This window comes from Triticum urartu, chromosome 2A (genome assembly GCF_056163025.1).
Source record: "Triticum urartu cultivar PI428250 chromosome 2A, HENAU_Tu73, whole genome shotgun sequence".
In the NCBI taxonomy this organism is placed as follows: Eukaryota; Viridiplantae; Streptophyta; class Magnoliopsida; order Poales; family Poaceae; genus Triticum; species Triticum urartu.
Genome location: NC_141874.1, coordinates 456,200,961 through 456,273,049, shown reverse-complemented (window position 1 = coordinate 456,273,049; position 72,089 = coordinate 456,200,961). Strand labels below are relative to the sequence as shown.

General features: G+C 45.2%; 2 protein-coding genes across 2 annotated transcripts; one reads left to right on the top strand and one right to left on the bottom strand.

The window, feature by feature from the left end:
* The first annotated feature begins 22,445 nt into the window (after window positions 1-22,445).
* Window positions 22,446-34,835, top strand: LOC125537756 (dynamin-related protein 3A). The gene is given in 21 exon segments (XM_048701074.2): window positions 22,446-22,887; window positions 24,023-24,305; window positions 24,394-24,422; window positions 24,515-24,616; window positions 24,900-24,968; window positions 25,077-25,136; window positions 25,649-25,762; window positions 26,099-26,147; window positions 26,488-26,594; window positions 27,834-27,926; window positions 28,050-28,142; window positions 28,216-28,353; window positions 29,160-29,273; window positions 30,591-30,725; window positions 30,846-30,870; window positions 33,083-33,204; window positions 33,294-33,440; window positions 33,942-33,994; window positions 34,102-34,201; window positions 34,275-34,371; window positions 34,374-34,835. Coding segments are annotated over 21 exon segments (2,313 nt in total). The 5' UTR covers window positions 22,446-22,530; the 3' UTR covers window positions 34,400-34,835.
* A 19,780-nt stretch (window positions 34,836-54,615) lies between these two features.
* Window positions 54,616-55,341, bottom strand: LOC147985440 (uncharacterized). Its single transcript, XM_087539884.1, has 3 exons — window positions 55,270-55,341; window positions 55,008-55,178; window positions 54,616-54,900 (listed from the first exon to the last, which is right to left on the bottom strand). The coding sequence occupies exons 1-3, from the start codon at window positions 55,339-55,341 to the stop codon at window positions 54,616-54,618; spliced, it is 528 nt and encodes a 175-aa protein (XP_087396010.1).
* Window positions 55,342-72,089: the final 16,748 nt, after the last annotated feature.

Here is a 72,089-nt window from a genome sequence, read left to right as displayed (position 1 = left end):
CTAGCTTCTAGGGTTTAGCCTCTCTGGTCTCGTGGTAGATCTACTCTTGTAATACTCATATCATCAAGAACAATCAAGCAGGACGTAGGGTTTTACCTCTATCAAGAGGGCCTGAACCTGGGTAAAACATTGTGTCCCCTGCCTCATGTTACCATCTGCCTTAGACGCACAGTTCGGGACCCCCTACCCGAGATCCGCCGGTTTTGACACCGACATTGGTGCTGGACGTTATTTACTGTATGTTTGCCTATTTTTGTTGCAGATCTTTCTTTCCATGCGAGATTGTTTTAGACCATCTCCCTTTCCACTCATGCGTGTTTGTTTCTGTAATTTTCAGATTATGACGGTAAAGCCAACCTAAGGCTGTGACCTACTCTATAACTTCTCTGCTTTGATCTAAAGGAATATAAAAAATGAGGTCCAATGCATTTTCCGCTTATGGTGCTCTAACTGGCTAGGGAGTTCATTCACATCATCATGCTTTTCTTGAGCAGGTAACACCCAACTTCTACTCTGGTTATTTTAACAATACATCATTAGCAGGGAGCTATTATCATTTAAGCCTTCTTATAGGATGCTATTGTGGTGGTGTGGTCCCAGGAAGTGTTGAGGCAGTTTTATAGATTGTTAAGGGCTTAAGGCAATTGTAAGGATTATTTACTTATGCATCTCAAGCTACCTTGCTGCATGTTGCTGCAGATACCAAATGCCACCCTTCCCTGTTTGATCCTTCATCTTCTTGAAACTTACCTAAGTTTCTCCTTGCCTGACACGTATGTAGCCATTGCTTTGTTTTTACTTACTAAAATTTCCATGAACATGCATATCTTGATATCCATGATTTCAAAACATAATACATTGCAGCTCCTAACGCCTTTTATCCTAGAAGCTTAGTTTATTTTTTTATCATGGGAAGCTATAAAATTTCCAAACAGTGACAGCCGTACTATTTCTTGACATGAGTTTCCAAAGTACCAGAATCAAGAACATCTTATAGACCAACTGCAAATTAGAAAAAACAAGAATGCATGATTTGACAAAATACCAGAAAGGAGAAGAAATCAGTTAGAACCATCAAATAAACCAAATCAGAATCAAGAGAAGCGTGGGACACTTCATGTATAGCTCATTTGTAATCTACTCTGCAATCTATTTATCAGACATGCCCCACTATCAAGACTTTGTAATTTTTTCTTTCAACCTATCCAATGTTATACTATTCCATTTTTTCTATAATATTTAATTCTTTCTGTTGTAAAGATGACGAGCGCGGAAAGGCGCGCGTTCATGTTCTAGTTTTTCTATATAAGAATAGGAACGCCTGGTCCAACTTATGTTTCCCTTCTAACTATATTATATATATTTAAATTATTTATATGTTATTATATATTATTTTTATTGTCATCATATATTTAACAGATACTTACATATGTAAGAAAACAATATCCCACATCTTATTAACTTATAAAAATAATTTCTTAACAATAATATTCTAGATTTTTTTGGCAATGAAAATCCTGGTGATTGTGTACAAAAGCTTGGTAAGATATAAGGACCAATGTAATAATAAATCACTTATTATTTAAATATATTTATAACAAAATGCTCAGCCCCTGTTTATTTTTTGATAACATTGCTGCACCCAACCCAACATTATAATTAGAATCAGCCCAGGAAAATCGTGTATTTTGAGAAAGTGCAAATGGTCTGTAGTTTTTTAGGAAAAAAATAAATAGGCCGCATGGATGCTACATTGTTTGTTCACCCAACCCAGTAAATGGACTGTAATTCTAAAAAAATAATCAAATTTACTGTAAATTTTGAAAAAATGGGTTGAATATGTGCCACATTTTTGGAGGCTGAAATGTGGGCCAATAGGTCAAAGCCAACGCAAGTCGTTGTCAACTTAGTCAACAAATGATTCTAACATCGTTAGCCGTTGGATTTACATCCAACGACTGGCATCCATCTTCAATCTCTCGTCTTCTTCCTCCAGCGCCGCCGGGACCACCTGCTCCCGCCTCCTGCTACTAACAGCTCTGCTTAGCACGCTTCGCTGTGAAGTGCTACCCCATCGCCAGCCAGGCCATCCCTCCACCCCTCCACACCTCTTGTTCTTCTCCACCAACCGTCGAACCACACTGCACCAGAACCAGTTAAACCTCGTACACCTCTCCGTCTGCGACTCCACTCCTACGTCTTCCCATCTCTGGCTCGTTGTTGTCCGGGGCCTCGCCGTCGTCCACCACCTTAGATGCGCTCGGCGCGGAGTGGTCAACGTGGTCAACGAACGACGTCCATCGGAAGTGGACTGTACGTGGAGAAGCTGACAGCTGGGTCCACGGCCACACACAAGGAAATGCCTCCTTATTACGCGCAAAATAATGATTCCTCCACCTGACAGTTGGGACCCACCGGAAGGGCCTCTGTATTTAGCGAAAAAAGCGTTCCCCCCGCTAACAGGTTGGACCCACCAGCTATATCTTCGCACACAAGTGCCTCCTTATTAAGCACAAAAAAATGAATACCCCTGCTTGCTGGGACCCACCATAGTGGGAGGCTAACTTGTTGGCCTACTAAGTTGACGGGGATGGAGGGATTTGTCAACTTGGTCAATATGAATGATTCTAGCTCCACTGACCGTACGATGTCCATTCAACGGCCTTAGTGCTTCTTCAACCTCTGGTCTTCTTGCTCTAGCCGTCCAAACCAGCGCCGGTCATTGTCGGTGCGGAACGACACCTATGGGTTCACAAGAATCCCTACTACGGTTAGCGGGGCGCGGGGTCGTGAGAAGAGCGGATCTAACAGGTAGCACACGGTTCGTTTATCCAGGTTCGGGCCGCGAGGATGCGTAAAACCCTACTCCTGCTTTGGTGGATTGTATATCTGTGTTCTTGAGCTAGCTACGGGGCGTGAGGAGCTCCAAAAAGGCGAATCCCTCCTCTGGTCGCCTCAGGCCTCCTTTTATAGAAAAAGGGGTTGCCACAGTGGCACACAGGAGGTGGAAAGGGTACAGTGATGCGAGGTTATCCCTTGCATTACATGACAATGCGCATTTAATGCGTCTTGCTTAGGTGTCCTTGCTTTATCGGGGACGGGGGGAGAGATGTGTCTCATCCGTCGCCGCTCCTTCTTGTGTTGACACATGCCCTGGCCAGCGATGCCTGAGATGCCACGTAGGTAGGCAGGCAGCTGAGGTGGCGCAGTGGTGGGTCTTCACGAAGATCTGCATGCCGCCACGCAGGTGCCTGCCCGCCTGGTTGGGTCGGCAGCTGCATGCATGCGGTGGTGGAGGTTTAGTCGGCGTGGGCCTGATGGTGGCCCTGCAGGTGTCCTCGGGAAGGGCCGTGCCAGGGCCTCGACAAGGGTCTTGCCGAGGCGCCTGCTGTCATCCCCGGCAAGGCGCTTGCCGGGGGCCTTGTGGTCTTCCTCGGCTGGGATCCCGCCAAGGGTTGTCGTCTCCTTAGTGCGTATCTGATCTTGAATGTCTTCACAAAGATCTGCATGCCGCCACGGGGATGTCCCCCGAATCCTTGCCCTTTGGGGGTAGTGGACTCAAGGGTGACTTACTCCGTAGGCGCGGGATGAGTCGCCGCGGCAAGGGTCTTGCCGGGGCTGCTAGAACTGTCTCCCAGCAAGGATCTTGCCGGGGGAGTCCGCTTCGTCCCCTTTGCTCTTTGTGGTCTTGGCCTTGGTGTCGTTCTAGTTCTCTTGAGCTTCGGTCTTACCTTGGCTCACCTCCCTTGCCTTGGTTGGTGTGGTGGTGCCCGTGGCTCAGACTGCCCGTGCACAGTTATAGGGGTACAAAAAGTGTACCCCTCTTTTTGTACACCGACAGGAGCCCCCAGGCCTGGGCCACACATAAGCACAACACGTTGTTGGGCTAGGCCCAAAAACGGTGCGCGGGCAGGCGGGGCGGTTTTTACCGCGGTAAGATTCTTCACGCGCTGCGCTCCCTACGACTCTCGCGCGTGGCGCGGCATGGGGAGGTGCATGTGATGTGGGCAGCATGCGTGGGGTTGGTTCCCGCGGGCATGCGTCACACCATAGTTAATGTGAAAGGAGGCGGCCCGTGTTTTCCCCCATAAGAAAGGAATAACCGCGGGCGTGCTGCTCACTTTCTCCTCTTTCCTCGTGCCTTTTCCAATCTCAGAGTCGCCGTTTCCTCTCCTCCTTCCTTCCTAAGCTTCCGCCGTCGCCCGCCGTCGTTGCTTCGCCATCCCCCTTCCTCAGCCCTCTAAACTTCTTGGTTGCCATGGCGCCCAAATCCGTCAAGGGCAAGGGGGTGACTAATGGTGTTGGGACTGTGGACCCGCCGGAGAGCGCGTTGTCGGGGGACCGGACGAAGTCCACCTTTTTCTTCCCCTCGACGGTTGATGTTCCTGAGCTCCGGGCCTCCTTCAGGCCCTTATGGGGAGCGAAGACGGGGGGAGAGAATTCGGGACACCCGGCGACGCGCGTCATTCCTGCTGCTTGCACCGATCCTGCTCCAAATCGGTATCCCTTTTTCGTCGATTATCTTTCTTGCGGGTTATGCCCCCCTTTCTCCGATTTCTTTTGCGACATTATACACACCTTCGGCTTTCGCCTCTTGGATTTCACTCCGAATGCGGTGGCGTGCATGGCTTTCTTCGCACATCTTCGCGAAGGCTTTGCCGAGGTGCAGCCCAACACGGCGCTCTTCCGCCATTACTTCTTCCCTCGGATCCAGCCGGGAGGTGCCGTCTCTGGTTGCGTCACCTGGATCCCAAGATCCAAGGGGGCGTACCTGGACGGTGCCGTGAAGGAGAGGTGGGAGGAATGGCGTGGCCGGTGGTGCTGTATTGAAGATGAAGACCCGCCGGAATTCTGCAAGGTCCGCCGAGTGCCGCCGCTCCGCGGCAGCGATTGGAGTGATGTCGACGTCGCCAACGGGAGGCTCACTGTCACCACCACCAGGATTCTCCGACTCACCCAGGCCGGACTCACCCTTGAGATGATTGGGGCGGACTTCATTCGCCGCTGGATCGCCCTGTTGCACAACAAGAGGAGGCCAGCTTGGCTCTTTACGAATCCGGCTGACATTATGCGACTCCGCCTCGGCCTCGATCACAACTTCACAGTGCTGGCGCATGCCCACTTCTGCCAGCGGCTTTTCCAGCTTGATGTGGGTCGCGATGGCGAGGTCGAACGGACTGGCAAGGCCGCGAGGGCTGCCGCAAAGGTTGGCAAGGCCCTCAAGGGGTCGTTTTTCAAGCTGCCAGCGGGGGTGGTCCCGTTGTGCAACAATTCGCGTTGGTCCGAGATCATCGCCATGATGCCGGACTGTAATGCGCACGGCCCTGTCCCGAGCTGGAAGGAGCCGAAGGATGCAGATGTACAACAATTCTTTGACACCCTGATCGAGGTGTATGTCAATGCTGACGCCGAGCGGTGGCTTGTCATGGACACCACCCAGGCAGAGCTGGACTACATCGCCACTAGGGCGAGGGAGGCACAGCTTGCCATGGAGGCCGGCAGCGCCGGGGGTGTGGAGGACAAGGCCGCAATGGCTGCAGAGGAAGAGGAGCTCACCCCGTGGGCAGCGGCCTCCGGGGAGGTCAGCAGCGCCGACACTGGAGCTCCGCTCGTCGAAGACGCGGCCGACGAGTCGTCGGAGGAGGAGGACGTGGCGGCGGGCTCGACGCCAACCAGGGGAAGAGGGCGAATCCTGCGGCGGGCTGGCTCCAGCGAGCCGGTCCGGCCCGGCAGGGCTACGCGGCCTCAATTGACCCTGGAGGGGTCTGGGCGTCACACGAGGGCCACGGCAGCCAAGAGGCTGACGAAGGCCGCTGAGAAGAAGAAGACAGCAGCCCCTTCCTCATCTGGGCATGCACAAACCCCGCCGTCTTTGCCTCCTCCGACAGATGTCGACTCGGATGTTGATGCGAAGGTCACTTTTGATCTCGGGCCTCTCAGCCCGAAGAGGAAAAGGAAAGTGGTGGAAGAGGAGGAGGTGGATGATGAGTAAGTACTCCGTTCCTTACTGCCATTTCCATTCCTCTGAATTGAGTCACTCATATTGATCCGTTTTTGCTTTTGCAGGGATGTAGGGACGTTGGCCCAGAGGGTGAAGAGGGCGAAGGCCTCGGCGAGCAGCCAGCCCCCAGCTGGGGCTTCAAAGACGCCACTGGTGGTGTTGCGCAGCCCGGACAGCAGCCCCCGACACAGCCCCCAGTGTAAGTTCGTCACCCTCCTCTTATTCGACATGTGGTAGGCGTTCGATGCTATGGTGCTGACCTTGTCGGGTTTGCAGGAGGGGAGCGGTAGTAGGAGGAGCCGCAGAGGGCTACCCCCAACACACCACCCCCATCGACTATGCCGCCGCGAGGGGCGTCCCCAGCAAGGGCATCAAGCACGAAGCCCACACCCATGGAGGAAGATGGGAACTTGGGCGCTGGTGACTCTGCCACGGCACCGGATGCTGGCGGGGAGGGGACTTCTGCTTCACAGCCTGGCATTGGTGAGTCGCCTGTCCTCCGTCTCTGTTTTCCCCTTATTCCTTTTCTTGGCTTCATTGCTCCCATTACTACCCAGGCCCTCCTTCAATAGATATGGAGGACGTGGATACTATTGTTGGGAATGTTGCTGAGGAGGCCGCGGCGGAGGCCGCCAAGGATGCTGACGAGGTCGCCGCCGATGAGGCTGCCAAGGATGCTGCCGAGGACACCGCTGCGGGGGCCGCCAAGGCGACCGGCGAGGCTTCTGCCGAGGGTGCCAGCGGTGGGCCTGCCGGGGAAGCCGGCAAGGCCACCGCCGAGGAAGAGGTGGTTGATGATCAGCCTCCCTCCTCCTCAAACTCGGGCCCCGGCAGATATCTAAAGGTGGGCGACGATCTTTTCGTCCATCTTCCAGGGGCGTCAAGTTCCCGAGCGCCCGCCGAAGGGGAAGTCTTCGACGGCGAGGTGCTTGCCGCCATCGGGCTCGAGGTTGTCGATGAGCCGGGCGTTGGCGGTGATGGTTCCCTAGAAGAGCAGCTTTTCCGCGCTATGGGGGCCAACTTCCGAAAACTCCAGGCGCTCTACCGTGTCCGTCTGGACAAGGTTAAGTCCAGGACGGCAACGGTGGACCAAGCGGAGGTGGATTTCAAGGCGCGCGTTGCTGAGATGCAGACTTGGTTCCACCAGACTCGCGAGGAGCAAAGGGCCTTTCAGGAGGAATTGGCCAAGCGCAATGTCGAGCTCACCATGAAGATGGCTGACATCGAGAAGGCCCAGGAAGAGGCGGCGAACTTGGCTGCTGCGGCCGAGGCCATCCGGAACCAGCATCAAGCCGCACTGGATTCCCAGGAAGAGGACCTCACCGTGCATGAGGCGAAGCTTGCCGCAGCACTCCGTGGCAAGGATGAGGAGCTCGAGGCCCTTGTCGCGCGGCGGACTCGCGAGCTGGAGCAGAGGCACAAGGAGGCACTCGATGCCCAGGATCTGGCCCACGCCGGCAAGGTGAAGGAGTTGGAGGTAGAGCGGGACGAGCTGAAGGAGCAGGCCCTCAAGCTGTCCAACGAGAAGAGCACGCTCAACAGCGCCTTGGTAGAGGCGCAAGGAGTGGTCATCAGCAGGGCTGGGGAGCTCTCCGAAGCGCAAAACTCCATCAGAGATCTCAAGCTGAAGCTGGAGAATCTCAAGAAGCTGTTGTCGGAGAGCTCGGCTCGGGAGGAGACCTTGACCAGGAGTCTGGAGGAGGAGAAGCAGCTGCGGGCGAACAAGGCCGCCTCCCACCAGGAATATGTGGCAGGCGAGAACAGATGGATCAGCCGTCTGGAGGACGTCGCCGGCAGGGTCACCTCGCAGTTGGCCACCATGGGGATGCCAAACGTGAGGTATGCCCCTGAGCGTAGCGGGACCGTCAACACCAAGCTGACTCTGTTCTTCGAGGGCGTCCTTGGAGCCTTGTCTTATCTTCACTCCAGCAGAGCGGCCACGTTGGCCGGGGAAGCCCGGCGACTTTGCCGTGGGGTCATGACCAAGGTCCTCACCAAGATGGTGTACTGGAACCCCGACCTCGACTTCGGTGTCGCGATGGATAGCTTGCCGGACGGTATTGACCTCACGGTGCTCAAGGAGCGCATCAAGCCCGTCATCAGCAGCATCGACAAAATCAAGAGGGTGGAAGGCCAGCGCCGGGATTAGGCATCCCGTTCTTCGCCGCCGCTGCAGGTTCACGACCAAGACAAATTTCATCTTTAGTTAGAACCGCAGCAATGATGTGATGTAATATAACTTTGCAGTACTTTTAATTTCATGCACGTTATTTCCCCGTTCAATTCCTCTTTGTATGCGCGCCCTACGTCGATTGGGTAGGCTCGCCGGCGCGGAAGCCCCTAGCGGCGTTTTGGGGACGGATCCCCATGGGCCTGCTGGGTACGCGTGCTGCCAGACGAGCCACCTTTCCGTTTTGAACGCGGCCGCTTGAACTGTCAGCTTGACTCGAGTCAGAATCGAGGGCGTTGTTGATCGCGGAAGGCTACTCTGCCATTCCCGACGCAGCCGCTTGAGCTGTTGAGCGGACTTGAAACAGGGCAAGGGCGTTGCCGATCATGGGAGAGCCCCTGGCGTGCAGGTTTCTCATACAAAGGCGTGACATCTCCGGGGGGGAATAACCTCATATAAAAAGCATATAACAAATAAGGGTTCAGTGCAACTTAGCTTCTGTTTGTAGTCGCTCGAGCACTGATCTTCCGGCCTCCTTCCCTCTCTAAGAGCCACGAAGACGAAGGAGTGTTGGGCTGATTGCTAGAGCTAATTCTCACAACTGCGTCCCCTACCTGGTGCGCCAGAGATGTCGGTGCGGAACGACACGTATGGGATCACAAGAATCCCTACTACGGTTAGCGGGGCGCGGGGTCGTGAGAAGAGCGGATCTAATAGGTAGCACACGGTTCGTTTATCCAGGTTCGGGCCGCGAGGATGCGTAAAACCCTACTCCTGCTTTGGTGGATTGTATATCTGTTTTCTTGAGCTAGCTATGGGGCGTGAGGAGCTCCAAAAAGCCGAATCCCTCCTTTGGTCGCCTCGGGCCTCCTTTTATAGAAAAAGGGGTTGCCACAGTGACACACAAGAGGTGGAAAGGGTACAGTGATGCGAGGTTATCCCTCGCATTACATGACAAGGCGCATTTAATGCGTCTTGCTTAGGTGTCCTTGCTTTATCGGGGATGGGGGAGAGATCTTTCTCGTCCGTCGTCGCTCCTTCTTGTGTTGACACGCGCCCTGGCCAGCGATGTCTGAGATGCCATGTAGGTAGGCAGGCAGCTCAGGTGGTGCAGTGGTGGGTCTTCACGAAGATCTGCATGCCGCCACGCAGGTGCCTGCCCAGCTGGTTGGGTCGGCAGCTGCATGCATGCGGTGGTGGAGGTTTAGTCGGCGTGGGCCTGATGGTGGCCCTACAGGTGTCCTCGGGAAGGGCCTTGCCAGGGCCCCGACAAGGGTCTTGCCGAGGCGTCTGCTGTCATCCCCGGCAAGGCGCTTGCCGGGGGCCTTGTGGTCTTCCTCGGCTGGGATCCCGCCAAGGGTTGTCGTCTCCTTAGTGCGTATCTGATCTTGAATGTCTTCACAAAGATCTGCATGCCGCCACGGGGATGTCCCCTGAATCCTTGCCCTTTGGGGGCAGTGGACTCAAGGGTGACTTGCTCCGTAGGCGCGGGACGAGTCGCCGCAGCAAGGGTCTTGCCGGGGCTGCTAGAACTGTCTCCCGGCAAGGATCTTGCCGGGGGAGTCCACTTCGTCCCCTTTGCTCTTCGTGGTCTTGGCCTTGGCGTCGTTCTAGTTCTCTTGAGCTTCGGTCTTACCTTGGCTCACCTCCCTTGCCTTGCTTGGTGTGGTGGTGTCCGTGGCTCAGACTGCCCGTGCACAGTTATAGGGGTACAAAAAGTGTACCCCTCTTTTTGTACACCGACAGTCGTGCCACATGGTCCTGCCTCCCGTGGCCGGTTGTGATGTCGCGGAGGCCTCATCGCCCCCTACTACTCCCACCGCTAGCCAAGCCATCCACTCACCCACACCCCTTGTTATTCTGCGGCGACAGCAGGCTCACACCGTAGCCGAATCAGTGAACCCTCGTACTCCTCTCCGCGTGGGCTTCCACTGCCGCATCTTCCCTGGCTCTATGTCGTCCCCTTCCGAGGCCTCGCCGTCGTCCACCGCCCTGGTGCTCTCAGCGTGGCGTGGTCAACGTGGTCAAGAAACAACTTCCATTGGAAGAGTACTGTACATGGAGAAGCTGACAGCTGGGTCCACGTCCGCAGCAAGGAAGTGCCTCCTTATTACGTGGAAAATAATGATTCCTCTACCTGACAACAGGGACCCACCGAACGGGCCATCGTATTTTGGGAAAAAATGTTCCCCCTGACTGCTGGGACCTACCAGCTACATCTTCGCACGCAAGGAAGTGCGTCCATATTATGGGCAAAAAAATGATTCGCCCCTTGACTGTTGGGACCCACCAGCTACATCTTCGCACGCAAAGAAGTGCCTGACAGTCGGGACCCACCTGGTCGAAGTGTATGTAGCGTTGGCATTCTGGTCGCGAACGTGTACGTACATACAATCGGTCTGTCTGCAGGCTGCAGTGATGAACCGTGGCCGTGTAAGGAAGGGCACGTGTCATAGTATAGGCGCGCATGTGTCGTAGTATAGGCGCGCACGTAGCATGTACACGTACATACAACCAGGGTGCAAGAAAGAAGATACGGCCACGTACATACATACGGGCAGGGGTCTCAAATGCCTACTCGCGCATACGTACGGCCAGGGCTCGTGTACATGGCTGGGTCAGAACGGAGAAACTGCGTCGTCATCATGTTCATGGGGAGGCAACGGAATGCGTCATGTTCATCGAGAGGCAACGGAATACGTCGTGTTCATTGGGAGCCAACCGGCTTGGATGGAACAGTCGATCGAAACGAGGCCCGGCGTACCGCAGAATAGAGGAACTAGCCTTGTGTTCGATTGGCCATGGTCGAAACGGGATCCTGTTCATCACGAGGGGTCTAGCGTACCGCAAAACGGAGGAAAAAGATTTCTCTTGGACCTCCTACGGTCGAAACGGGGTCCTGTTGATCGGGAGGGGTGTGGCGTACCGCAGAACGGAGGAAACGGACTTGTGTTGGAGCGCTACGGTCGAAACGGGGGTCCTGTTCATCGGGAGGGGTGTGGCGTACCGCAAAACGGGACTCCACGGGATAGTGTTCATCTCCACCGTCGACCTCCTCCAGCCTCGACGGGCTACTGTTCATCCACCGTCGACCTCCTCCAGCCTCCACCTGCGACTGTTCATCCACGGGCTTCTGTTCATCCAGCCTCCACCGCTCCTCCACCAGCTACTGTTCAACCAGCCCTCTCCACAGGGTCCTGTTCAACCACCCCTCCATGGGCTACTGTTCATCCAGCCCTCCACCGGCTACTGTTAAACCAACCCTCCACGGGGTCCTGTTCATCCACCCCCAACCGGCTCGATCGGGGTCCTGTTCATCCAGCGGCAACGACCTCAACTACCACAGGGTCCTATTCATCCAACAGCCACAGGGAACTGTTCATCCAACCCCCACCCCCCAACAACACTCACTGTTCATCCAGAGGCAACATCGATCGGCTTCTGTTAGCAGCAGTGTGGCGAAGGAATCGCTCGATCGGGTTCAGTTAACAGCCATCGATCGATCACTCGGGTTCAGTAACGCGTAGCCTGCGGTGCAATCGCTCAGGTTCAGTAGATGAACGCCTCGCTCGGGTTCAGTTAGAGCCCAACGCCTTGCACCCACGTGCGTACGTGTACGAGAGAAATGCGCGTCACTCAGCCCCCGACTACCCACCGTAACTGGGAACTCCCCAATATTTTCCTCGCCCTCGCTTCTACCATGGTTTTTTCTGTCATGGACGGCCCAAAGAATGTCATGTAGCTGCGTCTCCGGCCCGCCCAGGACGAAAAGCCCATTTTTGTCATTATTTTTTGTTATAGAAGTAGGAGCCCGCCACATCTATGATGATACCGGGTTTTGTCACAATTATCATCATAGATGTGTCATAAGCATGACAGAAAAAACTTTCGTTCAGCCTAAAATGTCACGGATGTGTCTTTTTTTGTAGTGAACCTTTTGTACCCGTGAGATCCCATCTTGGGGCCTTTTCCGGCATCCTATCGGAGGGGGAATCGATCACGGAGGGCTTCTACATCAACACCATTGCCTCTTTGATGAAGCGGGAGTAGTTTACTTCAGACCTACGGGTCCATAGGTAGTAGCTAGATGGCTTCTTCTCTCTCTTTGATTCTCAATACAAAGTTCTCCTCGATGTTCTTGGAGATCTATTCGATGTAATACTCTTTTGCAGTGTGTTTGCCGAGATCCGATGAATTGTGGATTTATGATCAGCTTATCTATGAATATTATTTGAATCTTCTCTGAACTCTTATATGCATGATTTGATATCTTTGCAAGTCTCTTCGAACTATCGATTTGGTTTGGCCAACTAGATTGGTTTTTCTTGCAATGGGAGAAGTGCTTAGCTTTGGGTTCAATCTTGCGGTGCTCGATCCTAGTGACAGAAGGGGAACCGACACGTATTGTATTGTTGCTATCTAGGATAAAAAGATGGGGTTTTCATCATATTGCTTGAGTTAATTCCTCTACATCATGTCATCTTTCTTAAGGTGTTACTCTATTCTTATGAACTTAATACTCTAGATGTATGCTGGATAGCGGTCAATGTGTGGAGTAATAGTAGTAGATGCAGAATCGTTTCGGTCTACTTGACACGAACGTGATGCCTATATGCATGATCATTGCCTTAGATATCGTCATAACTTTGCGCTTTTCTATCAATTGCTCGGCGGTAATTTGTTCACCCGCCGTAATAATTTCTATCTTGAGAGAAGCCTCTAGTGAAACCTATGGCCCCCGGGTCTATTTTCCATCTAAGTTTCCGATCTACAATCTTAGTTTCCGATTTACTTTCTTTTGCAATCTTTTACTTTCCGTTCCATAAACCAAATTACTTTACCGTTTATCCATCTCTATCAGATCTCACTTTGCGAGTAACCGTGAAGGGATTGACAACCCCTTTGTCGTGTTGGTTGCAAGTTGGTGTTTGTTTGTGCAGGTATTCGGTGGCTTGTTGCGTAGTCTCCTACTGGATTGATACCTTGGTTCTCAAAACTGAGGGAATTACTTATGCTCCTTTGCTGCATCACCCTTTCCTCTCCAAGGGAAAAACCAACGCAAGCTCAAGAGGTAGCAGTACATACCCTCAGCCCGAGGGTGAACTACTCCCTCCTCATCATGGAGAGCGCCGGGATGATGAAGATGGCCATCGGTGATGATTTCCCCCTCCGGCAGGGTGCCGGAATAGGGTCTCGATTGGTTTTTGGTGGCTACAGAGGGTTGTGGCAACGGAACTCCCGATCTAGGTTTATTTCTGGGGGTTTCTATATTTATAGGAATTTTTGGCGTCGAGAACAAGTCAGGGGGGTCCACAAGTCGACCACAAGGACGGAGGGCGCATAGGTTTTTTATGGACCAGAAGAAGCCCCTGAAGCAAAAGAGTTGGGACAAAAGAGCCACGAGGCCTCCACAAGGGTGTTGTTTTTTGTGCAGAAATGGAAGTTCTTCAAATGAGCTGAAACTTTTTGACAAATTTTTTGGAACAAAAGAGACCCCCGAAGCTTCGTGGGAGGGCCAGAAGAGCCACGAGGAGGGCACAACCTACCAGGGTGCACCAGAGGGGCCCGACTTGCCTCGGTGGGTTGTGCTCACCTCGAGGCCCATCTTCTCGTGAAATCGATGCCAAAAAATCCTATAAATAGAGAAACCATCAGAAATAACCCTAGATCAGAAGTTTCGCCACTGCAAGCCTCTGTAGCCACGAAAAACCAATCTAGACCCCGTTTTGGCACCCCGCCGGAGGGGGAAATCATCACCGGTGGCCATCTTCGTCATCCCGGCGGCCACCATGATGAGGAGGGAGTAGTCCACCCTCGGGGCTGAGGGTTTGTACCTGTAGCTATGTGTTTAATCTCTCTCTCTCTCTCGTGTTCTTGAGATGTCATGATCTTGATGTGTCGCGGGCTTTGTTAATATAGCTGGATCATATGGTGTTTTCCCCTCTCTATCTTGTTGTGATGAATTGAGTTTTCCCTTTGAGATTTCGTTTTATCGGATTCAATAGTTGTATGGATTTGAAAGCACTTGATGTATGTCTTGCTATGAATACCCATGGTGACAATGGGGTATCATATTGATTCACTTGATATGTGTTTTGGCACTCAACTCGTGGATTCCTGAGGTGACATTGGGGTAATCTATGCATAGGGGTTGATGCACGTTCTCGTCTTTGTTTCTTTGGTAGAAATCTCGGGGCACTCTTTGAAGTTCTTTGTGTTGGATTGAGTATTATGAATATGAAATTGTTTGATGCATATCATATAATCAACTCACAGATACTCGCGGTGACATTGGAGTATCTAGGTGACATTAAAGTTGGTTGATGTGTACCGTATGATGTTACTTTAGTACGAACTCTTGGTTAGATCGATCAGAAAGAATAGCTTGGTGTTATTTTAGTACGAACTCTAGGATAGATTGATCAGAAGAATAGCTTTGAGGTGGTTTCGTACCCTACAAACAATTTCTTCTTATGTTCTCCACTAGATAGGAACTTTGGAGTGATTCTTCATCGCACGTTGGGGGATGGTTATATGATCCAATTAGATTAGCATTGTTGAGAGATTGCACTAGTGGAAGTACGGACCGTAGGCCTCATTTTCAACCATTGCAATACCGTTTGTGCTCACTTTTGTTACTTGCTACCTTGCTGTTTTTTATTGTTCCTATTACAAAAATCAATATCTACTATCATCACTACGCTTGTATCACCATCTCTTCGTCGAACTAGTCCACCTATACAAATTACCATTGTATTTGGTGTGTTGGGGACATAAGAGACTCTTTGTTATTTGGTTACAAGGTTGTTTGAGAGAGACCATCTTCATCCTACGCCTCCCATTGATTGATAAACCTTAGGTCATCCACTTGAGGGAAAATTGTTACTGTCCTACAAAACTCTGCGCTTGGAGGCCCGACACGAGTCTACAAGAATAAAGTTGCATAGTAGACATCAAAGGTTCATGTTGATTTCCCCAATTGCCAACTATGGGCTAGAACCCTAGACAATACAACTCCTCTTATAGCAATAATACATCTCAGATCCAAGATAGATCTGATTTCCTCCATACAATTTCCCAAATAGATCGATAAAACCACTCAGACCTGACAAATTGGTATTATGAGCCACCGTTCTTCGGCGGAGGCGTGCTCTTGGGGCGAATTTTTCTTCCTAATCATTGATTTCCACCCTTTTCCCACCCTTCTTCTTGAGAGCCAACGACGGTGCTTCCAGGGGGCGTTGGCGGCGGGGGTTGGAGAGTTGTTGGTGGCGGTGTGGTGGCACAGGCGGCGGTGCTTGTTCGAGCACAGATCGGTCGAGCAGAGGCCGTTGCTCGAGCACCTTGCTTGATCGGTAAAATTCTGAGTTCTAGCACCGATCTGTGTGCTAGGGAGGCGTGGATCGTGGCAGTGGCAGGATCTGAAGTTCGTGAAGGGTTGCTACCAGTCCAGTCGTAAAATTCCTCACCTCCACCCCATATCGAGATGGGGCGCTCAAAGACGATCGATGACACAGATCTTCAGGAAGTACTCTCCCTGCATGATGATTTGGGAGTTCTTCAGAAGGACGGTTCTCTGATGTGTGCCGAAGTGACAAAACTCCAGACAGATGATTAGTCCATTGGTTCTAAGCGGGGTGAGATCTCTCTGCAGGTGGAAAATGTGTAGCCGGCTGTAATCTTGGCAAGCAACTATCAACTATTAGCATAGTTTTAAGAAGTATAGTTCAACCTAGTACTTACACTCAAGGAGACACACAACTTCCTAGTTCTAGTCAGGTGGTCAGATCACCTACTCTGCATCAGGAACAACCACTAGACCAAGTGGACAAAATAGAACAGTCGAGGAAGCAATTAGTAGCAGAGAAGGAAAATCCAAGCAATTGGAAGACTTGCAACTCCAGAATTTACCACCTATTAGAACTCACAGAGCTATAGTTCCTCTTGGATATGCTAATCCAGGAAGACAGGAGACTGCCAGTGTTTTAGGAACTCCAGTGACTGCCAGAAATAATGATCATACACCTGCATTTAACAAGTATCATCAGCAAAATAGAGATAGGCAGTTATGCCAAGGGTACTATAGAACTTATGAACAGGATATGTAGGCACAGTTCATGAAATCCATCACAAAAGGGCCCAAACTAGACTTTCCAAGATTTTCTGGAGAAGACCTAGTTGGCTAGATAAGACAATGCAATAAGTTTTTCCAAATGTCTGTTGACCTAAAGAATATAAAGTTTCTTTAGCTCAAATGTATATCATTGATAAATCAGATACATGGCTGAGAAGATCTGGATTGTCGAAGGAGAAATTGTCTTGGAAGGAATTTGGGGCTAAAGTGGTAAAAAGGTTTTTAGAGCAAGGTTCTTATGATTTAACTAAGAAGTTCAACACTATGAAGCAATCCAATGATTTAGTGTCTGCTTACACAAAAAACTTTGAAGATCTAATGGCAGAAGTACAAGAAGAAAATCCAGAGTTGGGAGAATTATGGTTTGTCAGATGCTATGTAAATGGGCTCAGAGAGGGAATCAAATATCAAATTTCAAATTAGACCTCATAGACTACATACACTTACTAATGCTTACTATTTGGCCAAGGATGTAAACCATGCCATCCCCCAATGTTACCAATACCAAAGAAATAAGGTTTCTGTATACAGACTATTATCAGAAACAACAGTACAATGTGTAGACTAAACTAGTTCCTTCTTCTCCACAGCAGCAGCAACTTCCTATTAAACAACCTGAGACAACTTTTGTCAGTAATCATAAATTTAAGAAGCCTAGAGAATGCTGGAGATGCGGAGATAAGTGGGTGCCCGAGCATAATGCAAATTAATTCGAAATATTCATAGGATGCAACAAGAAACAATGGAGCAGAATGACAATACTGAAGAGCAATCTCCTCCAGAACAAGAGAAACTAACTGAAGAAGGCAAACAAGCTATGTTTATTTCTACCACAGTAGGACATCAACTAGATATTCCATCTCCAACAGTAATAGTGCACATAAATGGAAAAAGAGTTGTAACCCTTCTGGATTCAAGAAGTATTGCTTCTTTCATGAGCCAAGATTTTGCTGTGAAATGTAGCTATCAATTGTTACCTATAAAACCAAGAGTTATTGTTGTGACTGGTGGATGCAGACTTATTTCTTCAGCTGTAGCACCTAACAGTGAGTTTCAAATTGCAAAACTCAAGTTATCTCATAACTTCAAAGTCTTACCATTTCCCAACTATGATCTAATTTTTGAATATAATTGGTTCTCTCTAGTCAATCCTGTAGCATTTAATGTACCAGAAAACACCTTCAGTTTCACTATCCAGGGCAAGCAAACTATCAGTACTGCATAAACTGTCAAGGAAGTACCGGCAAAACAACTACAAAGTTACTGGAAAAAGGAGCTGAGGGGTTTCTGTTACAAATGCACAATATTGTTTTAGAGGCTCCTCAAGGTTTTCGAACTCCACCTCAGCTATATAAATTATTGATGGATTATGCTGATTTGTTTGAGGAACCTTCTACTCTGCCCCCTGATAGAGAATGTGATCACACCATTCCTTTAAAACCTCGAATAAACCCACCTCATGCTAGGCCCTATAGAGTTCCTCAACACCAAAAACAAGAAATGGAAGACCAAATTAAGAAACTACTGGCATCTCATTTCATCCAACACAGTCAAAGTCCATATGCAGCTCCTGTCATTCTAGTGAACAAAAATGATGGATCTATGAGACTTTGTACTGATTTCAGGAAAAATGTGACAACCAAACAAATTTCCAATACCAGTAATAGAAGATTTGTTAGATGAGCTACATGGAGCAAAGTATTTCTCCAAAATTGACTTAAGGGTCGGTTATCACCAAATCAGAATGCATCTTGATGATGTTCATAAAACAACTTTCAGAACATTTCTTGGCCATCTTGAATATTTGGTAATACCTTTTGGACTTTCTAATGCTCCAGGAACTTTTCAAGCAGTGATGAACAACTTTTTTGAGCTTATCTAAGGAAGTTTGTGTTAGTCTTTTTTGATGATATCTTGATTTATAGCAAGACACTCAAGGAGCATATGGAACACCTCCAAATAGTTCTACATATATTAAAAGAAATGTGTCTTTGTTGTATAACAAGTAGAATATCTTGGTCATGTTATTTCTACTGCAGGAGTAGCAACAAACCTCAAGAAGATACAAGCTATCGTTGAGTGGCCAGCACCAGACAATGTTACAAAACTAAGGAGTTTTTTGGGTTTGGCAGGGTACTACATAAGATTTATTAAGGGATATGGTGTTATTTGTAGACCCCTACACAATCTTCTGAAGAAAGGACAGTTTGCTTGGATAACTGCTCATGACACAACATTTGCACAGCTACAACAAGCCTTAATTACTACTCTAGTATTGGCACTTACAGATTTTTCCCAACCTTTTGTATTGGAAACTGATGCTTCAGGCAAAGGAATTGGAACAATTTTAATGCAACAAGGATGGCCTATAGTATTTTACAGTTCTTCCATATGATACCTCTCCGTCGTATCTACTTTTCCTAACACTTTTCCTCTTGTTTTGGACTCTATTTTACATGATTTGAATGAAACTAACCCGGACTGACGTTGTTTTCAACAGAACTACCATGGTGTTGTTTTTGTGCAAAAAAAAGTTCTCGGATTGGAACGAAACTTTGCGAGAATTTTTTATACAACAAAAGAGAATTTCTGGAGCGAAGAACCACCGGAGGGGGCACCTGGGTGGGCACAACCCACCAGGGCGCCCCCCTCCAAGTGCGCCAAGGTGGGTTGTCCCCACCTGGTGGCCCCGTAGAATTCAACCCTGATACTATAAAATCTCATATTTGGAGAAAAAATCAGGGAGAAAGAATTATCGCGTTTCACGAGACGGAGCCGCCGCCACCTCCTGTTCTTCATCGAGAGGCCAGATCTGGAGTCCGTTTGGGGCTCCGGAGAGGGGGGTCTTCGATCTTCGTCATCACCAACCCTTCTCTACCAATTCCATGATGCTCCCCATCGGAAGTGAGTAATTTCTTCATAGACTCGCTGGTCGGTGAGGAGTTGGATGAGATTCATCATGTAATTGAGTTAGTTTTGTTACGGCTTGATCCCTAGTATCCATTATGTTCTGAGATTGATGTTGCTATGACTTTGCCATGCTTAATGCTTGTCACATTGGGCCCGGGTGCCATGATTTCAGATCCGAACCATTTATGTTATCACCATTATATCTATGTTCTAGATCCAATCTTGCAAGTTATAGTCACCTACTACGTGTTATGATCCGACAAACCCGGAGTGACAAGAGTCGGGACACTTCCCAGTGATGACCGTAGTTTGAGGAGTTCATGTATTCACTATGTGTTAATGCTTTTTTCTGGCTCTCTATTAAAAGGAGGCCTTAATATCCCTTAGTTTCCAATAGGACCCCGCTGCCACGGGAGGGTAGGACAAAAGATGTCATGCAAGTTCTTTCCATAAGCACGTATGACTATTTACGGAATACATGCCTACATTATATTTATGAACTGGAGCTAGTGCCATATCGTCCTAGGTTATGACTGTTATATGATGAATATCATCCAACGAATTCACCCATCCAATGCCCACGAATTTCTCTCATATTGTTCTTGCTAAGTTACTACTGCTATTGTTACTATTGCACTTGCTACAAAATCATTGCTATCACTGTTACCGTTACTATTGCTGTTGCTACCACTATCAAAACTATCATATTACTTTGCTACTGATCATTTTGCTGCAGATAATTAATCACCAGGTGTGGTTGAATTGACAACTCGTCTGCTAATACTTGCAAATATTCTTTGGCTCCCCTTGTGTCGATCAATAAATTTGGGTTGAATACTCTACCCTCGAAAACTGTTGTGATCCCCTATATTCGTGGGTTATCACCCTATGCCCTAGAAATGTTGCTATGTCAACTTATGAGAAAGAAGCCCTAGCTATATTGGAAGCCCTGAAAAGATGGAGGCACTATCTACTAGGCAGAGAGTTGTTGATCAAAACAAATCAACAATCACTCAAGTTTATTATAGACCAAAAATCACAGAAGGAGTGCAACATTAGTTAATGATGAAATTGCTGGAGTTAACCTCCAAATTCAGTACAAAAAAGGTGTTCTTAATAAAGTGGTAGATGCTCTTTCCAGAGCCCTATCAGCTTGCATGGCAATGTCAGCTATCACACCTATTTGGGCAAAAGAATTAGTACAAAGCTATCAGCAAGATCCAGTGGCCAAACAATTGTTAGCACAATTACTGTTGCATCCTTCTCACACTACTTCAGACCACCAATTAACACCTGGTATCATCAGATCTAAAGGAATAATTTTAGTAGGAAATGTTCCTGCTCTCAGAACTAGATTGCTGGTTGCATTGCATAGTTCATCTATTGGGGGTCATTCTGGAACAAGAGCAACATACAGAGAGTTAAGAACATATTTTACTGGCCAGGATTAAAGAAAGAAGTGGAAATTTTCCTTGTTGCTTGCTATATCTGCTAGAGAGCAAAGCATGAAAATTTTCTTCAACCTCGTTTGTTAGATCCCCTCCCTATAGCTGACATGGCATGGTAACATATCTCTATGGATTTCATAGAAGGCCTCCCAAATTCAAATGGCAAAGAAGTGATACTAGTAGTGGTGGATAGATATACAAAATATGCCCATTTTGTTCCACTATCCCATCCATATACCGTCCTTAGTGTGGCACAAGCATTTCTAGATAGTATACCCAGGTTACATGGACCACCCAAACTGACCATATCATGCAGAGACATAATATTTACCAGCAAATTGTGGAAGGATAATTTTCTTGCTTGGAAAAATGAGTTAATGTACAATACATCATACCACCCTCAATCTGATGGCCAAACATAACGAGTTAATCAATGTGTTGAGACTTATCTGAGATGCATGGCAAGTACAAAACCTAAAGTGGTGCTCTTGGATATCTCTAGCTGAATATTGGTATAATACTACATACCACACTGCTATCAAAATGTTCCCCTTTCAAGCTATTTATGGCTTTTCCCCTCCAATAATTTTTGAACTAGCCATACCTGGACCCTAGGTGAAAGAAGCTCACAACTTTCTGTCTGCTAAGCAACAGATGTTGGAGAAACTAAAAACCAACTTACTGCAAGTCCAGAACAAAATGAAAAATTATACAGATCTTAAAAGAGTATAGAGAGTTTTTGAGGTGGGAGATATGGTATACCTCAAAATGTCTCCCTATAGACTAGCAATTTATGGTTTCAGAGGTGCCTTAAAATTGCAACATAAGTATTATGGACCATTTCTTATTGTACATAAGATTGGCAAGCCTGCTTACAAACTTCAGTTTCCTGAGCATGTGAAAATTCATCCAGTTCCCATGTTAGTCAGTTGAAAAAGCATATTGGTTCAAAATCCATACCTAGTCCATGGTACTGCCCAATAGAGGTTCTTCAGGTCAGACAAGTTTCCAGGCATAACATGCCGGTGACACAGTAGTTGATACAATGACGAAATTTATCTTCTGATGAGGCCACCTGGGAGGATGCCGATTTTATTAAGTATACTTTTCCGGAGTTTTTGAAAGTGACAACCCAAGCTTGGTGTAATGCAGCACAAGCGCCATAAGGACACGTCGAATCTTACAAGGGGGCAATGTCATGACTGACTGTTGGTGGTTCAGTTAACACTTTCAGTCTTCACTAAAAAAGGTGCAGTGTTTCAGACAATATCGCTTCAGCAACAACGGACGACGACGATGGCTCCCGCGTCTACAACGCGTCTCCACCTTCCGATGTCACCGTTGCCACTATAGCGTTTCACTTTCTTTACCACTAGTTGTCATTACTCTGCTTATAACCAGCCGGACTGTGGCCCGAAAGTTCATGTTGATTTCCCCAATTGCCAACTATGGGTTAGAACCCTAGACAATACAGCTCCTCTTATAGCAACAATACATCTCAGATCCGAGCTAGATCATGATTTCCTTCATACAATTTTCCAAATAGATCGATAAAACCACTTGGGCCTGACACGGACGAAACGACGTGATCCGCCGGGTGATTAGAAGAGTTTTCTTATACATATACAGATGAAAACTCCTTTTCTCCATAAATTCCATCGAAAAAAATGTTGTTTTGTTTTTGCTTGTATGGGAAACTTTGTAAACTTTCGTTTTCATTTCCATTTTGTCAATTTTCGTTCTGTTTTGATGCTGCAGGTACCTCACACAATACGCACATCCACACAAAACCCCAGCGAAGAAAAAGAAGGAAAAGAGCCCCAAAGCGTACCCTCTAGTCTCCCAAAACCCAACACTGTCGGCGGCGATGGCTGACTCGGCAGCGGCTGCTGCTGCGGCGGCGGTGCAACCGGCGACAGTGGGGCAAGCCGTGATCCCGCTCGTCAATAGGCTGCAAGACATCATGGCGCGGCTGGATGGTGAAGCCGCCGGCGGCGTGGAGCTGCCACAGGTGGCGGCGATCGGCGGGCAGAGCAGCGGCAAGTCGAGTGTGCTGGAGGCGCTCGTCGGCCGCGACTTCCTCCCGAGGGGCCCCGAAATCTGCACGCGCCGCCCCCTCGTGCTCCAGCTCGTGCGCCACTCGGCCCCCGAGGAGTGGGGCGAGTTCCTCCACGCCCCCGGCCGCCGATTCGACGATTTCGAACACATCAAGCGCGAGATCCAGGTCAGTTTCTCTGTAATTACTGCAGCTTTGCTTTGCTGCGTGCGGGTGACATGTTTGCTGTCGCTGGGGGCTTGAAACGAGTGCCTCGGCCTCACAGATCGATGTAGCTTCGCTTGTTTTCCGAGTGTATGCAATATGTTTGCTGTAATGCTGGCTACCCAAAAATTGTGCGTCAGCCTTGGTGACGGCTGTAGCTTTGCTTGTTCGCTTCTTGTATTCTATAGGCATTTTTGTTTTGCTGATTCCATGACTTAAATAAAGGATTTAGTTCGTAAGAGTACCACTACAACTATTCATAATTTGCATTTTTTGTAGTTTGCGGACGGAGCAACAATTGTGCTGACATGCTGTGTTACTTCTGCACTAGCATCCGCCGATAGTACTGGCTAGAATTTTATCAGTTAATGTCCATCTTCACACTAGTTTTTCTTGTCGAAAATAACTGTTGCTTAAACTTTGCAGCAGATATTGTGAATCATGCACTTTTAACATTACTATGGACCTTCCAGTCAGTCTCGTGCACACAATTATTTCTTTATGGTGGTACAATCATCATCAGGACAAAGTTTGAAGATAGTTCTGTTCTTGTTAGCCTATTGGTGCTTGTTAGCCTTGCTCAAATGCCGAAGCCAGTTGGACACTAACATGCGGGAGGATCATACATGATAAATATACTTACATTCAGAAAGTTTGCCTTAATGGAACACTCCGAGAGTTTGTAATTGCTTTCTCATGTGATAGTAGTAACTAGTAAGCCCAGCCGCCGCCCCCCCCCCCCCCCCCCCCCCCCCGCGCATGGCAATTGATGGTCAAAGGTAGAGAAGTTTGACTGCAGGCTTTCTAGGACGAACATAATGTATTTTGGAATGGAGGCAGTGTTTGTCTATATGTCTATTTTTTTTCTTGTCTAACTTAAGTTTTCATTGTATTAGTAAACATTTAAGTCCTGAATATTTACTTTGTTCCTTCTGTTTTGTTTATCTTAGTCTTGAGAGACACTGATTTTCCCCCTCTATTCATCTTATTCCACCCTTTCTATTTGTAGCACCTCTCAAGTAATATTTGAAACTGTATTATTTATTAATTGCATGCCTTCATAATGTTCTCACGAGAGAAATATATTGCCTGCTTTCAGTCGGAAACGGACAAAGAAGCTGGAGGTAACAAAGGTGTCTCTGACAAACAGATTCGTCTGAAAATCTTCTCACCAAATGTAATTGACATCACCTTGGTTGACCTCCCTGGAATTACAAGGGTTCCGGTCGGAGATCAGCCTAGTGATATTGAGTCAAGAATAAGAACAATGATCATGCAATACATCAAGCATCCAAGCTGCATTATCTTGGCCGTCTCACCCGCAAATGCAGATTTAGCCAATTCTGATGCTCTTCAACTGGCACGGCTTGGTGATCCTGATGGTACTTAAGCAACTCTATGGAATAATTTATTATGAAGTTCCTTGTAGCTAAGAAGTGTAAACTTAACTGTTTGCTGTCTTTCTGGCAGGATCTCGTACAATTGGTGTTATCACCAAGGTATTAATGTGTGTACAAAATTAATACTGCAAAGTTGTTACCTTACTCTGTTTCTGTGATGACAATTTTGATTTGTTTTTCAATGGCCTTAGTTGGACATCATGGACAGGGGTACTGATGCTCGTAACTTTTTACTGGGAAATGTAATCCCCCTCAAGCTTGGTTATGTAGGTATTGTGAATCGCAGCCAAGAGGTATATTCCGAGGCAAAACCACAAACCCTGATAATTTTGTTTGTCGTTTTGAATTTCATGTTCTGATTGCTCTCTCTCTCTCTCTCTCATAAAAACACGACAAGAAACTCATGTGCTGTGCTGTTATATTTCTAACTTCTTAGTTTTTGATATGTGTTGGTAGTGAATTCAATTGGTTATTTAAACTTGGATCTTAGCAGTTAATGATAATGCTACTACTGCCTAAATAGATAAAGTTATTTGTTCTAACTTCTAATCTAACACAAGTGGATGATTCCTACAGGACATCAACTTTAACCGAAGCATCAAAGATGCACTTGCCTTTGAGGAGAAGTTTTTCTCGACTCTACCTGTATGCCTGGAACCTGTGAATTTTCTTGCAGCAGTACTATCCATTGTGACTAGGCATATTTTCTTATAAGCTGTGTCTGATTGTATTTATTTTCTTTTCTTTTAACAGGCTTATCATGGTCTTTCACAATGTTGTGGTGTTCCTCAATTGGCCAAGAAGTTAAATATGGTATTGACACATTGCTGTTAAGTATTAGTTGTACTTTTCTTGCCCCTGTATTGCTTATGTTGCTTATGTGTTTAATCTCTTTGTACTTCACTTACGAATAATATCCTGAACAAACATCAACATACTCAGGCTCCAGGAGAAATGTTTTTTTGACCCTAATCTGATCTAGGATGAATTATTCTCAATTTACTGCAAGATAGTGGGTCAATGAATGATTTTTCATGTTTAAGTTGAAACCTCTAGTTTTAGCATGTAACTGAGAGATTAACTTGATAAAAGTTGGTGTGGTTAACAAAACTTTTAAGTGAATGAAATATAATACTTCTTGAATAGTAACTAATGAACGCCTTGCTGAAAAAGGTCAAGCCTTTGCCGTATGTATTGATGCACTATCTATGGGCACCTTCGTTTATCCATAGACACTGTCTATGATGCTTCCATAAGTGATATTAATACATCTAATGATTCTATCTGTGCACCTCATCATTGCAACTCTTGGCTCTTATTTGCAGATTCTACTAAAGCACATCACAGATATGCTTCCAGGTTTGAAATCTCGAATAAATGCTCAGTTGGTAGCAGTTGCCAAGGAACATGCTGCATATGGTGATACGGCAGAATCGACGGTAATTATACTGATATTACATAAGTATAAATTGTGAATACCTGCTTTATGATGGAAATTGTCTATTGCTGGGATGCCTTAACTGTGCATAGTTTAGAGTTTGCTATATCTTATATGCATTGGCATGAGAATCACTTATTAGTTATTACAATTATCATATGTCATGCTCTGTTGAACTACATACATGACGCATCACACCTGACTCCCTTATGCATGTTGTTTTTCTTAGTAACTATATATTTACCTGGTCTTCTCTTGTTTCACGCACATGTTGGTTTGTTTCTAGTGTCATTTTCTTTTACTTTTCAACCCTGCCTTTCTGGTCTTCGATATGCAGGCTGGTCAGGGAGTCAAACTATTGAACATATTGGGAAAATATTGTGAAGGTAAGGAAGAATGATCTGTTCCATTCATTGTAAAACCTTAACTTACTAATTTTTGTTTTGTTGCTATTTTTAAGAACTATTGCTGTTATGGTGAATCAATCAACAATCCTTCGTAGTCCGGTTCCATTCAATAATCAGTTCAAAACTCAGAAAAAGTACTTATATCTTTAAATTATCTTAACTGTCTAGAAAGCATTTGCTTGTTTATTTTTACCGTTGTGGAACTCTTTTAGTTACATGACAATTTAGATGTCAGAATATTAAGAACTTATTTTGTGAAGTGTTTGATTTTCCCAATGCTATTCTTTTTCTAATGTTAATAATATCTTCATGTTTTCAGCTTTTTCTTCGATGGTGGAGGGAAAAAATAAAGTGTCAACAGATCAGCTTTCTGGTGGAGCAAGAATTCACTACATTTTTCAGTCAATTTTTGTCAAAAGCTTGGAGGTTTGCAAAAGCAATAGCTTGACATATTTACACAGCAGACATGTATCCATGTTATTACAGTTCACTGTGTGTTAATATGAGAATTAAATTTGCATATAATGAGAATAGTGCTCCCTGGGACTAGTTTACAAAAATACTACTCACTAGTTACAGAATTATGCTTCATCTAGCACTCCGCCAAATATACCCCTTTGCTTCATTAAAAACAAGCGAGTGTCTCTTTCTACTCCTAAAGCACATGCATATGTTACTCCTGGTCCTGGACTTGGTAATGCATCAGCCAGCTGCTGAGAAAAATGACTGCATGCATCAGTTATTGTTAGCGCATGCTTAAAATCTCAATCTAGTCACAACTGAAAGCCCTTGCTGCTGCAAACCCACTAGATACACAGTTGGGCTTAATGGGCAGCATGGCAGGGCGACACAGCTGGGAACATGGTGCAGCAGTTGATGCTTCAGTGTAATAGTGATGCGGGCGGTTGGCAGTGAGCGGAACAGGTCCTGGCGATGGAGGTTCCATTTTGCCTCCTTAGCGCTTTGCTGCTGCTTGTCAGTTGGGCTCCATGTTGTTCACAATACTACATGAGCTAAGTGGTTTTAGTGGGTGCTATGAGAGCATTAATGTGGGAAGTGATGCTTTGACATAAACTTCATGTCATAAACTGACCTACACAGTGGCAAAAAATAAAGATAAAATACAAATTCACAGCGAACAGCAACTTCTACCATTTTCTAGATTAAGTTATTCTGGTGATTTTTCCTTAGTTATTTTGTATGTAGACTGATTTTGCATTTTGTGAAATGGCTGGTTCTTTGGTGATGACCTCTATCTTTTTTGGGAATTTCTTGTGATAGTTTAGTATGCCTTACCAGAGAATTTTCTTGAGATCTGCCCTTTCAGGAAGGGTTCTGCTCTCCATAGTCACATTATAGTATTTTTCTGCCTTAAATGTTGTGCCCCTATATCAACATGCTGTAGGGAAAAAAGTTGTGCACTGTAATAAACTAGTATATCTTCCTGCAGATCATTTTAGTTTCTGGGCAGAAACAATTACCTCGTGCTAGTGTTACTTTCATATATAGCTATATGGCATTACAAACTACATTTTAAATTCCCATCATTTTAGCAACAGTATGTGTCATAATTTTCACCTGTTTCATCTTGTGGTTCACATATTTCCTTTTTTGTGTGTGATAAATCTAGTGGTCACATTTCTTAGTTACTTACTCTATATGAAGGAAATTGACCCTTGCAAGAATATAAGCGATGAAGATATCCGCACGAGTATACAGAACTCTGACGGTCCAAAGGGTGCTATGTTTCTGCCAGAGGTTTACCTTTTCTCTGGATGATGCAATCCTTTCTTGTTAAATTTTTGTTATTCCAGTTAATGTCTTCTTACTGGACTCCTCCATGCTCAGAAGTATGTTTTTTTTTTCTATTATAAATTGTAGGTGCCTTTTGAGATTCTTGTGCGAAAGCAGATAGGCCGTTTGCTTGATCCAAGTCTTCAGTGTGCCAAATTTATCTATGACGAGTTAGTCAAAGTATGTACACATAACTATGTCATTCCTATCAACCTCTATTTACGTTAGTTATAAGGTATCCTGAATAATGCAGATTAGCCATGGTTGCTTAACTAGTGAGCTGCAGAAATACCCAATTCTTAAAAGACGGATGGGTGAATCAGTTAGCAATTTCTTGAGAGATGGTCTTCGACCTGCGGAGACAATGATAACTCATATTATTGAAATGGAGGTAAGTGTTTATATTCTGAGTTCTTATTTGCCAATTGGTAGTAACCATTGGATTTCTCCAATAGTAAAGTTTAATTTTCGGGGTGTTTACTATCCACAGTATCCTGCAACTAAAGTAACCAACCATTAAACAATTGGTTGCTTTCATCTTACACTACTGGATATGCTTTGCAAAGAAGCTGGTTTTTAACAATGTGGCTGCTATAACCTGTCACTCTGGTTTAAGGGTCCCACTGTGCTCATATCCCCTGTATTAATGCAAGGATACAGTCTTGAGTATCCTAACAAAAGTTGGTTATTTATGCATTTATTACCAGTCATGTTTTAAATACTGTTGAACAAGTTAGGTTATTATGAGCTCAGCATTATGACGATCTATCTCAGTTGTAATTGTATTTAGTTTTTTCACAATCTAATTCATGTTTTCCCATGTTATATTCTGGTTTCAGTTATGGTAGTTACATGTTCGTTATCTATTCCAATGAAGAACCTTTTTTTTTTAACTTTGTGGATTGGTACTTGACACTGGGGTTGCAGATACTCCCTCCGTTCCTAAATACTTGTCTTTCTAGGCATTTCAACAAGTGACTACATACGGAGCAAAATGAGTGAATCTACACTCTAAAATATGTCTACATACATCCGTATGTAGTAGTCATTTGAAATGTCTAGAAAGACAAGTATTTAGGAACGGAGGGAGTAGATGCTAATGAGTGTCTTGATTTGTTATTCGCTTGTGCACATAGCTCCATTTTATTGTCTTTTGTGTTTATTTTCTTATATGCAATTATACAAATATTTCTACAGATGGATTACATAAATACCTCACATTCAAGCTTTGTTGGAGGCAGCAAGGTTGTTGAACTTGCTAAGCACGAAGGTCTATCTTCGAGAGGACCAACTTCACTATCGGTTCATAAGGTAACATCTTTTCCACCTCAGATTTTGTATCTATTCCGGAATAACGTAAAGGAGAAGTCCAATGTGGATGACTGGGATGTACCTTCAACAATGAACCTTTGCATTCGACTGCTCTGCTGGTGCTATCCGCGGAGTAGTTTTATTCTCTTTAGCATGACTAATCAATTTTTTAATGTCACTAAGAATTCAATAGTAAACGACACCCGCAACCGCTCCTTTTGAAGAAAACAATTAATTGAAAGGAGTAGGTCAACTCGCATGATGGCTCTGGAATCAATGTGGATGGAAGTTGTGTTCATACACAAATTGTTCCTAACTTGAATAATTCTATGTCAAAATCGTATTGACAGATTACATACTGTCAGCATGCTCGCGGAATTCACTTCACTAAAAAAAGAGTGAAAACATGAATTTTTAGTGTTGAGTTTTTTTTTGTATTAGCACAGTCAACTACTACTATTGTCACAATAATATAAGTAATTTGATTTTGTTTGAATTACTACATGATTAGTTAGAATTGTTGACACAACTAATAAAATTAAGATATAACAGAAGCCCCAGGACCAAATTCTGATCTATCTTCGACTGGGGCGAACAGACGTCAAGGCGACAAGAAAATACAGATCTAGATGTTGGTATAGATAGTTGGTCATGCCTAATGCGTGATATTTTTTGTTCGAGTAGTTTGTAAGATAAGAAATAATTTGGTAGTGAGTACACTTGTATCTTAGGCCCTGTTTGGTTCAGCTTTTATCGACAGATTCCGCTGCCGCGCAGCAGAATCTGAACCAAAGGGCGAACCCAGCAGAATCCGATTCCAGAAATCCGCTGCCAAAATCTGAACCAAAAGCTGAAGCAGCTCAGGACGTGCTTTCCAAAATCTGATTCCGCTGCGGGCCAAAATCTGAAAAAGCTGTATCAGCTGGTTTGCCAAATGACCTACATCTTTTTCACATCAGATTTTTTTCACAGCTGCTTTTAGAAATCCACAGCCGAACCAAACAGGGCCTAAATATGGCTGTCCTCATATTGTTAGCATATACTTTCTATGTGTATGCAATATATATTCTGAGAAACATGCATTCGACATGTACAATTGCTAGTAAACATAAGCCGGGTATAAATCAATCTGAGCCACAAGGTTTAGCGAATTTACAAAGAATCAACTTGTGTGTTTTATACATGTCATCTAATTGCAGATTACTAGAAGATGGTACTTGACATACATCAACATTTCTAATTAGTTGCTAAGCTCATTTGATTTTGTTTAGACTCGAGGGGAGGTGTTACATCTTTTTTCCACTTCACTTATTGCAGGATGGTGTTGGTATAAGTTCTGAGGCGCAGCTAAAATCTTCTACTGAGAACAATGTACAGCTCAAATCTGAAAGAGGTCAAAAGTCACGTGCTGTTTTTGCAAGAGATACTTCCAGAGGAGCAATAGCTGAGAAGGTTATCAGATCTCAAATAGTATCTTATTACTGTTTCAAAATTTGTTTTCTAGATGTGTTATAACATGATATTAACAATTTTACCCAACTTCATTTTCTGTCTTGTGTTTCTGCTGACCAGGGATTTCAGCCTGATACAGATGCAGGTAAACCAGTGTAGCTGTAATTATACAAGTATGCTTGATCTGCATTTCTCTGCTCTGGAGATTTTTATCATTGTAACTTCTGTGCAAGCACGATGTCAATCTGGGTTGCACTGAATTCATATGATGTTGCATTTGGGTCATGCTTTCCTGATAGCTCATTTGATTTCATATTTGAACCAGTTATATAATAATATGAATAACTAAGCACTGTTCATTTGCTAGTAATATGTCTAAGAGGTTTAAGTTCCCATTTCCTGGCTGGTTATGGTTGGTGCTGGCGGATTCGGGGTCATGGATCATCATCTTCCAGCTGAAACCTGGCCTAGTGGCCTGAACTGGGAAGACCTGGTTCAGGCTAACCAAGGTGCCGGTTGATCCAGGTCAGGCTTACCCAGGCTTCTCCAGGATGCAACCAAACGAGCTCCAGGCCAGGCGTTGAGCAGCCGGGGTACCAATGAATTAACTCCTAGATCACATGGCCCAACGTGTCAGAACTGGACATATATGTGATTGGCTAATCGCCATGCACTGCTGCATCAGTGTATTCATAATACCATCTGTTCACTTCCTGTTTAGAAGAAAATAACCAGTTGCTTGTTGAGACGTGATATTCAGATGTGCAAATCGCCCAAACTTGCCCATGGTTAGCCACATAGTGGTTTAACACGAATTTAACGAGTCACTGCTGCACCTGGCTGGTATAACCTGTCCTTAATCCTAGCTGTTTCGACAGGTTAACGCAGGCAATTTGAATCCTGCTTGGCAATTCATACGATACAAAGACAAAAGAAAAATCTTCTGATGATCCGAAGTTGAAATACAGTATGATATGACCAAATCGACCCACCTGTATGCCTTTGGTTTATAAATCTATTTGTGGAGAAACATTTACTCACTGGGAAGCCACATGATGTGAATACCCTTCGGTTGGGAACTTCGACTCATCCTTTTTGCTAAGTGATGAGATTGGATTGCCCATATAAGATATAAACTATCATATTTCTGAATACTACCTCCATTATCTTTTACTTGTCATTTCAGATTTCGACAGAGAGTATGTTTGGATCCCAGGCAAGGGAAATCCTAGTCTTTCCAAGCGAGATTGGTCATTTGGTAAAAAATATATAGCTTTGGTGGCAATATAGCCTGCAACTTTTGCCTAATTAGTAATTAATACAAGCCCTTTAGAAAAAAAAGTCTCCCGCACGGGGAGATGAGCAACCATGGAAACAGCAGTATTGGATTAGTGGAGTTGTGGTCATCCGGACTGCTTCTTTGTCTTGACCACCATCCATCAGGGCATGTGTTAGAGCGTCATTGCTGTGAACGCACCACCCGCTTTCGTCCCATCTACCTATAGATAATTTTGTTGCCGAGGAAGTTTGATTAGTTACTTTTCAAAGTATATTCTACATTTGTTTTCCCAAAAAAAGAGTATATTCTGCATTTTAGCCTTCATGCAACTGAACAACGAGCCTTGCTTCTATGGGCCATCTTAAACGGGCTAGATGAATGTTGTGTAGCTATGCTACGTGAGGTAGTAATTCAAGTGCACCCAGTCTCCAGTACACACCATTGATCATTACCCAATACACACTGTTGCCCATTACTTTACCTAGTTATAAATTACGTAATAATATAATGACATGTTTGTATTTTTATATGAAAAATCTACTGATTAATATGTTTTGGGCATTGTTGGTCAAAGTTTTCTAACTTCGTCTGCGCAGTATATAATGATATCTACCTTTGAACGGCAGCAATGATTGATGAGAAAGGCCAACTTAGACATACATAAGAAGTAAATAAATCCTGGGGGCATTTAACTAGCACACTGTACATCGTTGTTCCATGTATCCCGTGCATCCTTTCTGGAGCCACCCGAGACACAGCCTCGATATTATAGACTTTGGCCCAAAATATGTTCTGTTTATATTCGAACTTGTCTTAGTGTTCAGTACCTGCAAGTTCTATACGTTGAAGTGTTCAATACCTGCAAATTACAATATATCAAACAGTTCTGCCAATTATTGCGGTTGTATATAAGGAGATACTCCCTCCGTTCCAAAATAGATGACCCAACTTTGCACTAAAGTTAGTACAAAGTTGAGTCATCTATTTTGGAACGGAGGGAGTATGTTTTTGGGATATGATCTGAAATCTGGCACAATGTTTTTGGGCTATGATCTGAAATCTGGTACAATCAATGTAGGAACAAGTGTGGCAGGTGGAGGCCAGAATGGTCACTCACTTGTTGGTGGGAGTTTGTCAAGCATGTCAGATCCACGAGTTTACAGCCTCAATAGCTTATACTCTATGATTCGGTTAAGAGAGGTGAATTTACTATCACAAGTGAGCTTTGCAATATGTAATTCATCAGGACTTCATATTTCATCTTCAATTCTTATCCTTGTTCTTACTAGCCACCTAGCACCTTGAAACCATCAGAAAACAAGACTGACCGGGACAGAACAGAGATAGCTATTGTGAAGCTTTTGGTCAAATCTTACTATGACATTGTCAGAAAGAGTATTGAGGATGCGGTTCCCAAAGCTATAATGCATTTTTTGGTAAGTTTAGTGTCTACAATGTGGTGATACCTGTTAAAGTCTTAAAGATACCTTGTTGACCATCTACTTATTGGTGAATTTGCCATATAATTCTACTGACTTATTTGTTCTTTGCTCCAATTGTTAGAGAGCTTTAACATACCTGTTGTTAAAAAAAAATACCTCCAACAGTCAAATTATATATATAAATAAAAAACACTGGGATGCTAATTGCGGATGTTATAATATATAACTCCTGGTGTAGATGTATGTAATATTGGCATACTCTGAATCAAAGACAAAAACTACTTAAGAGAGGTTTACTTGTCTCTTTTTGTCCCTACCTAGACATTTTCTTGCATGAACTAAAAATTTGCTGCTAAAAGTCATAAAGTTCCAGCAACGCTGGTCATTGTGCCAAGCAAAGTATCATTACTTGTTAATTAGTGTTACAATTAAAATCTAACTTCCAAAGTAGTCTGTATTGGTGACACTGGCGTTTTGACTGATCTTTTACTTAAGGTGAACCACACAAAGCGGGAGCTCCACAACGTTCTAATTCGGAAACTGTACAGGTGACTTGCACTTTGGTTTATGTACTTGCTAGCGAGCAACCCAATCGTAAATTTCAGATTACTTTCTATCTGGAAGAATCATTCTATAATGACGATCTGGTGTGCAGGGAGAGCCTACTTGATGACATGCTGAGGGAAACAGATGAAGTACTTATCAGACGGCAGCGTATTCAAGAAACGCTCCAAGTTCTTGAACAGGCACACAGGGTATTTACTCCTCTCCTAGATGTTCTTGTCAACTTATGTGTCGAGCATCCATTTGATGTTTGTATTTTTTCAGACGCTCGAGGAATTTCCCCTTGAAGCTGAGAAGGTTGAGAGGGGCTACAGCCTGTCTGAGTATGGCACTGGCCTGCCGAATATCCCTGGACTCAGCAATGCAATCCTAGGGGTATCCTCCCTTAACTTGTACAGTTGAAAGAAGCATCAAATGTACATGAACATGCTCATGTGGCATGTTGGTCGGACCCAGGTGCCAAAAAAGGGCACCTCTTCATTTGGTTTTGATCCAATCCTCAATCATTTTGGAGCTACTCCCTCCGTTCCGAATTACTTGTCTTGGATTTGTCTAGATACGGATGTATCTAGACTAATTTTAGTGCTAGATACCTGTGTATCTAGACAAATCTAAGACGAAGTAATTCGGAACGGAGGGAGTACTTGTTTGAGTTTTGAGCTGAGCATCCAAATTTTGTTCTACAAAGGCAGTTCTTTGTAATCGGAAGCTATGGCTGGAACAACATCCGGAGTAGATCAGTATGTATGTTACCCCCCTTGTTGACCTGACAACGGGGAACCACTTGCACTGATATTATCATGCAACGCTACAATTGCGATTTTACAGGAGCATCTAAACAAAAAATTTAGTCATGAACACATGCGAAGCAATTTCTTTTGAAAGCCCCACCATATATAGTTGGTAAGATTCGAATCTGCTGTTGAGCTACGCATCATGTAGTAATCATGATGTTCTTAGCAAGGTATCGGTTCTATCATTCGGTACTAGTTCTTTTAGTCTTATTAAAAGGTGCAATGTGTGTCGGCAGCATTCAGCTCTTGAACTATATGGGATCAAAACGCATACAGTAAAATTGCAGTGCTTTAGTGGCTGTCCTGCGAATAGGTCTCTCGACCTCGCATGCTCGAAACGCACTGGTGCTGCATCAGCATTACTCTCCAACACACACCCTGCATTATCATTTTCTGCTTCGATTTATATTTATGTTTTGATCGGTCCTCGGGTAGGAGAAACTACTACTCCCTCTGTCCCAAAATAAGTGACTCAACTTTGTACTAGCTGATTGTTACCGTGGAACCAACTGAATCGCGGCGTGGTTGATTATTAGTATATACTTCCTCCGTTTCAAATTACTCGTCACAGAAATGTATCTAGAACTAAAATACATCTAGATACATCCATACCTGCGACAAGTAACTCAGAACGGAGGGAGTATATATCTGGAGACGTCTGTCCACGCCTTTATTGTCCCGTCCACTTGGTCCTTGCAATGTACTCCTCGGGTAATTTGACAAGCACAAAGACGCCGGCGTGACAAACTGAATGAAGATACGATAAGCGTTCAACAGACTTGCACAGAAGATTTCCTTGGGACCGCAATGCTTCTCTTATATGGCATGTGCATGAATCAGTTCATAGGCATATCCTACGCTGCAGCACCAACGCTGTGTGTGCACATGTGTATTTGCTGCCGGATGGTACGCAAAGATCTTGGATTTCAAGACAAAAAAGATTTCTCTGACCAGCCACACAAAAGAAAGATCATGCTTTCAAGATACTTCCTCCATCCCAAAATAAGTCTCATGATTTTAGTTCAAAATTTGAACTAAAACCATGACACTTATTTTGAAATAAGTGTCATGATTAACAGAATGTTGGTGATAATCCATCACTATATACAGTCGATTGCATGTATTGTCCTAAATATTAGACAAAACTTGCCACAACTTGTAACCAGGCAGCAAGTTAGTTAGTACCCAACCCTTTTCTTCAATAGCTTTCAAATATGTCCCCATCCTCGTCTCACCCATATTGGTTTCACTGACCAACTAATGACGTGCTATGTTGAACATGGATGATGCAAAAACAGTTGAACATTGGCTCTGTGCACCATTTGGTGGAGAGGCAGGGATGGTGGTAAAAACAGTTAAACATACTCAGTATTTCCAATATTTAATACATGGCATTTTAGTTTGACACTCACCAATGCACATCCACTTGAATGGTGATCGACCTGTGGGCAAATCACGTGGATCCTTTGGGACTAAAAGGAACAGAACATTTTCTTGCTATATTAATCTTGCAACTCTCGAAAAGCCAAACTTTACTTACAGCAAACATGATCTAAGCTAGCAACCACTCTTACATCGTCAGCAACCAAGAGTGGTACCATAAAATTGGCAGGATCATCTAGCCAATCGTCACAAACATGTTAGCTAACCAACATATTGCACCCTACAAGAGTATTTCTTGCCGATGGATAATATGATTAAGCACCTCATCATGGTTGAGATTGTGCGATAGCGAAAACGTCTTACCTCATCGAGCGGGGACGCCGTACGTGTTATAGGCAGGGGCTCACCTCCCTGATAGTGCATACAGTTAAGATTTTACAGAAGAGATTTGGGAATCAAGTTAGGTAGAGATAGAGCTATTGTTACAGAAGATAAGATATGCCTCTAACCTCCTAACCTACGTGCCCAAATATTGTTGTCACGTTGCAATTTGTACGACATACACATTGCATTATGTTTGACACCCTCCCTTACCGAAAAAGGCTTTCGCCCCGCTTTATAAATAAAGCAACCGCCGAGCATACAGTACCAAGGTTCCAACCATACAAACACGCACTCACCCAAGGCCACCGCACCCAGTCCGACACACAGTCACACACGATACCCAGGTTCAGCTGTGGGCGCAGCACAACAAGCCCAACACCGAGGCCACACAAACACAACACAACAAGGCGGCGGCAACGAGGTGTAGACGATCTAATCCGGCTCCGGCGGTGGTGGGGGAAGCGGAGGAGCCATCCGGAGCGCCATCATGTTTGACACCCTCCCTTAATCACAACTTCATCAAGTTGAGATTATGCTTGAAGTCTTCAAAATTTCTTGTAGGTAGAGCTTTTGTAAACCCATTTGCAACTTGCCTCTGGAGTGGATAAACCGAATGTCTAAGAGTTTATTTGCAACTCTTTCTCAAAATGAAAGTCTATCTCGATGTGTTTTGTTCTGGCATGAAAGACTGGATTTGCTGACAAATAGGCAGCACCTAGATTATCAGACCATAAACATGGAGCTTTAGTGCTCTTCATACCTAGCTCCTTCAGGATGGATTGCACCCATATGATTTCTGCTATTGCATTGACCAGTGCCTTGTATTCTGCCTTTGTGCTATAGCTGGAAACAGTAGCTTGCTTTCTTGCACATTATGATATTAGATTGGGTCCAAAGAATACTGCAAACCCACCAGTTGAGTGTCTGTCATCCAGACATCCTGCCCAATCTGAGTCAGAGAAGGCACTGATAAGAGTAGAAGATGACCTGCTAAAATTCAAACCAATGCTCAAGGTATTTTTCACATATCTGACTATACGCTTAGCAGCAGTCAAATGAACTATAGTGGGTGCATGAAGGAACTGGCATACTTTGTTAATAGGAAAGGGAATATTAGGTCTGGTGAGTGTCAAATACTGGAGTGCACCTACTAGACTTCTGTATTTGGTGCTATTCTCTGGACTCATAAGTTCTCCTTCAGTGAGAGATAATTTTTCTGTACTAGATAAATGAGTGAGTGTAGGTTTACAACCTTTTTTACGAGATCTGCTGCATATTTTTCCCGAGAGAGGTGAAGTCCATCCTTATGATGCTTCACTTCAATCCCTAGGAAATAGTGTAGATCTCCCAGATCCTTGAGAGCAAATTCTACACTCAAATCCTTCAAAAGTCCTACTATTGCCTCATTAGATGAGCTTATGACAATGATATCATCAACATATATGAGAACAATTATGGATGTATGTGACTTGTTATAAATAAATAACGAGGTGCCACACTTTGAAGGAATAAAACTAAGTGCTTGCATCTTTTTGCTGAGACGGAAGTACCATGCCCTTGGAGCTTGTTCCAACCCATATAGAACATTATCAAACTTACACACATGAGAGGGTGCATGTGTGTTTTCAAATCCAGGAGGTTGTTTCATGTACACTTCCTCTTTCAGAACACCATGAAGAAATGCGCTCTACACATCTAGCTGTCGTAGGCTCCATCCCCTGGAAATAGTAATACATAAGATAAGACGGATGGTGGCAGCTTTTACAACTAGACTAAACGTGTCCTCGTAGTCTATACCATACCGTTGTTTGAAACCTTTTGCAAAGAGTCTAGCCTTGTAGCGGTCAATGGTTCCATCGGCCTTTCTTTTTATCATGAAAACCTACTTGCAATCAATAAGACTTTTACCTTACTGTGGGGGAACCAAATGCCATGTTCTGTTTTTCTTTAGTGCCATATATTCTTCATGCATTGCCCTTTTCTAATTTTCATCACCAAGAGCCTCTTAAAGGGTGTTGGGTTCTCCTGGTTCACCTGCAGAACAAACTAGACCATATTTGGTTACACATTTGTAATTAACAGGTTGGATTACCCCTTGTTGTAGCCTTGTGCGACGTGGTATGGATCCAACAACATTTTCTGGCACAAAAGATCCTGCAACCCGTACTGGAGACCTGTTCCTGCCTGATCCCGAGGAGGATCCACCTGTAGCAGCAGGTTTGACCTGGGCAGAGGTTGTCTCGATGTGGCAGGATCTTCTATGGAGACTGGCTACTGTTCGGGCAAGGCGTGAGTCGCAGATGATCCTGGATGACCGGCCAAACCATCATGAGCCCGTGATTGCGTGGCCCCGTCAGAATCAGAGTCTGGACCCGCGCTCGTTTGACGAATCGAGGCACGCCACTTGTAATACAATGACGAGTTAATACCACAATTGGTACATAAACTTGTAGGGGTGGGAACAGATTCATACAAGAACTAAAAAACCCCACAAAACTAGTCCCCAACTCGACTGTTGTAAAAAATTCATACAAAACCACCCCGAACTGCACACGTGGCGTGCCAGGTAGGCTGTGTCGGGCCCGAAACGTGTTTTTACAAAGAAACCCTCGCGCTTTAGCAATTTTGCAGACAAGTCCATACCCCCGACAGAAAACCCCCTGGTCGTCGGCCCCGATGCAAACCCCTTCCAAAACCTTTCCTTCTTTCGCCCGTCCTGTCCTCCTCATCTGCTCCTGCTCCTGCGAGGCGACGCCGCCGTCGGCCTCATCAGCGGCGACACAAGGCGCCATGGAGCCGTGGCGTAGGGAACCCGGCGAGTGGCCTCCTGACTACGGTAAGCACTCCTCTGCCTCCTCCTGTGCTTCCCCTGTTCCTGCCGATGGGTTGTGAATTTTGGGCCGATCATGCCGATGTATTGTGAATTTTGGGTCGATCTGCTCACTAGGGTTCATTGTGTGCGTCCCCAGGGTTCGTAGGGGAAGTAGTTTCCATGAGCTTGTCTAGGGTTTCTTGATGCTGATTTGGGGAATTCGGGGGTTCAATCAAGGGCAATGTGAGGGGATTTGACCTAGGGTTTTGGGTAGTATACAGGGAAAGGGGGGTCCTTTAGGTCAGATGCACTGTAAAATCTGATGAAAGGGTGGTCTTTTAGTCGACATTTCTGTGAAAAAATGCTTACTTTCCCTATTTGGCAAAAGTACAAGCTTTTTTGAGATGAAAGTCAGCATTTTTACTATTGTTTTGTGATGCAAGTGTAACACCCTCGATGCGACTATAGCTCCCACGTGTCGAGGCACGACTTAGAGACATAATCGCATTAAAGGCATATGTCGCAAGTTAGGCAATCTTCACAACATCCCATGTAATATGGTAATAAAAGGGAGATAACATAGTTGGCTTACACTCGCCACGTCAATCAAGTACATAAATAACATTACATCAACCAAAACACTCATGGCCCGACTACGGCGCCAAAATAAAAGAGAACCCAACATGCGACACGGTCCCAATCACCCCCAACTGGGCACCACTACTGATCGTCGGGAAAGGAAACATAGTATCATTGAGAGTCTTCGTCGAACTCCCACTTGAGCTCACACGCGTCTCCTGGAGCGAAATCATCGGGCCCTGCATCTGGTGTAATAGTAATCTGTGAGCCACAGGGACTCAGCAATCTCGCACCCTCGCGATCAAGACTATTTAAGCTTATAGGTATGGCAAGGTAAAATATGAGTGGAGCTGCAGCAAGCGACTAGCAAGTATGGTGGCTAACTTATTCGCAAAAGAGAGCGAGAAGAGGAGGCAAAGCACGAGCGAGAAACTAGAGGGCAGCCTGCGCAAATATTACTCCAACACCGTGTCCACTTCCCGGACTCCGCCGAGAAGAGGCCATCACGGTAACACACTCGGTTGATTCATTTTACTTGAGTTAAGGTTCAAGTTATCTACAACCGGACATTAACAAATTCCCATCTGCCCATAACCGCGGGCACGGCTTTCGAAAGTTCAATCCCTGCAGGGGAGTCCCAACTTAGCCCATGACAAGCTCTCACGGTCAACGAAGGAATAGACCTCCTCCCAAGACGTTCCGATCAGACTCAGTATCTCGGTAACTCAAGACACTTCGACAGGTTAAAATAAGATCAGCAACACCGCCCGAATGTGCCGACAAATCCCGATAGGAGCTGCACATATCTCTTTCTCAGGGCACACTCAGATTGTCTTAGGTACGGGTAGGCCAGCCCAGAGTTTCCCCTGGTGGCCACCGACAGCTGACAGGTGGACCAACACTCAGAGGAGCACTGGCCCGGGGGGGGGGGGAGGGGTTAAAATAAGATGACCCTTGAGTCTGTAGAACCCAAGGGAAAGAAAAGGCTAGGTGGCAAATGGTAAAACCAAGGTTGGGCATTGCTGGAAAAGCTTTAATCAAGGCGAACTATCAAGGGGTTCCCATTATAACCCAACCGCGTAAGGAACGCAAAAATCCGGGAACATAACACCGATATGACGGAAACTAGGGCGGCAAGAGTGGAACAAAACACTAGGCGAGAGGCCGAGCCTTCCACCCTTTAACAAGTATATATATGCATTAAGATAACATGACAATATAATGATATCCCAACAAGTAAATAAATGTTCCAACAAGGAACGGCCTCCAATCTTCACCTGCAACTAGCAACGCTATAAGAGGGGGCTGAGCAAAGCGGTAACATAGCCAATCAACGGTTTGCTAGGACAATGGTGGGTTAGAGGTTTGACATGGCAATTTGGGAGGCTTTCAAGCAAGTGTTAGGCATCGTAGCAATGGCATAGCAAAAGAGCGAGCAAACTAGCATAGCAAAGATAGTAGTGATTTCGAGGGTATGATCATCTTGCCTGCACAGTTGTCAGAGTTGACTGGATCCTCAAAAGTGAACTCAACGGGCTCCTCGTTAGCGAACTCGTCTCCCGGCTCTACCCAAACAAGACAAACAAGCAACAAGGATACAATCAACCACGTGCAAGACCAAGCAATATGATGAAATGATGATATGCTATGCGGGATGCGATGCGGGATGGAAATGCAAGATATGACAGGAAAATGCATGAAGCTGGCCTCAACTTGGAAATCCAAGTGTGCCACTGGAAAGATGAGATGAAATCGCTTGAAAACGATATAAAGAACGCCGGAAACGGAGTTACGGTTTGGAAATGGCAAGCGATTCAAATATGACACCGGTCTGCGATTTACAGCAAGTAGGCATCTAAATGCAATGAAATGAATATGCTACAGCACCCAATCATGACAAAAAAATACATGGCAGGGATTCCCACAAGATGCTTAACAAAAGTCTAGCATTGAGCTACGGCCAAATCATCCATTAACAGGTTCAAACAAGCATGGCAAAAACGCAAATGGTAAACAGATCCCAGACTTAGTGAAATTAACACTTGTCTGGAATTTCAGATCATATAGCCCTCTTCGGAGCAACAAAACAACATGCTACAGGACCTGAACATGACAAAGAAAGACATGGCATGGAGCTACTCAACAAGCTTAACAAAAGTCCCTTAGTGGCCTTGAGCCAAAAGGGATCACAAAATATACTAACAAGCACACGAACATAGCAAAAAACATAATCAGTTTTCAGACTTAGTGAAAACCGGGACATGCTGAAACATAACTCACGAAGGCATGTTTACGAGCTTGATGCACTCACCACGGTGCAAGTCATGGAAAGAAAAGCATACACCAATAAAGAAGGCACAAAATACAAGCTAGACATGGCAAAAACAATGGCATAGCATGCACAGATCAACTACAATAACATCGGCAAAATCGCAAACAAGTTGACGATCTGCCCAGATTCACAACGAAGCAAAAGTAGAGCTCGATTGACTCAAGCTAGGGTGCTCCATAATTGCAAACAAAGACATGGATGGATAGAGAACTACAAGATTAACAAAACTCCCTTACTGACCATCCTCAAAAGAGGCACGGATCACTAGGAAACAACATGAACATATGGCATCATGAGATAAACAATCCCAGGACTTGGTGAAATTACTAAGTCCCTGAAAACAGAATTACCGGGTGCCTCACTTTGCAAGCTTGCACAAGTCACCACACACACCCTAAAAATACATGGGTTGCACCTCTGGAAAGATGACAAAACCCTTAACAAAACATATGAAGAACTCACGGGCATATCATGCACACATTAATCATGGCAAAAATGACAAAAGTGCTAAACAGAGTAACAGATCTGACAATTAACTCAAGTAGCCCTCTTCTAACAGCATTTCGGGCATCAAGATGAGCTCAAATGAAAATGATGCAATGGAATGAAATGATGTACTCTCTGAGATGAACATTTTTATATGCTATATGCATGAATCGGAGCTACGGATGCAAAGTTACGGGGCCCCGAACAGAGCAACTTGGATCAGGAATTTCGAGACTTGGCAAAAAAAAATCAACCTCTCCTAGGGTTTACTGTAGCTCCGATCCAGATCTGGATCGCACGGAGCCCGAGGATCGCCGTCCGGAGGAGTCGCCGGAGTTGGGCCGGCCGGAGTCGGGGACGAGGCCGGGGCGGCCGGTGGCGGCGGGCGGCGGCCGCGGCGCCGGCGAGGTCGGTGGCGGCGGGCGGGGAAGCGGGCGGCGGCGGCCGGCTCGCGGGCGAGGTCGGTGGCGGCGGGCGGCGGCCGGCGGAGCGGGTGAGGAGGCGCGGAGGAGATGGCGGCGGGGAGCAGCGGTGCGGCGGCGCGCGCCGATGGGCCGCGGGGGCCCTGCCTGGGCTCGGCGGGCCGGCGCGTGGAGGGAGGCGGCGGGCGTATGGGAAGGCGCCACGTGGCAGCGGCGGGGAGCAGCGGACGTGTCCGGCGCCGTCCGGACGTGTCCGGCGGCGGCGGATCTGGGATTTTAGGGTTAGGGACGAGGGGGATCCGGAATTTGGAATGGGGGGGTGTATATATAGGCATAGGAGGAGCTAGGAGAGTCCAAATGAGGTGCAGTTTTCGGCCACGCGATCGTGATCGAACGCTCTAGGACATAGAGCAGAGTTTGGTGGGTTTTGGGCCAAATTGGAGGGGTGTTGGGCTGCAACACACACGAGGCCTTTTCGGTCCCTCGGTTAACCGTTGGAGTATCAAACGAAGTCCAAATGACACGAAACTTGACAGGCGGTCTACCGGTAGTAAACCAAGGCCGCTTGGCAAGTCTCGGTCCAATCCGGAAATGTTTAATCCCCACACATAAAAGAAAGGTAGAAACGACCACCGGAGGAGAACGAAGCGCCGGAATGCAAAACAGACAACGGGGAAAATGCTCGAATGCATGAGACGAACACGTATGCAAAAGCAACGCACATGATGACATGATATGAGATGCATGACAACGACCACAACACACAGAGACAAAGACCCGAACCCGAGAAAATAAAATAACTTAACGCCGGAAACGGCAAGAGTTGGAGTACAAATATGGAAAGTTACATCCGGGGTGTTACAACACTCCACTACGAAAGGATCTCGTCCCGAGATCTAGGACTGAAAGAATGCCGGGTACTCAGAACGGAGGTGATCCTCGCGTTCCCAGGTAGCTTCACGGTCGGAATGGTGTGACCACTTGACTTTGAGAAATTTGATTAACTTGTTGTGAGTCTTGCGTTCAGTCTCTTCAAGAATAGCAACTGGGTGCTCACGATAAGAGAGATCTTCTTGGAGCTCAATGTCCTCGAAGTTGACGGTGCGGTCAGGAGTCTTGAAGCACTTTCGAAGCTGAGAGACATGGAACACGTCATGAACATTTGCAAAGTTTGAAGGAAGCTCGAGTTGATAGGCGAGGTCGCCTCTCTTGCTGACAATCTTGAATGGTCCCACGTATCTAGGGGCAAGCTTCCCTTTGATACCGAAGCGACGAGTACCTTTCATAGGAGAGACGTGGAGGTAAACATGATCTCCGATCTCGAAAGCCAAATCACGGTGCTTACTATCATAGTAGCTCTTCTGGCGGGATTGGGCTGCTTTGAGGTTATCTCGAATGACTTTGCACATTTCTTCTGTCTCTGTGATTAAGTCATTACCCAAAAGCTGACGTTCACCGGTTTCAGACCAGTTGAGAGGGGTACGGCACTTCCTGCCATACAGAATTTCAAAAGGGGCCTTGCCCGAACTTGCTTGAAAACTGTTGTTGTAGGAGAATTCAGCATAAGGAAGACAATCCTCCCACTTCATGCCGAAGGAGATCACACAAGCCCTGAGCATATCTTCAAGAATCTGGTTAACACGCTCGACTTGACCGCTTGTTTGAGGATGGAAAGCTGTGCTAAAGCGGATGTTAGTGCCCATGGCCTTCTGAAAAGAATCCCAAAACTTCGAGGTAAAGATGCTGCCACGGTCTGAAGAGATCACTTGAGGAATACCGTGCAGAGAGACAATTCGAGAGGTATAGAGTTCTGCCAATTGAGCTGCAGTGAGCGACTCTTTGATAGGCAGAAAATGAGCCACTTTGGTGAGTTTGTCGATGACAACGAATATAGCATCATTGCCACGCTTGGACTTTGGAAACCCAGTCACGAAGTCCATCTCAATGTGGTCAAACTTCCATTTTGGAATGGCAAGAGGTTGGAGGAGACCTGCTGGCCTTTGGTGTTCTGCCTTCACTCTTCTGCAGACATCACATTCATTCACGAATTGAGCGATCTCGTACTTCATTCGAGTCCACCAATAAGCTTGCTTGAGGTCCTGATACATCTTCGTGCTCCCAGGGTGGATGGAGAGGAGAGAATTGTGAGCCTCGTTCATGATCACTTTACGAAGTTCACCTTTGGGTACAACAATACGATCCTCGAAGAAGAGAGTGTCCTTGTCATCAAGGCGGTAGCACTTGCACTTGGACTGACTCTTGGCAATCCCAATCTTCACCTTTTTCACCATAGCATCAAGAAGCTGAGCTTGGCGAATCTGGTCTTCTAAGGTAGGAGAGACTTGAAGGTTGGCGAGGAAACCTTGAGGAACAACTTGCAGGTTAAGTTTGCGGAAAGCTTCACAAAGATCGGGTTGATAAGGCTTGAGAATCAGACTGTTGCAGTAGGCCTTTCTGCTCAAAGCGTCAGCAATCACATTGGCCTTGCCTGGAGTATACTCAATACTCGGATTATACTCTTGAATCATTTCGACCCAACGAGTTTGCCTGAGGTTGAGATTAGGCTGAGTGAAGATGTACTTGAGACTCTTGTGATCAGTGAAAATGTCCACTTTTCTTCCCAATAGAAGATGTCTCCAAGTCAAAAGAGCATGCACAACTGCCGCCAACTCGAGATCATGAGTGGGGTAGTTCTTCTCATTAGGCTTCAACTGGCGAGATGTATAAGCAACGACTTTCTTCTCTTGCATCAATACTGCGCCAAGACCTTGGAGAGAGGCATCACAAAAGACCTCGTACGGCTTGGATTCATCAGGCGGAGTCAGAACTGGAGCAGTGATCAATTTCTCTTTCAAAGTGTTGAAAGCAATATCACACTCCGGAGACCAAACGTACTTGACGTGCTTCTGGAGAAGATTTGAGAGAGGCTTCGCGATATTAGAAAAGTTTTCAACGAATCTTCGGCAATAGCTTGCGAGACCGAGAAAACTGCGGAGTTGCTTCACGTTTTGAGGAGGTTCCCAATTCACAATTGCAGACACCTTCTCAGGATTCACGGCAATGCCCTTGGCAGAGATGATATGACCAAGATAAAGAATCTCATCGAGCCAAAATTCACACTTGGAGAACTTGGCGTAGAACTGATGTTCCCTGAGCTTATCAAGCACCAAACGCAAGTGCTTGGCATGATCTTCCTTGTTCTTGGAGAAAACCAGAATGTCGTCGAGATAGACCAAAACGAAGTCATTGGTGTAGGCGTTGAAGATGAAGTTCATCATGCGAGAGAACGTCGGAGGAGCGTTGGCGAGGCCAAAAGACATGACAGTGTATTCATATGAACCAAAGCTTGTTCTGAATGCTGTCATGGGAATATCTTCTTCACGAATGCGAATCTGGTGATAACCCATACGGAGATCAAGCTTGGAGAATACTTGGGCACCTTTGAGTTGTTCGAACAGCTCATTGATGTTGGGAAGTGGGTATTTGTTCTTGATGGTCTTCTTGTTCACTGGACGGTAATCAACACAAAGTCGGTCCGCTCCATCCTTCTTCTTCACAAAAAGAACACCACAACCCCACGGAGAAGAACTAGGCCGGATGAGACCCATTTTCTCTTGCATATCGAGTTGCTTCTTCAGCTCCTTCAACTCTTCAGGTCCGAGTTTGTAAGGACGTTTGCACACAGGTTCCGTGCCAGGCTCAAGATCAATAACGAATTCAACTGGCCGGTGCGGAGGCATTCCTGGAAGCTCTTCTGGAAAGATGTCTTGATATTCGCAAACGACTGGAATTTGAGAGATGGCATCCAATTCACCCTTCTCATTGAGAGAAAACAGACGGATGGTATTATCCCGAGCGGCAAAGACAATTACATCCTCAGACGAATGAGTCAATTGAATCTGCCTGGCTGCACAATCAAGCTGAGCCTTGTGCTTAGAAAGCCAATCCATTCCGAGAATAAGATCAATATCCGAGTCACCGAGAACCGTTGGAGAAGATAGAAACTTGTAGTCACCCAAAGTGATAGAAACATCCAGAATAATGGAGTTAGCATGCATGCGCTTACCGGGAGAGACAACCGCTAAAGGACTAGGCAAAATTTGCAAAGGCAAACCATGCTTAGATGAAAACAGTCTCGAGATGAAACAATGCGATGCACCCGTGTCAAAAAGAACTTTTGCAGGAATATCATTAACAGGAAGGTTACCCATGATCACATCTGACGAGTCCTCTGCCTGAGCTGCATTCATCAAATTGACCTTGGCATGCTTAGGGTTATGCTTGACCACAGCTGTACTTGTCGATCTGACAGGAGGAGGAGGAAGACGCCTCTGGTTGAGACACTTGTTGGCATAGTGACCCTTCTGTTGGCACTTGTTGCACGTGACCTCTGAAAGCGGACGGTGATACGGAGCACTCGATCTTGGAGCTTGAGACGAAGTCTTGTTCTGAAAGCCAGGGTTGGGTGGGTGGGAAGAACCACCGCCACCTTTGCTCTTCTGTTGATACGGCTGACGGAACGGAGGAGGAGGAAGCCAAAACTTCTGCTGCTTGGCCACTTGAGTAGAGGAAGAAGGAGTAACATCTCTGACTCGCTTCTTGGAAGCATCACACCTCAACTGAGCAGCCTCTTGCTTCAGTGCCATGTTGTAGAACTCATCGTACCTCAAGGGCTCAAAGAGGACAAGAGCGAGCTAAATTTTTTCTCTGAGACCACCCCTGAACTGATATATCATGCTCTTCTCATCAGGGACGTCCTGCTTGGCAAAGCGGGCGAGCTTCTGGAACAACTTGTTGTAGTCATAGACAGACAAAGAGCCTTGCTTCAGATTGCGGAATTCCTCACGCTTGCTTTCAACCACGCTCTGGGGAATATGATGAGCTCGGAAATCTCGACGGAAATCATCCCAAGTGATAACACGTCCACCTCTGGAGTCCTTGTACTGCTGGAACCATTCTGCAGCTTGATCTTTGAGTTGGAAGGAAGCGAACTTAACAAAGTCCTCAGGCCCGACGTTACTGCACTCGAAATGCTTGCACAGGTCCACAAGTCAATCGTCAGCATCGGTTGCCTCAACACATTTGCTGAAAGTCTTTGGCCCGTTAGCAAGGAACTGGTTGAGTGTAGCAAAGTGACTCTGATTGTTGCCTTGATTCCCATGACTGCCTTGATTGCGCTCTTGAAGAATTTGCATGATCAGATGTGTGTTTGCATTGGTTGCGGCCATCACAGCTTGCCATGCCTCTAGAGGAGGTGGAGGTGGTGGCGGATCAGGATTCGGAGTCGTGCGCGTTGGAGGAGCCATCCTGAAGAGGTTGACCACCATTAGCACCTTGACAGATAAAATATTGAAGCTGAATCCAACGGAATGAAAATTGCAACATATAGTCTTCACATCCGAACAAAATGAACGAATGCATTCCTCTTGAAGTACACACGGAGACAAAGACCCGAACCTGAGAAAATAAAATAACTTAACGCCGGAAACGACAAGAGTTGGAGTACAAATAGGGAAAGTTACATCTGGGGTGTTACAGCAAGGGTGGTCTTTTAGTTGATATTCGGTACATATTTCTGTTTGAAAATCATGTACAGATTCAGTTAGAGTTTGAGCACTGTACTTTGTCAGTTGAAACTATGATTTAGTTATAGTTGAATGTGTTGTGCACTGAAAATTTAATGCGTCAATTATTGCAGTGACAAATGGAGAAGCTAGCCAGTTTTTCTCAGTGGAGTTTGAGCACAATGGGATTTTCTTGGGGAAATGCATAGGTGGAGAAATGAAGTTCTCTTACATTGGGTGCAGTCATGAAGCTTTTGACTACTGTCATTCATACACATGGTCACTGGGGATGATCAAGTATTGCTTGGCAAGGATGGACTATGACCCTACAGACCCTCAAATCAAGGTGTATTGGATTTTGCCAGATAAAGACTATGGTGATGGCTTGCTTTGTGTGGACAATCCAGATGTTATAGCTGCTATGGTGAGGTCCAGCAGAGAAGCCAACACTTTGGATTTGTTAGTTGATGATGAGAACAAGATTCAGACATTATATCCTGAGATCATACTAAAAGGATGCCCAACTGCAGATGGAAATGAGGATGAAGAAGAAGGAGAGGATGCAGATCATGATGCAGAGAATGCAGAGGAAGGAGAGGATGCAGAGGCAGATCATGATGCAGATAATGCAATGGAAGAAGAGGATGCAGAGGCAGATCATGATGCAGATGCAGAGAATCCAGATAATGCAGTTGAAAACAATGATGGAGAAGAAGAGTTGAATGAAACTGACTCATACTTTTATGAGAGTGACTATGATTGTGAAGATGGAGATGATGATTTGTTTGCTCAGAATGTGGACAAATCATTGAATGACAACAATGAAGAAGAGCAAGAGATATTTGAGGAGGAAGATCCACTAGATGATGATGAGATCAACCTGTCAAAAGATGAGTTGGAGAAGTTGAAATATACATTCAGAACATTCAATGCAGAAATGGACATGAGCAACCCAATATTCAGGGTTGGGCAAGTATTTGGAGAAATGAAAGAGCTAAGGGAAGCAGTCACTGCATACACAGTCAAAAACAGAGTGAAAATCATCAAAGCTAGAAATGAGGTAGAGAGATTCATTGGTGTGTGTCAACCTGATTGCCCTTGGAGGTTGAAAGCATCTAGAGACAATAGAACAGGAAGCATTGTCATCAGAGGTACAATGGAGAGCACACCTGTCAGAAAACATGGGATTCCAAGTGCTTGACAGTAAAGTACCTGACTGAGATATTTATGGATGAGTTCAGAGACAACAAGAGCATGGACTTGGGTACATTTGGAAGAAAAGTTCAGCAGAAGTTCAAGCTTAATCCAGTGAGAATGAAGCTTGGCAGGGCCAGGAGTGCTGCACTTAAGATCATACATGGTGATGAGAAAGCACAATACAGCCAGTTGTGGGACTATGGACAAGAACTAAGGAGAAGTAATCCAGGGAGCAAATTCATTGTTTGCACAACCAAAGTGAAGGAAATAGGTGACCTGCTTCCAAAAGATCACCTATCTTCACTATATTGGTCCTATGATGCCTGCAAGAGAGGTTTCCTGAGGGGTTGCAGGCCAATTATATTTGTTGATGGGTGTCACCTGAAGAGCAAATACAAGGGTGTGCTGCTTACAGCTATTGGGATTGATCCCAATGATTGCATATTTCCAATTGCAATGGGGATGGTGGAGGTGGAGTCGACTTACTCTTGGGAATGGTTTCTCACCACTTTAAAGAATGATTTAAATATCATTAACACCTCCCCTTTCACTATAATGAGTGACAAGCAAAAGGTGTGTTCCATTTGTCCAAACATGTTGCTGTTGCATGTTTCCATATGGTGCTGTTGTCTCACATGTTTATGAACTAATTTTGCAGGGTTTGATCAATGCTGTTGAGAAGATATGGCCAGATGCAGAACACAGATTTTGTGTTAGACATCTTTATCAAAACTTCCACCAGAAGTTCAAAGGAGAAACACTGAAGAATATGTTGTGGGCCATTGCTAGGTCAACTAATGTGGACAAGTGGACCTTGAATAGAGAGAAGCTGAGGGCACAGAACTTGGAGGCATATAATTGGTTGGATGGCAAGCCCCCCAACCAGTGGGTGAAAGCATACTTCAGAGATTTCCCCAAGTGTGACATCTTGCTGAACAACATGTCAGAGGTGTACAACAGGTAAACTTCAGTTAGTTCACTTTTCTAGCAAACAAGTTTAGTTATGTTTAACACAATCTTGCAGTGTCACTGAGTTCTGACAAAACTTTACTATGTCTCTCTTGCAGCTACATCTTGGATGCAAGAGAACTGTGTGTTATATCAATGCTAGAATGCATAACACATAAAATTACTGTGAGGCATGACAGAAAGTACAAAGAAGCTTTAGAAAAGTGGACTGGACTTATCTGCCCCAAGATTAGAAAGAAACTGGACAAGAATGCAGAGTACTCAGGTAACTGCTTTCCAACACATTGAGGACTTGGCATTTATGGTGTTGAATCAGGCAACAACAAGTATGTTGTGGATATTCCAGCAAGAACTTGTGATTGCAAAAAAAATTCAATTGGATGGCATCCCTTGCAATCATGTGATTGCCTATTGTAGAGCTGATAGGATTGACCCTGAAACATTGGTTCACAAGTGCTATAGCATAGAAAACTATCTAAAGGCATATGGGCACAACATCATGCCTATGAGGGACAGGAAAAGCTGGGAAAAGATGAATGGCATTCCCATCCACCCTCCAGTCTTCACAAAGAAAATGGGTAGGCCAGCAAAGAACAGGAGAAAGACACCAGAAGAGAAGAAGAAAGATGGAACTATTTACATCAACAAAAAAGGAGTGGCCATGCATTGCTCAGTGTGTGGTAGTGCTGACCACAACAAGAGAGGACATGCCAAGTTTATGAGGCAACAGGAAGCTCAATTAGAAGATGATGATGAAGTTGGAGATCCTTCAATTCTGTAGGTTAAATCAGTGATTTCAGTTAACTGTTTTTCTCTGAATTAGGACTTTGAACAGTGATTTCAGTTAACTGTTTTTCTCTGAATTAGGACTTTGAACAGTGATTTCAGTTAACTGTTTTTCTCTGAATTAGGACTTTGAACAATGATGTCAGTTAACTGTTTTTCTCTGAATTAGGACTTTGAACAGTGATTTCAGTTAACTGTTTTTCTGACTACAGGATATTATGCCAACAAGACTTGATCCTAGGCTTGATCCTATGAATGACAGAAGCAGTATGGTCTACACTATAGGCCAGGAGGTGCACTTTTAATATTACTGTCTTTCTCTGAATTTGTACCTGCATTTCATTTTCTCATTTATATCTTCCTGACATTTTGTGATCCTGCATAGGAGAGGGCATATGTGAGCACTTGGAATCCTCCCGGGCCACTTCCTGAAGAGTTTGCTTTTGTGGTGCAAGCTAGGGATTCTATCCCTCCCAGAAGAACCACAACCACAGCCACAACAAGTGTGAGGGCAAGAGGAAGAGGAAGGAAGAAAGCTGCAATAGTACCACATCCAGATGATCCAGGGTCAAGTGCAACTGGAGGAAGAGGAAGGAAGAAAGGAAAGACAGTGAGATCTGGCACTACAGAGAGAGGAGGATCTTCTGGGAGTAGAGCAAGAGGCAGAGGAGTGGCTGGGAGAAGAGACAGGAGGGAAGCTAGCTCTTATCCAGCATACAGGCTCATGTTTGGTGAAGATGGAGCAAGGGAGCCAATACCTGATCTCAATTTAACTGAAGAAATTCCAGTTTCTCAGAATGCACCTGGGGTGACAGTTAGATGTTTGTTTAGTTCATAAATGAACTTCATGCTAAACTGTAGAAGTTCATATCTGAACTTCATGCCAGCATTTTTGAGTGCAAGACATTTTTCTGAATTTATTTTTTGTGGCAATGACATTTAGAATTTTTTGGTGACAGACAATATACTTGAGTTGTTTGTGTAAACTCCTGAATTTTGTACATTTGCTGAATGTATGAAGTAACTGAATATGTTGATGAAGCACATGTACTCCATTCTACTGAAATAACTGAATTTGGGTGAACTCCATTTATTGTGTGTGCTGGAGACGCCCAAAATTAAAAAATAAAAATAAAAACAAAAAAAATGTTTGGCCTGGGTCTCAAACCCAGGACCTGTGGTTCGATAAGTAGGGTACAATGCCAGTGCGGTAAGAGTAGGAGCTTGTTAGTGCTACATGGAGTAATCTACTTGTACTTCTCCATTTTCCTGAATTTTGCACCTCCACTTTACTGAATTTTGTCATGTGTACTAACTGAATTTTTTTGAACTAACTAATTTTGGGTGAACTGAACTCCATTTATTGTGTGCTAGAGATGCCCAAAATAAAAAAATACAAAAATGTTTGGCCTGGGTCTCGAACCCAGGACCTGTGGTCAGAGAAGTAGAGTGCAATGCCAGTGCGGTAAGAGTAGGAACTTGTTAGTGCTAGATGCACAAAGTTACTTGTACTCTTCACAGAGACGCCCACTCCATTCTGGACGGTTCGCGTTCCCACCCACCGCATCAATATAACTCACCCACCCACTGCACCGCCCACCACTCCCCACTCACCACTCCCCACCCGCCGATCGCGTCACCTCCACTCCCAACTCACCACCGCCGCCATGGCGAACATCGAGCCATGGAAGCTTGCACTGGAGGATCTGGCCGGCGACGACTAGTCATTCCGCGCGCAGATCAGAGAGGTCTGCACCTGATTCCCGACCCCGAAGATGATGCTCAGTCACGCGCGCGGCTTGGCCAAGCAGCTGACGGACGGCGAGAAGGCGCGTGCCTTCCCCACAGGCCTCACAGTGCCGCCGCTGTCCTTCCTCGTCTAGGCAATGCGTGAGGGCACGCTCAACATGGATCCATACCAGCGAGCTAGGTGGTGGATGTACCGCTCCACCACCTCTCTGGCCCTGGTCCCCCTCGACGGCGACCCTGCGGACGCCGTCGGTGTCGTTCTCGCGCTGCCTGCTCCAGTCGATGATGCCGACTACGCCTCTGATGATGACCTGACAGAGATTGTTGTCATCACTGACGACGACACGGATGAGGTTGTGCTCGTTGCACAGGCCGCCGTTGAGGGTGGCAGAAACAAGCCCATCGACGTCGAGCTCCTGCCGGACGTCGAGCTCCTGCCAGAAGAGGTGAAGGTCGAAGAAGTAGAAGAGGTGAAGGAGCCATAGCAAAACAAGAAGAAGGCGCCGCTGAAGAAAGAGCTGAAGGTGCGCCACTCCATCCGCCTACAACAGCTGAAGAAGCAGTGAAGATGCTGAAGAGTAGTTAGGTATGCTGATATATATGTTGGCATATAAGTTATCTATTTTGAGCAGTTGATGTTCAACTGCTGTTATCTATGTTGTCAGTCTGTTGTTGAACTGTTGTTGAACTCCATGTTCTATGCCCATGTTGATCTGCTGTTGAACTGCATGTTCTCTGCTCATGTTGTGCCCATGTGCACACATCCAAAATTAGAATGTACCAGGTGCTCACTTTCTGCCAAATATGCCAAGCTGTACTACCTGAATATCCCTGGGCCCATTCCAAATGGTTAACTTAACTGAAATTTGCACCTTTAAGTTAACTGAATTTTGCTTGATTTGAATTTTTCTTACAGTTAAGTTAACAGAAATGAGTATATTTTCATGTCAAATAAGAGAATCACTGATTTTAGTTAAGTGAACAAGCCACTGATTTCATGTCAAATAAGAGAATTTTGCCAGTTTGGAATGTTTACAACACTCAACATAGATAATAGGTAACCATTGATTTCATATAATCAATACAAGTAGCAACTGATAACAAATAGTTTCACCTCTCACATCATGTCAAATACTAAATTACCTAACTTACACAAAACCTCTTATCACTAATGCTACAACACCATACAATAGTGCAGAGCAGCAGACCAAACAGGCTAACCAAGTTTCCCTCCTATCCCTAGTTCTGATATCCTTCTTGTGCTTCATGATCATGGCCTTCCTCTCTTCCTTCAGCCTCAGAATTTCAGCATCCTTGTCAAAGACAAATTTCTGAAGAGCCACATTCTCTTCAGCAAGTTTGCCAATCACCTGCCTAGGCCTCCCCTGCCATTCTTTGTCCACCCACTTCAGATAAGCACATGTATCATAACCCTGCAAAACACATAATACCAATTTGTTTAGTGCAACAATTTGTTCAACCCACCTTTTTCCACATTTTGACATGCCATTTTTTAACAAAAGTTGGGCACTTGACTAACCTCACGAGGACAAACAAGAAATCTACGCCCATAGTCATATCCATCAGAGCAAACTCTTCTCGTAGGGTTCAGTAAGTGGCAACAATGGTCACTTTTGTCAGTGCCATTGAAAGCAGCATCGGGAGAGGATTGAGGTATACCCCAGTCAAATTCTGGTAGGTTTTCAGTCCCCTACCATCATAGCAAATCAAATGTTAGCATCAGGAAAGCCCAAGTTCATGGGCATCCGAAGCAAATCTGCGAGGGGAAGGGGGACACGCACCTTGCAGAAATCGACATCCATGTAGCGCACCTCTCTGGTGATTTTTGCCCAAGGCTCTTCGTCCTTCATCATGTCGGCACCGACGAGGTCACATCCATTGAACGAGAGAGGGTGGCTTGACGACGATGACACCCCTGCTCCACGCCTCTGCTTCCCACTCAATGATGTGCACCCCTTCATCTGGAGAGGGCGGCGGAGACGGCTGCCGGCGGAGAGGGTGGCTGAGAGGGCGGCGGAGACGCCTGGCGGCAGAGAGGACGACGACAAGGGGGAGGAGCTAGGGATTTAGGAATGGGGAATCGATGCAGAGAGGGCGATGTAGTCAGGGATTCGACCGTGCAACACAAATATGGAGAGTGCGAGGGGCTTTTTGTAAAAATAAGGAGTGTGCCAAAATCCAGCGTGGCATGCCAAATGTCGCCTCCATAGCTGTTTTGTATGAATTTGTTACATCAGACAAGTTGGAGGACTAGTTTTGTGGGTTTTTTTAGTTCTTGTATGAATCTGTTCCCACCCCTACAAGTTTATGTATCAATTGTGGTATTAGCTCTACAATGACTGGGCTGAAAAACGTGGGCGGACTAGGCCACCCGCAGTCTGCCAGGTGGCAGGCGGTGATTTGTGCGGACCAGTGGACGCGCCATGCCCCGTCTGGTGCTGCCGCATGGTAGGCGCCGAGTCGCTGGTGCCTGCACGACTGGTCGTGCCTGTCACGCCTGGCGACGCAGACCTGGCGTCTGCTGGTGACGCGGATCCCGGGTGGATTTGTTCCCCAGATTGCGACACATCAAATATGGCTCGTTTGGGCTATTTTCTTCGCCATTTTTATTTCCATTTCACCACTGCTATTTCCCGCATCATCACAAGGCTCATGCATGCTGTTAAGAGGGTTGGTCAACATATGATCATCACAATTATTAATTTCCCCTTGATCATAGTCGGAGAGATGGGGTGGCAAAATAAGAATTTCAAAGATAACGTCATGAGAGATGTAGACACGGCCAGTAGAGATGTCAAGACACTTGACACCCCCATGTGGTGCACTATACCAAAGAAAAACACAAAGTTTTGAGCGAGACATGAGCTTGCGATTGTTGTAGGGATGAAGATTTGGTCAACAGGCGCATCCAAATACACGAAGAGATGTGTAATCTGATTTGATGTGTAGAAGTCTTTCTATAGGAGTGTCATTATTGATGACACGACTAGGTAGCATATTAATAATGTGAACGGTAGTGAGAGAGGCTTCATCCCAAAATTTTAGAGGCGTAGAGGCACCGGCTAAGAGAGCTAGGCCCACTTCAACTATATGTCTATGCTTGCGTTCAGCTGAACCCTTTTGTTGGTGAGCATGTGGACATGACACATGGTGAGATATGCCAAGAGCTTGGAAGAAGGAATTCAACTTCTCATATTCCCCTCCCCAACCAGATTGGACCATAATGATCTTACTGTCAAATTTGCGTTCAACGAGTTCTTGAAAGTTTGAAAAACTTGGAAGACATCGAATCGTTTATTAAGAAGATATATCCATGAAAATTTACTATAGTCATCAATAAAACTCACATAATAGGCGTGTCTACCAACAGGACTAGGAGCAGGGCCCCAAACATCAGAAAATATTAATTGCAAGGGTTTGGTAGAAGCACTAGTAGAGATAGGATAAGGCAATTGATGACCCTTAGCTCGTTGACATAAATCACCAACAGTTTCGACATTGCGCTCACCAACATGTAGGAGCTTATTTTTCCCAAGCAATTTTTCAACTAAAGAAAAAAAGAAGGATGTCTTAATCGATCGTGCCACTGTGTTGCCGAAAGTTTAACAACACCATAAGCTTGTTTATTGAATCTTCTATGCTCCGGAATCAACAGGTAGAGCCCTGGAACACATCTACCTCGATAGAGTATGTTTCTCGTTGCCTGATCCTTGATCAAAAAGAAGTACGGATGAAACTCAAGGAAAACATGATTATCAATAGTAATTTAATGAACAGAAAGAAGATTTTTGTTGGCACTAGGAACATGCAATTTTTTTTTCTAAGATGGAATTTTCGATGAGGGGTATTAAAAATTGAGTGACCAATGTGACGGATCCTCATACATTCACCACTAGCAGTGTGGATTTGGTCTTTGCCACGGTATTTCTCCTTCATAGTCACCTTCTCAAGTTCATTGGTGATGTGGTTGGTGTTGGGGAACGCAGTATTTCAAATTTTTTACCTACGATCATGCAAGATCTATCTAGGAGATGCATAGCAACGAGAGGGGACAGTGTGTCTACATACCCTCGTAGACCTAAAGCGGAAGCGTTTAGTAACGCGGTTGATGTAGTCGAACATCTTCGCTATCGAACCGATCCAAGTACCGGACGTACAACACCTCCGCGATCTGCACATGTTCGGCTCGGTGACGTCCCTCGAACTCTTGATACAGTTGAGGCTGAGGGAGAGTTTTGTCAGCATGATGGCGTGGTGACGTTGATGATGAAGTTACCGACGCAGGGCTTCGCCTAAGCACTACGACAATATGATCGAGGTGTAAAACTGTGGAGGGGGCACCGCACATGGCTAAAGATCAACTTGTGTCTATGGGGTGCCCCCTCCCCCGTATATAAAGGAGGGGAGGAGAAGGCCGGCCGGCCCTAGGGGGCGCGCCCAAGGGGGGTGAGTCCTACTCCAAGTAGGAATCGGCTCCCCCCTTTCCTAGTCCAAGTAGGAGAAGAAGGAACAAGAGGGAGAGGGAAAGAGGGGCCGCGCCCCCCTCCCCCAGTCCTATTCGGACTCCCCGTGGGGGGGCACCTCTTGGCTACTGCCCTCTCTCTCTCCTAAGGCCCACTAAGGCCCATTACTTCCCCGGGGGGTTCCGGTAACCGTTCCGGCACTCCGGTTTTATCCGAAACTATCCGGAACACTTTCGGTGTCCGAATAACATGGTCCAATATATCAATCTTTATGTCTCGACCATTTTGAGACTCCTCATCATGTCTGTGATCTCATCCGGGACTCCGAACAACCTTCGGTACATCAAATCACATAACTCATAATACAAATCATCATGGAACGTTAAGCGTGCAGACCCTACGGGTTTGAGAACTATGTAGACATGACCGAGACACATCTCCGGTCAATAACCAATAGCGGAACCTGGATGCTCATATTGGTTCCTACATATTCTACGAAGATCTTTATCGGTTAAACCGCATAACAACACACGTTGTTCCCTTTGTCATCGGTATGTTACTTGCCTGAGATTCGATCATCGGTATCATCATACCGAGTTCAATCTCGTTACCGGCAAGTCTCTTTACTCGTTCCGTAATGTATCATCCCGCAACTAACTCATTAGTCACTTTTCTTGCAAGGCTTATAGTGATGTGCATTACCGAGAGGGCCCAGAGATACCTCTCCGATACACGGAGTGACAAATCCTAATCTCGATCTATGTTGATACGCCCATTTTGCATCATGATTTTATATCGATATTTATTGCATCATGGGAAATTATTACACATTATGTCACAATACTTATGCCTTTTCTCTCTTATTCTACAAGGTTTACATGAAGAGGGAGAATGCCGGCAGCTGGAATTCTGGGCTGGAAAAGGAGCAAATATTAGAGACCTATTCTGCACAACTCCAAAAGTCCTAAAACTCCACGAAAGTCAGTTTTGGAATATATTAAAAACATTGGGCGAAGAAAGCACCAGAGGGGGGCCAGCCACCGTCCACGAGGGCGGGGGCGCGCCCTACCCCCCTGGGCGCGCCCCCCTTCCTCGTGGGCCACCTGGCAGGCCTCCGATGCCCATCTTCTGGTCTAAGGGGTCTTTTGCCCTGAAAAAAATCAACAACTTAGAAGGCACAAATCCTAGGGTGGTGAACGGTCAAAGAATCAAACATTATATCTCAGGTAACCCCATAAATGTTGAAACGAATGTTATTAATACCGTAACCCCGGAGGAGTACATAAGGGACACTTTCCATGACGTTTCAGACTCCAAAAGGGAATAGGTATGTGGTACGGTAAGTAAACCGACTCCAAAATAGTTCTAATGTCAATTTCTCTCCATTTTGGAATATTTAAGAAAATAGGAAAATAAGAAGGTAGTCCGGAAAGGACACGAGGCGTCCACAAGGGTGGATGGCGCGCCCTACCCCCTGGGCGCGCCCCCTGCCTCGTGGGCACCTCGTATGCCCTCCAGACTCCGATTTCTTACATGATACTTCTTTTGGTCGGTAAAAATTCATTATATAATCCCCCGAAGGTTTTGACCACTGTACCACACAAATATCTCCTATTTTTGTTTCGAGCTGTTTTCTGCCAGAGTTTTCAAGGCCAGGCATCATGTCGTCCCCCTCCTCCAACAATGCAGGCGACGATGCTTGGCTAATGAAAATAGATATGAAGATAGAAGAACTTGGGGGAGATAAACAAGGGTGATAGGATCAAGAAGGCCACGGAGGATCAAGCTCCGGCAGCAGAAGAAGAAGACATCCTTCAACCTTACTATAAACATCTTACCCCTATTGAAATAGAAGCTTTCAAGATGATTGAAATAGTTCGGGTGCAAAACATGTATCTCACTCGTGAAAATATTTTGTTGCAAGAATACATCACCGCACTCAAGGGCATTATTCGCAAATTGGAGAATCTGCTACGCTCGATGTGTGACACGACTTCATGTACAACTTCATCATCACCACCACCAAAGGGGAACTGAGTATCGGGTATGGGCACTCCCCTTGGCAACTGCCAAGCTTGGGGGAGTGCCCCGGTATCGTATCACCATCACACTTATATCTTTACCATTTTTCTTAGGACGATCCTTTTGATTATATCTTGATCTAGTAGAATAAAGTTTAGTATGATCTAGCTTTGAGTTTAGGTTGATCCTTATCTATGTAATCGAGTCCGTGAGCTATATATAATAAAGATTAGTCTTGAGTCGAGGGATTGGTTATCTTGCTATCATCTTGAGGGAAAAAAATAAAGAATAAAAAGAAACAAAGAGATCATATTGATCTTATGGAGAGTAATGACTTCACATATAAAGAGTATGATGAATAAAAGTTGTTGAGTGTTGACAAACATAGTTTTGGTCATCGTTGCAATTAATAGGAAGTAATAAAGAAAGAGAGGTTTTCACATATAAGCATACTATCTTGGACATCTTTTATGATTGTGAGCACTCATTAAAATATGACATGCTAAAAAGTTGATGTTGGACAAGGAAGACAACGTAATGGGTTATGTTTTCTTATATCCGAAATAAATTATATTGTCATGGATCATCCAACATGTTGAGCTTGCCTTTCCTCCTCATGCTAGCCAAATTCTTTGCACCAAGTAGAGATACTACTTGTGCTTCCAAATATCCTTAAAGCCAGTTTTGCCATGAGAGTCCACCATATCTACCTATGGATTGAGTAAGATCCTTCAAGTAAGTTGTCATTGTTGCAAGCAATAAAAATTTCTCTCTAAATATGTATGATCTATTAGTGTGGAGAAAATAAGCTTTATACGAGCTTGTGATATGGAAGAAATAAAAGCGACATACTGCATAATAAAGGTCCCTATCACAAGTGGCAATATAAAGTGACGTTCTTTTGCATTAAGATTTTGTGCATCCAACCATAAAAGCACATGATAACCTCTACTTCCCTTCGCGAAGGGTCTATCTTTTATTTTTGTCTTATACTTTATACAAGAGTCATGGTGATCTTCACCTTTCCTTTTTTACATTTTATCCTTTGGCAAGCACTATGTGTTGGAAAGATCCTGATATATATAGCTAATTGGATGTGGGTTTTCATAAAGCATTATTGTTGACATTACCCTTGAGGTAAAATGTTGGGAGGCAAAACCATAATCCCCTATCTTTCTTTGTGTCCGATTAAAACTTCATACCAATAAGTATTGTGTGAGTGTTAGCAATTGTGAAAGACTAAATGATAGTTGAGTATGTGGACTTGCTGAAAAGCTCTTATATTGACTCTTTCCGATGTTATGATAAATTGCAATTGCTTCAATGACTGAGATTATAGTTTGCTAGTTTTCAATGAAGTTCCTGATTCATACTTGACATTGTGAATAGATTATTACTTTAGCATAAGAAATCATATGACAATATATATATATATATATAAGTTGCTATTCTAAGAATGATCATGATGCCCTCATGTCCGTATTCTATTTTATCGACACCTCTATCTCTAAACATGTGGACATATTTTTTGATATCGGCTTCCGCTTGAGGACAAGCGAGGTCCAAGCTTGGGGGATTTAATACGTCCATTTTGCATCATGATTTTATATTGATATTTATTGCATTATGGGTTGTTATTACACATTATGTTACAATACTTATGCCTTTTCTCTCTTATTCTACAAGGTTTACATGAAGAGGGAGAATGCCGACAACTGGAATTCTGGGCTGGAAAAGGAGCAAATATTAGAGACCTATTCTGCACAACTCCAAAAGTCCTGAAACTCCATGAAGTTAGTTTTGGAATATATTAAAAATATTGGGCGAAGAAAGCACCAGAGGGGGCCAGTCAACGTCCACGAGGGTGGGGGTGCGTCCTACCCCCTGGGTGCGCCCCCTGCCTCGTGGGCCACCTGGCAGGCCTCCGATGCCCATCTTCTGGTATAAGGTGTCTTTTGCCCTGAAAAAAATAAGAAGGAAGCTTTCGGGACGAAGCACCGCCGTCTCGAGGTGGAACCTTGGTGGAACTAATCTAGGGCTTCGGCGGAGCTGTTCTGCCGAGGAAACATCCCATCGGGAGGGGGAAATCATCACCATCGTCATCACCATCGATCCTCTCATAGGGAGGGGCAATCTCCATCAACATCTTCACCAGCACCATCTCCTCTCAAACCCTAGTTCATCTCGTGTATCCGATCTTTGTCTCAAAACCTCAGATTGGTACCTGTGGGTTGCTAGTAGTGTTGATTACTCCTTGTAGTTGATGCTAGTTGGTTTATTCGGTGGAAGATTTAATGTTCAGATCCTTTATGCATATTAATACCCCTCTGATTATGAACATGAATATTATTTGTGAGTAGTTAGTTTGTTCATGAGGACATGTGAGAAGTCTTTCTATAAGTAGTCATGTGAATTTGGTATTCGTTCGATATTTTGATTAGACGTATGTTGTCTTTCCTCTAGTGGTGTTATGTGAATGTCAACTACATGACACTTCACCATTGTTTGGGCCTAGGGAAAGGCATTGGGAAGTAATAAGTAGATGATGAGTTGCTAGAGTGATAGAAGCTTAAACCCTAGTTTATGCATTGCTTCGTAAGGGGCTGAATTGGATCCAGATGTTTCATGCTATGGTTAGGTTTACCTTAATTCTTCTTCCGTAGTTGCGGATGCTTGCGAGGGGGTTAATCATAAGTGGGATGCTTGTCCAAGGAAGGGCAGCACCCAAGCACCAGTCCACCCACATATCAAATTATCATAGTAATGAACACGAATCATATGAGCATGATGAAAACTAGCTTGACGATAATTCCCATGTGTCCTCGGGAGCGCTTTCCTTTGTATAAGAGTTTGTCCAGGCTTGTCCTTTGATACAAAAAGGGTTGGGCCACCTTTCTGCACCTTGTTTACTTTTGTTACTTGCTACCCATTACGAACTAACTTATCACAAAACTATCTGTTACCGATAATTTCAGTGCTTGCAGAGAATACCTTACTGAAAACTGCTTGTCATTTCCTTCTGCTCCTCGTTGGGTTCGACACCCTTACTTATCGAAAGGACTATGATAGATCCCCTATACTTGTGGGTCATCATATGCCAACCCAACAAACACCTTCGGAGACATCTGTAGAGCATCTTTATAATCACCCAATTACGTTGTGATGTTTGATAGCACACAAGGTGTTCCTTCGGTATTCGGGAGTTGCATAATCTCATAGTCAGAGGAACATGTATAATTCATGATGAAAGCAATAGCAATAAAACTAAATGATCATTATGCCAAGCTAACGGATGGGTCTTGTCCATCACATCATTCTCTAATGATGTGATCCCGTTCATCAAATGACAACACATGTCTAGTTAGGAAACATAACCATCTTTAATTAACGAGCTAGTAAAGTAGAGGCATACTAGGGACACTCTGTTTTGTCTATGTATTCACACATGTACTAAGTTTCCGGTTAATACAATTCTAGCATGAATAATAAACATTTATCATGATATAAGGAAATATAAATAACAACTTTATTATTGCCTCTAGGGCATATTTCCTTCAGTCTCCCACTTGCACTAGAGTCAATAATCAAGTTCACATCGCCATGTGATTTAACACCAATAGTTCACATCACCATGTGATTAGTTCACATCGCCATGTGACTAATACCCAAAGGGTTTTACTAGAGTTTATAATCTAGTTCACATCGCTATGTGATTAACACGCAAAGAGTATTAAGGTGTGATCATGTTTTGCTTGTGAGAGAAGCTTAGTTAATGGGTCTGTCACATTCAGAGCCGTATGTATTTTGCAAATTTTTTATGTCTACAATGCTTTGCATGGAGCTACTCTAGCTAATTGCTCCCACTTTCAATATGTATCTAGATTGAGACTCAGAGTCATCTGGATCGGTGTAAAAGCTTGCATCGGCGTAACTCTTTACGACGAACTCTTTAACACCTCCATAACCGAGAAATATTGTGACGCCCGGATAATTAAGCTACAGCAACCCTCTGCTAATGATGCCACGTCACTTCGATTACTGTTGCTAATCTCGCGTTAGTTCGAAGCCGATTCAAATTCAAATTCAAAAAAATAAGCAAACAATAAAAGTTTTCAAATATTAAAACTAAAATGTTCATCATGTGGCAAATAATCCCTAACTAGTTTTGCTGGAGGAGCCAACCTTTTACAAAGTGTTTAAAAGCCCTAAACTAATTAAAAAGCAGTGGCTAAAATAATAATTTAATTGCTTTTGAAAGTATAAAAATAATAAACTAATTTATTTTGGGCCCAAACTAGGTTAGGCAGTGGCCTATTTTGGTGATACTAATTTAGGTACTAACTTGGTATTTTAAAGAAAACTAAAATATCATAAACTAAAAAAAAGAATAAATAAATGAAAAAGGAAATAAACAAAAACCAAAAAAGGGGAAAACCCCGCTGGGCCAACCGCCTGGCCCGCTGCCCCCTGCTTAACCCCCCCAACACCCACCGAAACCCTAACCCACGACCGCACAACCCCCCACCCCCTATCTCTCTCTCACCCAACCCCGATCCAGATCGGATCGGGCGGCTCACCTCAGTGCCCCTCGCCGGTGTCCCGTCACCTGTCACCGACCACCGCCGCCCGGAACCTCCCCGTCAGAGCCACCCCGCTGCCCGACGTCGTTCCTAGCCTGATCGGCTATATCATTATCGTGCTAAATTTTTACTGTGCTACCTGGTCCTTCTCGGAGCACAATTTTTGACGATGGGTTAAGCCTGCTTCGGTCTTCCTTGTCATATCATTTTGCCTTGAATAGAAAGATTGATTTTGAGTTTGTGTCGTAACCGTGGTTCCAATAACCTTGCGCTTCATCATTTCTTTGACTTGATGCCATCGCTGATCGATTACATCTTCATGAAATCTCTCGACAAATGTGTCGTGATCGTCATCAACATTCTGAGTTCTTCCAGGATATCAATCGACCTCATGATGAGAAATACCATCCTTGCCCCTCGATGATTTGTGTTATCATTAGCAATATTCTTGCCTTTCCCCCCAACACAAACTTGTTCATGTTTTGTGTTGTATCTTGTTTTCCTTGCTATCTAGTTTGTATTATGTTCTACCTTGACGTATTACCATCTTTTATGTCAAGGATGTTGTGAGAGTTGCTCCACCTCTTGAGAATTCGAGGTATAGTGATACTCCTCACCATCACCATTCCTTCTTGGTCCCTGTGTTGATTCTAACTGGGATACCAACAAGTGAACGATGCTGCTTGGATTTTGTACTCCTAGCAACCCTATTGCTTGTAAGTTAATGAACAATAGTTTCATTCTTTGTGTGTTGATTATCAAATCACCACACTAACATTTATCATGCGACCTTAGCCCTTATTTCGGGTGCACCTTTCAACCAATGTTTGCTCGTGGATGTTCTCCTTGAGCATACATCATTATATCATTTGATCTGACAAATGTTATCTCCTTGTTCACCTAATTGTGGAAATCCATCTTTTGGAAATCTCGATCGATTTGACGCTGAGTTTACCAGCTACTTCCTCATCCCCTCCTTGGTTAAATGATGAACTATTATTTCAGCACTCGCTTCCATAGTTCATTTCCCGAGAAACTTATAATGTCATATCGTCAAATTCGGTTGCTCCTTTTCTTCTCAGGCATCCTGAGCCTGAGGTATCCCGACACCAATCAGATCTGAATCTCGGTCAGATATGATGGTTGGAACATATTCCCAAGAGTTATAACACTAGTCTTTTATATGACCTGGTAAGATGATGTCATGCCTAGCACACCTGGCCGTAGGACCTACTGTTATAGTTCCCTTCTTAGAAAGGTTAGTGATTCTTCCATGAGGAAATCGTAAGACTTATTCTATAAGTTGTTCCTGATGGATCCTTTGTGCATCCAAATTCTGACCCTTACTTGATGGCCATGTCAATGCTACCTCGAAGCATGCCTGTATGGTACTCCGATTTTCAGCAAGAACATTTGAATCCCAATGCTAAATGTTTCCTGCTCAATTATCCAAACACCGTTGTATGGGTAATGTCACGAAATTTCTCTTCCCTTACCTAAAGAGTTTTCTACATTATATCCTGTCATGGATATCATGCTCCGTTTATCCTTGGGAAGGATATACCCTTGAAATATGTGTTTAAACACATTTTCCTTTCCATTGTTCTGTTTGATCTGATAATCATATTTTCCTTTCCATTTTTGGTTTAACCTTTCTTGTGATCTATATGATCTAAGCAACAATATTCCCCTGCTTATGTAAACACCTCGGTGTACAATTCTGTCAGTAAGACCCTGTTCCTTTTGTTGATGACCTTTTGGTAACCACCGATGGACGGGAACTTTGCCTATTGGCCCGCCTCGTTCAACGAGCAAGAAAATGGTTCTCTTCATCCCTCGCCCTTGGTATCGATGTTGTTGTCGACATAACTGATAGGCTATCCTATGACATGCCTTGCTTACATGATCATGTAAGACATCATCGCCTTCCTACTTTTAACCCACATGGTGGGCCCATAACCCACAGTTCCACAGGATCGAAACCTGACTCTCCTGTACACCCCTGTTTCCAAAGTTATTCCTCACGCTTGGCTTCGTATGTAATTCACGAGCCATCTTCCGAGAGATCATCAATTCTGATATCAGACACCATACTTATTCCCATTTCTCTGAACCGCTTTCACATTCTGTTTCAGGCAACAAACGGTTGCCTATCTGCTTGAAACTCCTTATTTCACCTTCTTAATTTACTCTTGATGACTTTCTTGAATTTCAACTCGAGAGGTGACTCTATACCTCGTTCACTGAGATAGCCCCTAGGTAGCTAACATGTATTGAGCTTCGTACTTCATGAGTTTTCCCCCTTATCATTTTCGTAAGTACGATGGAGACCCCGAAGGAAGAATGACGACTTCATCATGATGCCCGTATGCATTGAATTGAAGACATCAACGCTATGGACCAACCTCTTCGAGAAGAGCAACCAAGACCGAGAAGATCCGTTAGAATTTCGTAACCAGAACTCCCCCTTACTCCAGCTCTTAAATCTCGGGACGAGATTTCTTGTAGTAGAGGAGATTTGTGACGCCCGGATAATTAAGCTACAACAACCCTCTGCTAATGATGCCACGTCACTTCAATTACTGTTGCTAATCTCGCGTTAGTTCGAAGCTGATTCAAATTCAAATTCAAAAAAACAAGCAAACAATAAAATTTTTCAAATATTAAAACTAAAATGTTCATCATGTGGCAAATAATCCATAATTAGTTTAGGTGGTGGAGCCAACCTTTTACGAAGTGTTTAAAAGCCCTAAACTAATTAAAAAACAGTGGCTAAAATAACAATTTAATTGCTTTTGAAAGTATAAAAATAATAGACTAATTTATTTTGGGTCCAAACTAGGTTAGGCAGTGGCCTATTTTGGTGATACAAATTTAGGTACTAACTTGGTATTTTAAAGAAACTAAAATATCATAAACTAAAAAAGGAATAAATAAAAACCAAAAAAGGGGAAAACCCCGCTGGGCCAACCGGCCCAGCTAGCTGGCCAACCGCCTGGCCCGCTGCCCCATGCTTAACCCCCCAACACCCACCGAAACCCTAGCCCACGACCGCACAACCCCCCACCCCCGATCTCTCTCTCACCCACCCCCGATCCAGATCGGATCGGGCGCCTCACCCCAGTGCCCCTCGCCAGTGTCCCCTAACCTGTCACCGACCACGGCCGCCCAGAACCTCCCCGCCGGAACCGCCCTGCCGCCCGACGTCGTCGGCGCCGCCTCACCGTCTCCGTTGCTCGTCCCCATCCTCCTCCTCACCGGATGCCATCAAGCCACGCCTCCCCGACCGCCTCCCCGACGTTGTCCTCATGCCTCGCTGCCTTGAACCCTTGCAACAGGGGTGAGCTCTCGTCCTCCCGTATTTCCTCTTTGCCCCGGTTGTTCACCGCGCCCATGGCCACCCGTGCCCCGGCCACGCACCGCGCCTGCTCGCCGCGCACTACGCGCGCCCGCAGCTGTGCCGACGCGTGCTCGCGCCCCCACCCAAACCTTGTGGCTGCTGCACCGCTCGCCGACCGGCCCTGCTCCCTGTGTCGACCTCTTCCCCCTGCGCTGCCGCGCCCACCTGCAGCCTATCCCGCGCGGCCCTCCACTTCGCTGGCCACACGCCCACACGCATGCGCTGCCGGCCGCACGCCTTGCTGCCTTGGCCTGCTCCCGCGACCGACCGCACCTCTACAGCACCCCTGCGCCGCCTCGCTCCATCCCGCCGCCGCCTGCCGAGCAGCTGATGTTGCCGCACTGCCCGTCGCGCTGCTGCCCATCGCCGTTGCCCGCTGCACCACTACCCATTGCCGGCGCCTCCCCTGCTACCTTCGCCGTCGCCGCATCTGTCGTGGCCTCGCCCCCACCCATGACCTCTACTCCGCCACTCGCTGCACGTCGTCCCGCGCCGCTCGCCCGCCCTGGCACCGCGTGCATGCGCCGCCCGCTGCCTCTGGTCCCCCGGCCCGGCCTCGCCCTACCCCGGCTGGCACTGTGCCCGCCGGCGCCCCTCTGGGTGTGCACGCAAACGGGCGCCCATGCCCGCAGCGCCCGGCACCCGTTAGCCCGAACTCTCTATGGCCCCTAGGGCCAATGACATGGGGGCTCGGCCCCCAAAACGTTTTTTAAGAATGAAATAAATAAATAAATAATAATTACAATAATTAATTAATTAAAGAATTAATTAAGTTAATTAATCATAATTAGTTTAATCCAGTCAGTAATTAACCTAATCAATTAACTAAACTAATTACATCTGATTAAGTTAGTCTCAGTCTATGACAGGCGGGTCCCACTGGACCCACTGGTCAGGTTTGACTCTGGTCAGTGGACCGTTGACCGCTGACGTCACCTTTACGTCATGCTGACGTCACCAGGCATTATTCTGGATAATGCTGATTTAAAATAATTAAATAAATCCTAAAAATGAATTAAGTCTTTTAAAATCAATATAAAATAAACCGTAGCTCGGATGGAAAAACTTTGTACATGAAAGTTGCTCAGAACGATGAGACGAATCTGAATACATAGCCCGTTCGTCCGCCACACATCCCTAGCATAGCGAACACACAACTTTCCCCCTCCGATTTATTTGTCCGAAACGCGAAACAGCAAGGATATTTTCCTGAATGTTTCCCCCCTTTGCCGGTATCACCTCCTACTACGTTAGGGCACACCTAGCACCGCTCATTGTCATGTCATGCATCGTTATGCATTTGTTTGCATTGTGTTCATTGTTTCTTCCCCCTCTTCTCTCCAATAGACTACGGGACTGACGCCGCTGCTGGTGCCCCGATCGACTATGTTGTTGACGACCCCTACTTGCCGGAGCAACCAGGCAAGCCCCCCCTTGATCACCAGATATCGCCTACTCTCTCTACTACTTGCATTAGAGTAGTGTAGCATGTTACTGCTTTCTGTTAATCCTATTCTGATGCATAGCCTGTCATTGTTGCTACAATTGTTGATACCTTACCTGCAATCCTAAATGCTTAGTATAGGATGCTAGATTATCATCAGTGCCCTACATTCTTGTCAGTCTGCCATGCTATATTATCGAGCTGTGATCACGTCGGTTGTTAATCACGGGTATATACTACACATACATACTATACATGTTGTGACTAAAGTCGGGTCGGCTTGTTGAGTACCCGCAAGTGATTCCGATGTTGGGGGTTGAAGGGGCAGGTGGTTCCACCCAAGTAGTGGTGGGCCTAGGTTCCCGACAGCCCCCGACTGTTACTTTGAGGCGGAGTGACAGGGCAGGCGGAGACCGCCTAGAAGAGAGGTGGGCCTGGCCCTGGTCGGCGTTCACGGTTACTTCAAAATAACGCGCTTAACGAGATCTGGGTATTTGATCTGAGTCTGGCTACTAGCCTATACACATTAACCAACTACATGGGAACAATTATGGGCACTCGACGTCGTGGTATCAGCCAAAGCCTTCGTGATGTCAGCGACTGAGCGGCGCGCGTCGGGTTGGAATGGAACGCCTGCTCTTGTATAAGGGAGGCCAGGTCTGCTCGCCGGCCGCGTACGCAATGTGCAGGTGTGAAATGGGCCCAGACCCCTGCGCCATAGGATTTAGACTGGCGTGCTGACCTCTCTGTTGTGCCTAGGTAGGGCTGCGACATGTTGATCTTCCAAGGCCGGGCATGACCTAGACAAGTGTGTCCGGACAAAGGGGATCGAGCGTGTTGGAAATGTGGTGCACCCCTGCAGGGAAGTTAATCTATTCGAATATCCGTGATCTATGGTAACAAGACGACTTGGAGTTGTACCTTGACCTTATGACAACTAGAACCGGATACTTAATAAAACGCACCCTTCCATGTGCCAGATACAACCGGTGGTCGCTCTCTCATAGTGCGACGAGGGGAGGATCATCGATTAGGATTATGCTACACAATGCTACTTGGTGAACTTACCTTCTGCTCTCTCCTACATGCTGCAAGATGGAGGTGGCCAGAAGCGTAGACCTCGATAGGATATCCCCCTTTTATTCCGGCATTCTGCAGTTCAGTCCACATATGATACCCTTATTCCATTTGATACCAATGCATACATACATAGCGTAGCTCCTTGCTTGCGAGTACTTTGGATGAGTACTCACGGTTGCTTTGCTCCCCCTTTTCCTCTTTTCTATACCCGATTGTTGCGACCAGACGATGGAGCCCAGGAGCCAGACGCCACCATCGACGACGACTCCTACTACACTGGAGGTGCCTACTACTACGTGCAGCCCGCTAACGACGACCAGGAGTAGTTTAGGAGGATCCCAGGCAGGAGGCGTGCGCCTCTTTCGATTTGTATCCCAGTTTGTGCTAGCCTTCTTAAGGCAAACTTGTTTAACTTGTTTAACTTATGATCGAGCTCTTGTATTCGAGCCCTCGAGGCCCCTGACTTGTAATATGATGCTTGTATGACCTATTTTATTTGTAGAGTTGTGTTGTGATATCTTCCCGTGAGTCCCTGATCTTGATCGTACACGTTTGCGTGTATGATTAGTGTACGGTCGAATTGGGGGCGTCACAAATATCTCCTTAGTCTTCTAAGGATAATTTTGACCGTTGTCAAGTGATCCACTCCTGGATCAATATCGTACCCCCTTGCCAAACTCATGGCAAGGTACACAATAGATTTGGTACACAACATAGCATACTTTATAGAACCTATGGCTGAGGCATTGGGAATGACTTTCATTCTGTTTCTACTTTCTGCCGTGGTTGTGTTTTGAGTCTTACTCAACTTTACACCTTGCAATACAGGCAAGAACTCCTTCTTTGACCGTTCCATTTTGAACTACTTCAAAAATCTTGTCAAGGTATGTACTCATTGAAAAATCTTATCAAGCATCTTGATCTATCTCTATAGATCTTGATGCCCAATATGTAAGCAGCTTCACCGAGGTCTTTCTTTGAAAAACTCCTTTCAAACACTCCTTTATGCTTTCCAGAAAATTCTACATCATTTCCGATCAACAATATGTCATTCACATATACTTATGAGAATGGTTGTAGTGCTCCCACTCACTTTCTTGTAAATACAGGCTTCACCACAAGTCTGTATAAAACTATATGCTTTGATCAACTTATTAAAGCGTATATTCCAACTCCGAGATGCTTGCACCAGTCCATAGATGGATCGGATCACTGGAGCTTGCACATTTTGAGAACCTTTAGGATTGACAAAACCTTCTGGTTGTATCATATACAACTCTTCTTTAATAAATCCATTAAGGAATGCAGTTTTGATATCCATTTGTCAGATTTCATCAAATGTGGCAACTGCTAACATGATTCGGACAAACTTTAAGCATCGATACGAGTGAGAAAATCTCATCGTAGTCAACATCTTGAATTTGTCAAAAAACCCTTTTCAACAAGTCGAGATTTGTAGATAGTAACACTACTATCAGCGCTCGTCTTCCTCTTGAAGATCCATTTATTCTCAATCGCTTGCCGATCATCGGGCAAGTCCACCAAAGTCCACACTTTGTTCTCATACATGGATTCTATCTCAGATTTCATGGCCTCAAGCCATCTGTCGGAA

Excerpts from the sequence above, each read along its gene's own strand:
- LOC147985440 (XM_087539884.1), bottom strand. The coding sequence starts at position 55,341 with ATGATGAAGGACGAAGAGCCTTGGGCAAAAATCACCAGAGAGGTGCGC. Across the intron at positions 55,179-55,269 it reads TGGATGTCGATTTCTGCAAG|GGGACTGAAAACCTACCAGA; the intron begins GTGCGTGTCCCC and ends CTATGATGGTAG. Across the intron at positions 54,901-55,007 it reads TTCTTGTTTGTCCTCGTGAG|GGTTATGATACATGTGCTTA; the intron begins GTTAGTCAAGTG and ends TGTGTTTTGCAG.